Genomic DNA, 71,916 nt, shown 5'->3' on the forward strand with positions numbered 1-71,916 from the left:
ACGGGCCAATCACAGTCTGAGCTGACGGGCCAATCACAGCCAGTGGTTTCCATGACGCTAGTACTTGTTAATATTGTTATAATCTACACTAGGATCTATGACTACGCTGCTGCAGGTGGGAGGAGCCACGGGAGGAGAGGAGGTCACGTGACCAGACAGGTGGGAGGAGCCACGGGAGGAGAGGAGGTCACGTGACCAGACAGGTGGGAGGAGCCACGGGAGGAGAGGAGGTCACGTGACCAGACAGGTGGGAGGAGCCAGGGGAGGAGAGGAGGTCATGAACACATCACGGACTCTGAGCGGAATAGAACGAATCTCCTTGTTGTTTACAACTACTTCCTGGTAGAAAACCAGCATGAGAACAATAGTGACGGACGAGAGTTTCTCTATATTTATCTACTTTTTCATGTCACTATATCACCGTTTAGACTAATCTGATGTTTGTAAAGTTTATAAAACCAATGATTGGACAAACATTACTATTTATGTGTGCACATTTTTGTAATTAATCATGGTTATCATAGATTAGCCGGGCTAACGGTTAGCTACCTGTTTAACTTTAATAACTCAGTGACTCAATAAACGCTCCATGAACAAATATTTTCTCCAGCGGATATCTGAGTTCCAACATGACTGAGCTAACTGGAGTAGTTTCATGTGGTGTCCCACAACGGGAGGGTTTTAACAGCTGACGTCCTGGTGTTAGCTTAGCTGCCGTTAGCTGTCCCTGTCAGCTGAGCCACTGATGCTTTCTAGACACTGTGATTCCCCCAAACTGAATAAATACAACACATAGCAACACAAAACACACACACAGAAATAGTAATGTTTCTATAATCATTTCAGATTTGTCTAAACGGTGATAGGACGTGAAAAATATGATATATAGCTAAACTCTTGTTCGTTACTATTGATCTCATTCACATTACAGCTGGTTTTCTACCAGGAAGTAGAATGTAAACAACAAGGAGATTCGGTCTATAGGGGGCGTGGCTCTTAGGGGGCGTGGCTCTGAGGGTTATGGGACGTGGCTGTGAGCGGATTAGGGGGTGTGGCTCTTAGGGGGCGTGGCTCTTAGGGGGCGTGGCTCTGAGGGGATTAGGGGGTGTGGCTCTTAGGGGGCGTGGCTCTTAGGGGGCGTGGCTCTTAGGGGGCGTGGCTCTTAGGGGGCGTGGCTCTGAGGGATATAAGGGCGGGGCTTCTCAGGGGGCGTGGCTCTGAGCTGGGTTAGGGGGTGTGGCTCTTTAGGGGTTTAGGGGGTGTGGCTCTGAGTGGGTTAGGGGGCGTGGCTCTTAGGGGGCGTGGCTCTGAGGGGATTAGGGGGTGTGACTCTTAGGGGGCGTGGCTCTTAGGGGGCGTGGCTCTGAGGGGATTAGGGGGTGTGGCTCTTAGGGGGCGTGGCTCTGAGGGGATTAGGGGGCGTGACTCTTAGGGGGCGTGGCTCTTAGGGGGCGTGGCTTTGAGGGGATTAGGGGGCGTGGCTCTAAGGGGGCGTGGCTCTGAGTGGATTAGGGGGCGTGGCTCTTAGGGGGCGTGGCTCTGAGTGGATTAGGGGGTGTGGCTCTTAGGGGGCGTGGCTCTGAGCTGGGTTAGGGGGTGTGGCTCTTAGGGGGCGTGGCTCTGAGGGGATTAGGGGGCGTGGCTCTTAGGGGGCGTGGCTTTTAGGGGATTGGGGGCGTGGCTCTTAGGGGGCGTGGCCCCGAGCCGGTCTGGACTGCGGCGGTCAGGAGCAGAAGGTGGACTGCAGCTGCTTGAACGCCGCTTGTCTCTGCTTCTTCTCCACTTCCTGCCTCTTCTTCTCCTCCTTCTCCTCTCGGATCTCGGCCTCGAACTTGCTGCCGACGGACAGAGCCTGGACCTGGGGGCGGGACAACGTGTTAGTCTGGGGACACGCTCAAAGGTCTTTGTCCTAATAATCATTCATTCATAATTAGCTAAATCATTTAACTAATTACCAGGCAGCACTTTACTAAAACGTGTAAATTGTTCGTTTATAAAAGAAATTGCGTGCGAGCCGCGTCCCTCCAGTTACAGCGCTTCAGCTGTGAATGTGTGTATGCGTGTAGGTGTGTGTGTGTGTTCCTCTCTCGCGCTCTGTTTAGATCAATTAACATAAACGTACACACTTTGGACTCTGGTATTTGTCAATCTCGGTATTTAATTTTGAAAATAGGTTTTATTTTGAAAATTGACCGGATTGTCTCGTGTTTCTTTGTACCCGCAGGTTTTTAAAGGTTTACCGCCGGGTAGTTACATTCTTTTTAGGAGATAATAGAGCTCTGTAAAAGAGAGTAACGATATGCATTGGTCCAATGGCAGCGCCTCCTGGTGGAGGAATTTGGGAATTGCAAAAGATCTCTGCATTGTTGGTGAACCCACGTTAAGAGCATCATTGAGGATCCTTTACAGATAAACATTAACACATAGGAGAGTAAAAAAAACAAAAGTTTTCTATGACTCAATCTACATTTTGTAATAAACAAATTCTAAGTATAATCTGATATGACCAAGACACCTAAAAACAAAAACACGGCCGTTTTCATCAATTTACAAGCCAGTGGGCAACACACATACATTGGAGTGAATGAGTTTTCTGGGATCTTTTGCAACACCCATATCCTGCCACTAGGGGCGTAAAACCCTTAAACCCTTAAACCCTTAAACCTTTAAACCCTTAAACCCTTACCACGGGAGTCAATGGAAGTATCGTTACTCTCTTACTCCAGTGCTCTAGGAGATAAATGTTGGTCTCAGTGATGAAATCTAACAGCTGTATCAGTAGCATTAGTTAGTGTGAATGTAAAGTGAAGCTTCCTGTGTGTATTGGACAGAAGAGCAGCGCTGCCTCGGGGCTCTGGAGCCTACGGACACAAACCACCACATTTACATCAACAAATACATGTTTTACTATCAACACATCAGTCTGCAGTAAGTCTGTTTAGGATTAGGATTTGTGGCAAAAGCTTGTCACGTCTGCTAATGTGAAAGCTGAAGGGGTGTCCCAATTCGTAGGGGTAGCTCCGTTTCAAGGGGCAAGGGTTAAAGGGATAGTTCAACATCAGGTTCGTTACCTTTAATTGTCGGTGCAAGCTATTCTTAGAACGGCGGAGCAGAGCCGTGAGCTGCTCAGAGCTACGCTACGGAGGCTCATTATGGGATTTCTTGGTTTCCCTCATCAAACTCATCAAATACACAATCCAACAACTCCACAACGCTCTGGTGGACAAGTTGTGAGCTGCACATTCACCACGCTATGAGATAACAACACAACGTTACCACACAGAGTTGTTTTAGAGGGAAATTCATGTAAAACCACTGATGCACGTTGCCTTCAGGGACAGTTTTTCATCATCAGTCTCTGTATTTCCCTCTACAACAACTCTGTGTGGTAACGTTGTGTTATTATCTCATAGCGTGGTGAATGTGCAGCTCACAACTTGTCCACCAGAGCGTTGTGGAGTTGTTGGATTGTGTATTTGATGAGTTCTAAAAACAGCTTGCACCGACAATTAAAGGTAACGAACCTACTGCTATGACTATAGGGATTATGGTGATGGGCCAATTTGACTAAATGTTGAACTATCCCTTTAAGGGATAGGGATGAAAATAAGAATTGGAATTCACCCCAAGTCTTTTCTAAATCGACTGAATACCGTGTCGTGTGTTCCCCCCCCAGAGACAAGGTCGTGTTTCTGTGTCTCTGCGAACGATGTGGTGAACAAGTGAACATGACACACACACACACACACACACACACACAGACACACACACACACACACACACACACACACACACACACACACACACTCTGCTCTACCTTGGCTTCAAAGAAGTCCTTGGCGCCCATGACGCCCTCGGTGGAGACGTTGATCTCTGAGAGCCGAGCCAGAGCCATGAGGCCGCTCTCCTCCTGCAGCTCTCCGGCCGCCGCGCGGTGGAAGATCAGCAGGAACTGGGGGGGGGGGAGAGGCACACGTCAGGGGGAGGGGGGGGGGCAGTCAGAGATGTGAAGGGGGCATCATGAACACATCAAGCTCCAGCACTTCTTTTCTCTGTGCTGATAGTAACTTCATTGAATTGGGTTGTTGGCCATGTCCAACCCCAACCTGTCAGGCCTCTAGGGGCCGGGGGGCGGGGTGGGGGGGGGGCCAGGGTCTTAGAGCCCAAATTTGTCACTGTCGTAATGCAAAGAGCGGGGTATATGCATTGCAAACCCAGAGGGGGTGAAAAAGGTGAGTAGCTAAACCCCTGTAGGGGGGTCTGGGGGCATCCCCCCCCCCAGAAAGTCTTTGTGATTTTAAAATGTGAGTGAAGCATTCTAGTGTACTCTGAGAAGAGGAGGGGGGGGGGGTCTACTACGGTCAAGATTTACAAAAATTTAGATTTAGTCTTATGAATACTAAAAAAGAGAAAAAGAGCAGAACATTTTAGAAAAGAACAGTGTCTCTTTTGCTGCAGAGCATTTAGTCAACTTGTAATATTCACATTTTTGAGTATATTAAAATGTGCTTTCTCAACTTCTAAAATTTGAATTTGAGGGGGCAGGACATTTATTTGCCCCTGCGTAGAGCCGGCCCTGGCACACGTTCATGTCACACACACGTTCAGAGGTTCATATGTCGTTCGTTAATCTCACTTAGAGTTTGTATCTTACACACTCGTTCACAGGACACCTTAGTTTTACAAAGTCCCGGTATCGGGACAGAATTGGGGAAGAAGACTGCCTTTCAGTTCTATGCCCCCCAAAAAGTGGAATAATCTACAAAACTGTCTGAAACTGGATCATCTTATTTCCTTAGATAGTTTTAAAAACATATTATCAAATGTTCTACAACCTGTATGTAATTGTGAATCATGACCTTGTTTATTGTATAATTGTGTTTTTGTAATCAGGGCGTCATTGAAAAAGGGAGTTCGCTCTCAATCGACCTTCCCTGAATAAATAAAGGAGAAATGAAAAAAAATGAAAATGAAAAAGCTCTTGTTCCTTGGAAACCTCTCTTAAATGATAATGAATCTTTGACATCTCAGCCTGATTGTGACGACTGAGCCCCCCCTATTTATTTATTTTAATTTCATTTATTTTATTATTGTTGGGGTTTTTGTTTTGTTTTGTTTTTTTCTTCTTTGCTCGTCTACTTTGTCATTCCCCTTATTCATGTATTTGTTGTATGTATCCTGTACTGTTTACATGTTATTGGATTCATAGAACTGTTCACCTTGAGTGGGTGGGGATTGTTGTATTGTGGGAGGGGTAACAAATGAATGGAACTAGTCTTCTCTGTCACGTTGTGCTGATATGTTGCTACTGTGGAATTGCTTCCAATAAAGAAAGTCATTAAAGAGGAAACTGGAAAAGCTCTGACCTCCCTGAAGCTGAGTTTTCCGTCGAAGTCCTCGTCCACCTCCTTGATCATGTTCTTGAGGCCCAGGTGGGTCTGAGGAGCGCCCAGCTTCTCCATCATCAGCTTCAGCTCCATCAGGTCGATGAACCCGTCTCTGCCGGTGTCGTAGCTGCCAACCAGAGGACCAGAACCAGGGTTAGCATCATTTCTCTACACCTTTAAAGCAGAACCAGGGCCGTTGCTATGAATTCTGGGCCCCCTTAAAGAATACTAAAGTGGGCCCCTCCCCCTAACTTTTCCTTTTTTTTTCTTAGACTACGTATGTATTATCGTTTTTTATTTAGCCTTCTTTGTTTTGATGCTAATGCAGCATTACACTGCAAAAACTCAAGTATCTTAGCAAGAATATTTGTCTTATTTCTAGTCAAAATGTCATTTCTAGTCAAAACAAATCTCATTCTACTTAAAATAAGACTCATCATATTAAAAGCAGCTTGTTTTTAGACACTTTTTACTTCTTGGGCCCATAAAAAACCCCAGTAGTCTAATCTTTGTATGACTGATTTATTCTGCGTAAGACCCTGACTAATAAATTAAATTAATAAAATTTCTTGTCCAAATGTCTCATTTCTAGTCAAAACTAATCTCTTTCCACTTAAAATAAGACTCATCACCTAAAAATTAACTTGTTTTTAGATCATTTTCACTTAAATTCACAATAAATAGAAAAATCTGCCAGTGAAAGCAAGTTTTTTGTGCTTGTAATAAGAAAAACTTGCTCCACTATCAGATTTTTTCGACTTATTCCAAGTGAAAATCTGCTTGAAAGAAGTAAAAAGTGTCTAAAAACAAGCTGCTTTTAATATGATGAGTCTTATTTTAAGTAGAATGAGATTTGTTTTGACTAGAAATAAGACAAATATTCTTGCTAAGATACTTGAGTTTTTGCAGTGTAATGCTGCATTAGCATCAAAACAAAGAAGGCTAAATAAAAAACGATAATACATACGCAGTCTAAGAAAAAACAAGGAAAAGTTAGGGGGAGGGGCCCACTTTAGTATTCTTTAAGGGGGCCCAGAATTCATAGCAACGGCCCTGTGTGTTATAATTAGTGTGTTATGATTAGGTAGCTATAGCCTACTAGGTCTGGTCTAAAAATACACAACAAAGACAGAGATAGATAGAAGTACAAAATGGGAAAATACAGTGCAACAGAGACAAATCCATGTTGCACAATGTGTAACCGGGACATAAAACACTTTAAAACTCGTCATGTTCCCTTTAATCCTGAGACTGCAATGACCTCTCTGCTGTTGTTTTATCATGTTTAATGTTTAGACTTTATTCTTCTCATTTTGCCTTTTGTACGGTGAACTACGGTGTCCTGAATAATAACCCTTTAGTTTTATTACTTGGAAAACTACCAGAAAACATCCAGAAGAATGATATATATATTTACTTTAAATAATAAGAGTAGCACTAATTAAACAAATTACAAGAAACTGGTTAAAAGATGATAATTTAAACAATTCTAAATGGAAGATATACAGTATGTAATGGAGAAAATAATTGAGAATTAGACATCAAGTTTGTGTTTTTGAAAAAAGATGAGAGGAGAAATGGGTGAGATATATAACAAAGGATGTGTAAAGTATCTTCAATTCTAAGTGATGTATTTTCTGTCGTACCTAGTACATATACTTTATGAAAATGTATCTATATTATTATTATTATTAAACTGATCTGGGTGCAGTGTCGCAGCAGCAGCTGAAGGGGGCGGAGTCAGTCCCGTCCCGTCCAATCAGGAGCATCCAGCTGCAGACAGCTGTCATCGCCAGCGGCAACGCCACGGCCAGATAGCAGCAGTATTTATAGAAGCTTTCAGCTCGCTTCAGAGTGTGTGTGTGTGTGTGTGTGTGTGTGTGTGTGTGTGTGTGTGTGTGTGTGTGTGTGTGGTGTGTGTGTGTGAGTGTGTGTGTGTGTGTGTGTATAATACATAGTGGAGTATCAGGCTGCTAACCCCACACAGACACTAATCTGTCCAGACCACAGGAACTAAAATCTGTCTTGTGTTATAACAGTAGAAAAAAAGAAATAGAATTAAGCAATATCACCCTCGAGGGTGCTTTAACGTCATCTGAGCACGACGCACACCCTCGAGGGGAATATTGCGATTATACAACAATTACCAACAAAATAAAGCGTATAATTAAATAAATATTCATGTTGATGGACGTTTTAATCTCAAAATTTAAAGTTTTTTGCGAGTGTGCTTCCCGTTTCCATGGAAACAAATGGGGTCTGACTAATAACTGAAACACAATCAGTCACGTCAGTAGACTCCTATGTGTAATGGAACCTAGTTCACCTCTACAGCAAATAGTCCGTACCTTAGTAACGACCTAGCAACAGAAATGATTTTCTAGTCCCAGTTGAGTGAACTCTGAGCTGACGTTCATGTTTTAACGCGGTCTCGGACTTTCCTGAACTAAATCAACACTGCACAAACTCGCCCAAGTTATGACAAAGATGCCGTTTTTTTCCTTTCACAGATGTAGCTTCTACAACCGCAAACTCTGCATGTAAATGAAGTTATAGCGCCGTGTCGCCGACACAGCTGATAGAGAAAGCCAAACGATTACTCCAGATTATTTAAAAGCCCAAAAGGTGCCAGCGAGAGAGAGAGAGAGAGAGAAACATACAGGTAATCACCTCCGTTTTATCCAATGAAATATTCAGCTCCAGGCCATATTTTAAAAAACATATTCACCACGATCACAACTCGTGTCTCCGACTTTGTAACGTTACTCACATGGGGACAATCCTCTCGAGTCGGCTGTAACGGGGAAGTTTACAATATATTAACAAAATATAAAATAACATAATTGTTCTATAAATGTGACTTTGGCAGCTGTCAGGAACAACCTACAGGAGGTCAATGTAGTTTGTGATTTATTTTCACGAGTAATAAATTACGTTTTTCAAAATAAAAGGGGGAAACACTGTAATTGTAACTGCTGCTAAACACCCTACGGAGGTTATTGTCTATCGTCTTAAATGTTTATCGTTTTTAAATGTCTGATTGTAAATTTATTTAATTATGTGTCATGGGACTACGGATGGAAATTAGCTCCCAGCTAAATCCGACATATTTACTGCAATTAAATGTTGTGTTTTCTTGTATGTTCATGAATATGTGAGGTCCCATTTCAAATAAACCTTTAAATAAAATAAAATAAAATAAAAATCCATGTTGCCATGGAGATGTGTAAACAACATGACATGGCGGAGTAATATTTTCAGTGATGAGTCAGCCGTGCTGTAATGCTGATTTGAGCACGTTCTAAATGTCTTATTGACCAATCAGATTGCTTGGTCGGAACTACTTGTTGTATAATATAAAATAAAACCAGTGCATTAGAGAGTTACAACACCATCCATTCATTCTAGAGGAAAACAAACTTGTACTTGACTGGCAACTATTATAAAAAACAAACAAACAGAGAAACTAACATCAATGTTGGTGTCGTAGGGGTGGGAGAAACAATCCATTCACATTAATATCGCAATATCTTTTTGGACGATTTTTAAATCGATTTCTTTTTCAAAAATGGATTTTTTTTTTCAAATTTCTTTTTTATTTAAAAAAAAATATTTGTGAACATCTTTCTTTCTACCCCCTTTCTCTGTCTTTTTACTCCCTTCTTTCTTTCTTTCCCTCTCTGTCACGGTGCTACGTCCATTCTCTTTACAGTCTATGGTGAGAACCAGTCTACAACTACAAAAACAACATTCTACCTCTTTCTATCTATCCCCTCTTTCTTTCTTTCTTTCTTACTGTCTTCTACCCCCTTTCTGTCTTTTTACTCCTTTCTGTCTTTTTACTCCTTTCTTTCTTTCTGTCTTTCTACACGCTTTCTCTGTCTTTTTACTCCTTTCTTTCTTTCGACCCCTCTCTATCTCCATCTATCTACCTCTTTCTATCTACCCCCCTTCTTTCTTACTTTCTTTCTTTCTTTCTGTCTTTCTACCCCCTTTCTCTGTCTTTTTACTCCCTTCTTTCTTTCTTTCTACCCCCTTTCTCTGTCTTTTTACTCCCTTCTTTCTTTCTTTCTTTCTTTCTTTCTACCCCCTTTCTCTGTCTTTTTACTCCTTTCTTTCTTTCTTTCTTTCTTTCTTTCTACCCCCTTTCTCTGTCTTTTTACTCCCTTCTTTCTTTCTTTCTTTCCTTCTTTCTTTCTACCCCCTTTCTCTGTCTTTTTACTCCCTTCTTTCTGTCTTTCTTTCTTTCTGTCTTTCTACCCCCTTTCTCTGTCTTTTTACTCCCTTCTTTCTTTCTTCCTTCCTTTCTCCCCCTCTCTCTCTGTCACGGTGCTACGTCCATCATCTTTACAGTGTATGGTCATAGAGTCGTAGTGTTTGATGTGAAGCCACGGTGACAGGTGAAGCAGCTCTCCTCCTCTACCTTCTCTCATCACTCCTCCTCTTCCTCTGTTATGGCGGCTGCAGCAGCTTCGAGGCTCGGTAGCGCCCCCTATAGGTTGGACTGAGGACTGGACCTTTTTATTTTTTTTTATATTCACTCAGACGTGTTCGTGGTGTGACTGTGTGCAACGAACCGTGACGGCACGGGAGCTCATCAACCTCGGATCTTTGAAAAGTCGTGTGACAGAAACTGGAGCAGCTTCACGCCACCGCACTTGTTCTTGTTTTAAAGGGATAGTTCACCCAAAATTGAAATTTCAAAACTCATCATCTCCTCCCCCTCATGTGGACTAAGCTTCATACCACCTGATCTTGTTTTAAAGGGATAGTTCGCAGCCTCAGTCCTGCTGGTTCCATCTTGTAATGTGTTTTATCTGTGTTGTAGTTGTTGCAACGTTCCCATGCTGCTGTCCTGGCCAGACTTCCCTTGGAAAAGAGGTCGTTGTGTCTCAACGGGACCGAACCGACCTGGTTAAATAATAGGGCTGGGACGATACGCTTTTCTCCCGATTCGATTCTTCTACGATTTTTTTGGATGGTGATTCGATTTAAATTGTGATTCTACGATATTGCTGATTCTCTCTATGATTTTTAGTCTTTAGCATTTTTAACATTTATCTGCACACAAACACTGTAGGAGGCTATACATGAACATACTCCATTATAAAGTGAACTTAAACCCTTTTCACAACCTGGACTCTCTGGATGTAAAAAAGGCGAACAAATGCACACTGCACAATATTTTAAAAAATCCCCCCTCCCCCAAAATAAAATGTCCAAAAAAATAAAGAATTTTTTTTTTAAAAAAGATAAAAAAATTTCAAAAAATAAAAAATCGATTTAAAAATCGTCAAAAAAGATATCGCAATATTTATGTGAATTGATTTTTTCTACTTTGTTGTAATGTAAACAAATGCACTTGGCCCGGAGGAGGAGGGGAAGCAACTAAAGGGCACTTCCCACTGGCTGGATGACAATGAAACACTACAGTCTCACTCAGTGTGGCAGTGGATGGTGTTTCCATGACAACACAGATTTGGTGTTTCCATGACGCCACAGATTCGGTGTTTCCATGACAACACAGATTCAGTGTTTCCATGGCAACACAGATTCGGTGTTTCCATGGCGTCCAGTAAATAAATCCCCACTACACCGCTGGTCTCAGATGAAACCAACTCATCACATGTCGTCATTCATCTGCATCCAGTCTGGTGGGGTGGGGTATTTGGGGGTATTAGGCGGGGGGGGGGGGGGCAGCATTCCAGCATTCCAGCAGCATTCCAGCAGCATTCCAGTCCCGGCAAAACAAAGGCTCTGTGGTCCGGCTCTTTGTGGGAGAAGAAGAATGTAGCAGCAGCTGATGCATCAGACCACTGACAGGACCAGGACCACTACAGTCCACTACAGTCCACTACAGTCCACTACAGTCCACTACGGTCCACTACAGTCCACTACAGTCCACTACGGTCCACTACGGTCCACTACGGTCCACTACAGTCCACTACAGTCCACTACGGTCCACTACGGTCCACTACAGTCCACTACAGTCCACTACGGTCCACTACAGTCCACTACAGTCCACTACGGTCCACTGCAGTCCACTACGGTCCACTACGGTCCACTACAGTCCTCTACAGTCCACTACGGTCCACTGCAGTCCACTACAGTCCACTACAGTCTACTACAGTCCACTACAGTCCACTACAGTCCACTACGGTCCTCTACGGTCCACTACGGTCCACTGCAGTCCACTACAGTCCACTACAGTCCACTACGGTCCACTACGGTCCACTACAGTCCACTACAGTCCACTACGGTCCACTACAGTCCACTACAGTCCACTACAGTCCACTACAGTCCACTACAGTCCTCTACGGTCCACTACGGTCCACTGCAGTCCACTACAGTCCACTACAGTCCACTACAGTCCACTACAGTCCACTACGGTCCACTACGGTCCACTACAGTCCACTACAGTCCACTACGGTCCACTACAGTCCACTACAGTCCACTACAGTCCACTACAGTCCACTACAGTCTACTACAGTCCACTACAGTCCACTACAGTCCACCACAGTCCACTACGGTCTACTACAGTCCACTACAGTCCACTACAGTCTACTACAGTCCACTACAGTCCACTACAGTCCACCACAATCAATCAATTTAATCAATCAATTTATTATTTAAAGTGCAAAATCACCATGGTACATGGTCTCAATACACTTCCCAGTAAAAACAACACCACAGTCCACTACGGTCTACTACAGTCCACTACAGTCCACTACAGTCCACTACAGTCCACCACAGTCCACTACAGTCCACTACAGTCCACTACAGTCCACTACAGTCCACTACAGTCCACCACAGTCCACTACAGTCCACCACAGTCCACTACGGTCCACTACAGTCCACTACGGTCCACTACGGTCTACTACAGTCCACTACGGTCTACTACAGTCCACCACAGTCCACTACGGTCTACTACAGTCCACTACAGTCCACTACAGTCCACTACAGTCCACTACAGTCCACCACAGTCCACTACAGTCCACTACAGTCCACTACGGTCCACTACGGTCTACTAGAGTCCACTACAGTCCACTACAGTCCACTACAGTCCACTACAGTCCACTACAGTCCACTACAGTCCACTACAGTCCACTACAGTCCACTACAGTCCACCACAGTCCACTACGGTCTACTACAGTCCACTACAGTCCACTACAGTCTACTACAGTCCACTACAGTCCACTACAGTCCACCACAGTCCACTACAGTCCACTACAGTCCACTACAGTCCACTACAGTCCACTACAGTCCACTACAGTCCACTACAGTCCACTACAGTCCACTACAGTCCACCACAGTCCACTACGGTCTACTACAGTCCACTACGGTCCACTACAGTCCACTACGGTCTACTACAGTCCACTACAGTCCACTACAGTCCACTACAGTCCACTACAGTCTACTACAGTCCACCAGAGTCCACTACAGTCCACTACAGTCCACTACAGTCCACTACAGTCCACTACGGTCTACTACAGTCCACTACAGTCCACTACAGTCCACTACAGTCCACTACAGTCCACTACAGTCCACTACAGTCCACTACAGTCCACTACGGTCCACTACAGTCCACTACAGTCCACTACAGTCCACTACAGTCTACTACAGTCCACTACAGTCCACTACAGTCCACTACAATCCACTACAGTCTACTACAGTCCACCAGAGTCCACTACAGTCCACTACAATCCACTACAGTCCACTACGGTCCACTACGGTCCACTACGGTCCACTACGGTCTACTACAGTCTACTACAGTCCACTACGGTCCACTACAGTCTACTACAGTCTACTACAGTCCACTACAGTCCACTACAGTCCACTACAGTCTACTACAGTCCACTACGGTCCACTACAGTCCACTACAGTCTACTACAGTCCACCAGAGTCCACTACAGTCCACTACAGTCCACCAGAGTCCACTACAGTCCACTGCATTCATCTACAGTCCACTAGAGTCCACTAGAGGACTCCAGTCCACCAGAGTCCACTAGAGGACTCCAGTCCACTACAGTCCACTACAGTCCACTACAGTCCACTACAGTCCACTAGGCAAGGCAAGGCAAGGCAATTTTATTTGTATAGCCCGTTTTTACAAACAGTTTGTCTCAAAGGGCTTTACATGGCATCACAACAACATCCTCTGTCCTTAGACCAGGGGTCTCAAACTCCCGGCCCGGGGGCCACATCCGGCCCGCGGCCCCCCCACATCTGGCCCGCGTCTTGACGTGAAAAGTAGGAAAGGCTCAAAGTTAATGCCTTAATGCAAAATGCTTTTAACGGCCCTATTTTTTTTATGCGCAATTAATGCGCTAACCTCGGGCCTCCGTAGTTTGGGGAAACAGAGAAGCTGCTTCTCCAGACGTGATCACAGGTAGGCTGTGTGTGTGTCTGTGTGTGTGAGTTACTACGGTTACCGCGACGCTCCCGTCCCCCGGATATTTCTGCAGCTGGATTCACATGATCCGGTCTGAGACATGAAACTCATGGACTGAGGAGTCGTCCTGCCTCTGCACGTCACACCGACGGTCGTACATTTACTGTGAGGACTCGCTCTGCTCCGTGGTCCCGGTGTCTCAACGTTACACAAACACTGATAATCCACTGCAACATGTTGCTGTTGCTGTTGTTGTTGTGGTTGTGCGCGACGTAGCGCTGCCGCTTCGACTAGCGAGTTTTTTTTTTTCCCCCAATCTCCCGTTCATTCAGCTGGTGAGGGAGGGAGGGAGGGAGGGAGGGAGGGGGGTGGTGTGTGTGTGCGTGTGGGAGTGGAGGGGGGGGTGCTTATGATGCAGAAAACCTGCATATGTTTTTTCTCCTCATGTTCCTACACTAGAGAACTTGTTCTTCTTGTCACCAAACGAGGCTGCTCTCTCTCTCTGACAGCTGATAATACCAAATACCATGAAAATGGTATTTGGAAGCATGGAAAGCATAAGAAACATCCAGATCTGGATGTTTCTTTTGCTTTCCATTCATCTTGCTGGTATTTCAAGCAAAAAAGAAAAATACTATGTGATTAACTCAGGAAATTAAAGGATTACAAATTTTAATCGTTTGACAGCCCTAATTATCTTACAATATTTGAAAATAAACCCCGTTTTCAGAAATAAAAAAAAAAAAAAAAAAAAAAATTATATTCGTCTTGAAAACTTTAGTGGCCCTCCACTGAGATGACAGTGCCAGCAGTGGCCCCCAGCTCATTTGAGTTTGAGACCCCTGCCTTAGACCCTCACATCCACTGAGGAAAAACTCCATGGAAAACCCTTTTAACAGGGAAAACCAGGAGAAAGCTCAGGGTGAGCAACAGAGGAGGGATCATCACCCAGGACAGAGATGTTGTTACAGACAAGAAAACAGTTTATGACACAGAATGTGTGAAATAGTACACACTACAGTCCACCAGAGTCCACTACAGTCCACTACAGTCCACTACAGTCCACCAGAGTCCACTAGAGTCCACTACAGTCCACTACAGTCCACTAGAGTCCACTACAGTCCACTACAGTCTACTAGAATCCACTACAGGACTCCAGTCCTACAGGTGTGAACAGCTCCTGGATTAAAGAAACGCTGACACCAGCTTGACAGGGAAGAGAGCGTGTGATCCACCTGGGCCTCGTCCTAATCCACTAAAACTAATCAGTCTGGACCACGTCACCGCTGAGTCAGCAGCTTTAGGGACCGAGGTGGAGACAAGACATGACACCCAGCTGCTAGTCAGGGTGGCTGCACCCGACCGCTAGTCAGGGTGGCTGCACCCAGCCGCTAGTCAGGGTGGCTGCTAGCGGCTGCACCCGACCGCTAGTCAGGGTGGCTGCACCCGACCGCTAGTCAGGGTGGCTGCACCCGACCGCTAGTCAGGGTGGCTGCTAGCGGCTGCACCCGACCGCTAGTCAGGGTGGCTGCACCCAGCTGCTAGTCAGGGTGGCTGCACCCAGCCGCTAGTCAGGGTGGCTGCACCCGACCGTTAGTCAGGGTGGCTGCTAGCGGCTGCAGGCTGCTGCATAAAGACACGTCGAATAGTCAACAAAAATCTCTCCTTTCTGCAATAAGACTTTTGTTATCAGGATGTTTTGCAGCCAAATGAAAGCTGCTCCACATCAGCAGCTGCACCGGCCCCCTGAGAGAGGGAGGGGTATGATGAGACGGTGATGTACTGGGATCACAGTCTGCAGCCGTATCAGTCATTAGACAGCCAGCTCACAGCTCAGCTCGCTGCCTCAACGCTACGTCGCCCACTCAGAGAAATACCCCCAGTTCCAATCAGCCCCCTGAAGACTCCTTAAAGCCCTGACCCCTCACTGACTGACCTGAGATCAGCTCTAAGTGACAGAGTGTGAGAGTGTGTGAGGGTCCAGATGCTGTAAACATGAATGGAACAGCACTTACACACTCTCACCACACGTTACCTTGACAACAACATGTTGTTGACTCCGGTCTTGGGCCGATAATTTACCGTACTTTCAACACGCACAAGGTGTGTGAGGGGGACGGACTCAAAACTAAATGTTCCTGGATCAGATCTGATCAAATCATCATCAATAATCACAAACTGCACGTTAATACTGACAGGAAACTGCTTCTTTTCTTTTTATTTCTTTCTTTCTTTTTTTTGGTTGTTGCTCCTGTCCATTAACAATAAAGAGACTGGCGGAGCTCTCTCTGACTACGTGTGGTAATTTACTTTTTTTTTTTTTTTTACACTTGCGTTCCGACGGCACAACGCTATGAACTGTGGGTAATTCCCCTACCCAAAGTCAGCATCGGTGCTGACTTACGGTGAGTTGGTTAGGTCCAAATAAAAACTGTGTTTTTCCTGGAAAAAATTATACTATAGCAAACAATGGAACTGTGTATTTATTTTTTCAGGTAAAACTTCTTTTAGGCCGTGAAAATAGGCAGTTTCTTTGGGTCTGTTCACAACACTGTATGTTGTAAATCTCTGGGCAGGGCTATTATGGGCTGGCGTTGCTAACGGGAGGAGTGCAGAGAGTCTTCTACTGCAATTAAAGTACTTAGGGGCTATTTGGAGATCATACAACCACACTTTAAAAAAATGATACTATCCCTTTAATGACGCGACTAGCACTAGTATATTTCTATGCACCTACAACAACATGGACGTATGGACAACGTAACATTTACATCTTTGATACGTCAGTGACCCAGATCTTTTACACCCGATTCCCATCCGTTGGAAATGACATGATAGACTATCCTAGTTATAGAGGTTATAGTACGGGTTGGTTATAACCCTAACCCTATCATTTCACTGCAATGATCTTGTGTTGTTGTATGTGACGAATAAATCATCTATCTATCTATCTATCTATCTGTCTGTCCAGGGTTTCCCGCAGCTCTTTCCTGTTAAGGCGGCCGCCTTAACAACAAAGAGCTGCCGCCTAAACTAATGTCTTAAAAAAAAAAAAATGTAGCGATATTCGCCGCCGCCGCCGCCCCCCCCGTCGGACGATGGCCGCATCCTCTCACACCAGTGTTGGGCAGTAGCGACGTTACTACAAGTAGCGGCGTTAGTAACTTAACTACATTTCTCAGTAGCGTGGTCGTAGCGTCGCTGTTTTCTACATCAAATAGCTTTTCAGTAGTTAAGCTATTTAATTGATCAGTAGCGCGGTAGCGTCCACAGAAGCTACATTTCCCCAGGCATTTCTAGACCTTAAACGCACCGCTTCCATGTGACGTCATGTACGTATCTGCTGATGCCCATCTGCTGCAGCGGAGCGCAGCACACAGCAGGTGACAGAGGAGGAGGGATAGTTAAGTTCGTGAATTAGGGTGACCAGGTGTCCGGCTTTAGGCCGGACAGTCCGGATTTTCAATGCCTTGTCCGGCGTCCGGCGCAGCCTCAAGCCGGACGCTTATTTGTCCTCCTTTTTGGAGTTGCACCTGAACGCAACGCTGCATATGGTCCAATGGTGTAAGACTTTCGGTTAAAAAAAAAAAGCTTGGTTAAAAATGATTGGCTAAAAGCGGTGTCACTCGATTTCTCATTGGTTGAAAATGTAAACAAGCCGCCCCCTGTTTCCGTGTGCTAGCTGTGTCGCTCATCTCATTAACTGAATGTTAACAAGCCGATAAAACGGACCTCATTCAATGCCGAATGGTCAAAAGAGCGCACGCTTGTGAGCAAAAGTAGCAAAGACGATTTGCATGCGTATTGCACACTTTGTTGTGTTAGCACACAATGAAAAGCGGCCATTCGAAGGCATCACGCCGGTGCTTTTTCCCCCTTTTTTTCCCCCCTGAGCTGCTGCAGCAGGTGAAGGTGGATTTTGCTGAGGGCTGAGGCCGTATTGAAGAACAGGATACTGAGGACAGGGACTTACATCAGTTAAAATACAGGTGGACTGCAGCTGCACACACACACATACATAAACACAAATACACTGCAGACATGTCCCCAAAGGACTGAATCACTGTGGAATACACTGTGGACTTTTCAGTTCAATATTCACCCGTTTATGGTGGTTTTTTTTCTTACTGTCTTTTGTTGTTTACATAAAAAAAGTTCTATATGCTTATTAATATTAAGTGGAATGTGTATTTGTGGCCTGAATTTTTTTCCGGCACATGTACCACATTGGACAAAAGTGTCTGTGTCAGACATAAAGGTTAAGGCCATAAATGTTCTGCTTTGTGGCGCTGCACTTTTCAAGACAGCTGTAGGCTATTGAATAGAAATACTGTGAACAAATACTTTTCGCCTTCTCAGGAATATTTTTTCCTCTTCTGTTACACATACATGATATCATAGATACATTGTCTTGTGTTGAACAGAGTATCTCAGAATCATTGTATCATGATACCATCGTTATCATGTACTAGGCCTGGGACGATAATAAATTTTGCTGGACGATATATTGTCCCACAAATTATTGACAATAAACGATATTATTGACACATTTTTTTGAGAACAAATTAACCACTAATATAATAATAATATTTCATAATAATGCAAGTAGACCCTTTTAAATGCGATAAACTTTTATTTCTCATGAGTATTTTTTATTTAACCATTGTAATTGGAATGACAAGAACTTATAGCTACTATCCTAAATAAATAAAATAAACAAAAAATAATAAACAGTGCAGTGCAGCTCTTTTGTTAAGTTACACACCTGAAGCTCCACTTTTCATTCAAACAAACTGACTTCCACAGATGTAAGATTTCATCAATGAGACTAGCATTTATCTCCTAAAAACTATTAAACCAGCCGGCGGTAAACCTCTAAAAACCTGCTGATAAGTTTTCTTAGTCGTTTTCTCCCCCAATGACGGAGGTTGACCGGCCAGTGAGCTGCTGCTGCCTGTGGGAAGCCCGGGAAGCCCCGCTCCTCCTGCTCGCTGCTACCACATTAGCTCCAAAAACGTGGGAGGAAATCTCCCAACAGTCGATATGTGGATAAACTGACCACAGACTGGGGGTCTAAACTGTGACTTTCTGGCATGAAAAAATATTAAAACTTTAAAAGGTGACGTGTTAACAGCGCGGCAGCGAGAATTACGGTAAAATAGCTTTTAGCTGCTTAGCTTTACAGCTAGCGCTGCCAAATGCATTCTGGGAAACAAAGATCCTGGATGACTGAAAAGAGGGTTCACTCCTTTCATTCTTCAAAACAAACGGCCCAGCTGCTGAGACCGATGCACAGAGTGAAGCCTCTTGTCATCCAGCCTGGTTGGAGGCCAGAGACCAGGAAAACAAATACGTGCGCATGCACATGGCGATTTATCGAGGCCGGAAAAACTATCGAGTTCATTTTCATTTATCGTGCGATTAATTGATTTATTGATTATCGTCCCAGGCCTATCATGTACACAATTGTATTGTTGTGGGGAGTACACTAGAGTTGTATGTTGCAATTTTTATTTCCTCACTAAATGCTGCAAAGTGTCCTCCTTTTTGGTGTTGTGGAAATGGCCACCCTATCGTGAATCAGAGCCGTAGCTGGACTATGAGCTGGACAACTTTATCGCTGCACAGCGACCGCGCGCACCGTTGCACGTCGCTCCAAGAGCCCGGTGCGTCCGGTCTGCAGCGGAGACACGGCCACTGAGAGGCTGAGTGAGGGGACCGTTACCGTAGGAACGCACCTTTTAATGAATCAAACCAAACACCCTGAACAGCATGCTGAGTACGAGAGGGAGAGACGGCTGCAGCAGTTAAAACGAAAGCTCCTCGTCCCAGCATGTCGCCCACTCCGTCCGTGGCCGACGTCTTTTAAAACAGTGTTTCCCAACCTTGGGGTCGGGACCCCACGTGGGGTCGCCTGAGATTCAAATGAGGTCGCCTGTAATGTCTAGTAGCCTAATTGATGAATTTAAAAAAAATCTGACCAAGAAAGGTTAGGAACCACTGTTTGAAAAGACACTGGGTTTTTTTGGAATGTACTTGCATAGATCTTTCAGCACTCACAATGGGCCGATATAAATGAAAAACTTTATTTAACTTCTAAAAAAAATAGCTTTGATGTAGCTAAGCTACTTTTGTCATTTTATTGTAGCGTAGCTTGCTACATTTCTCTGGTGGGTAGCTTCAGTGTAGTGAAGCTTCATTTCATGTAGAGTAACTTGTAGCTTAGCTCACTACATTTTCCAAGTAGCTTGCCCAACACTGTCTCACACACATACACACCACAGAGAAGCGTGCATGCATAACAGCAGCGCGTGTTGAAAGCGAAACTTAATACGGCGCGGCGCGGTGCGCCCCCCCGACAATCGGTCCGCTCCCCCCCCCCCCGTCGACAGGTCAGACACCACCTTAACTAACAAATTTTCTGGGGGAAACACTGCTGTCTGTCTGTCTGTCTGTCCGTCCGTCCGTCCGTCCGTCCGTCCATCTATCTATCTATCTATCTATCTATCTATCTATCTATCTATCTATCTATCTATCTATCTATCTATCTATCTATCTATCTATCTATCTATCTATCTACCTATCTATCTATCTATCTATCTATCTATCTACCTATCTATCTATCTATCTATCTATCTATCTATCTATCTATCTATCTATCTATCTACCTATCTATCTATCTATCTATCTATCTATCTATCTATCTATCTATCTACCTATCTATCTATCTATCTATCTATCTATCTATCTATCCATCTATCTATCTATAGAGGTTGATACATGTTCAGTCGTTCTATTCTTCAGCGATGACTCGGGGCTCTCACAGACAGACAAAGGGAGCTGGTTAAATCCAGCACAGAGCTGAAAACGTGAACTGCTCCTTTAAGCGGAGGAGGAAAGTGGGTCAGCGGGCGGCGGTCGCCGTGGGAACGTGGACCGTGTGAATGGGATCAGTGCAGCAGAAGAAGAACAAGAAGAAGCGCCACCAAAGAGATGGGAGGAGACTCAATCTGGTCCACGAGGCGTAACCGGGGGCAACGGAGGACCAGGAGGAGGCGTAACCCGGGGCAACGGAGGGCCGGGAGGAGGCGTAACCCGGGGCAACGGTCGACAGCGTGAGGATCCACCGGCGAAACAACCACTCACTACAGACGGTGATAAACTCCGTCAGAGCAGCTCGGCCAATCAGATGATGACCTCACTCTGTCTCCATGATGACCTCATCATCCCCTCCCTCCCCCTCCACTACATCCCATAGACCAGGGATCCTCACTGTTTTTTTCACAAGAGCCTCACTGCAAAAACTCTAAATCTTTCCAAGAATATTTGTCTTATTTCTGGTCAAAACTAATCTCTTTCCACTTAAAATAAGACTCATTACCTAGAAATTAACTTGTTTTTAGATCATTTTCACTTGTTTCAAACAAATTTTCACTTGAAATAAGTAGAAAAATCTGCCAGTGAAAGGAAGTTTTTTTGTGTTTATAATAAGAAAGAAAAACTTGCTCCACTATCAGATTTTTCTACTTATTTCAAGTGAAAATCTGCTTGAAAGAAGTAAAAAGTGTCTAAAAACAAGCTGCTTTTTATGTGATGAGTCTTATTTTAAGTAGAATGAGATTAGTTTGACTAGAAATGACATTTTTGACTGGAACTAGGACAAATATTCTTGGTAAGATTTTGAGTTTTTGCAGTGTGCAAAGTCAAGGGGAGAGCCATTTTTGCGACAACATACTAAGTCACCTTTGCAAATGTGCATTTCTACATATAAATTGGACATCCCACAAAAAAAGAAACAACACAGCCAATACATTTTCATTTAAATTATAAGACCATGTTTACCTTAATAGTCTACTTGCCAACAATGAGTACCCGGAAATGTTGAGTACCCCAAAGTTTTATGTTAGAAATAGATAGTATGGGTCCCCAGTATTCAGAAACTGCCGGATGCTAACTTATATATATTGGGCAATTAGCATAACAGACACAATTAGCATAAATTAGCATAATTGCCTATATGGGCAATATTTCAACAAAATTGACTTGGCTGATCTGGGCAATATATAATATAATATATAATATATAATTCAAAATTCAAAATGGCTGTCTAAACCGGAAGTGACCAGATTTTAACCGCCAGTGGGACGATTTTGATGGATTTCAAAATCTGGTCATCGGTTTAGACAGCCATTTTGAATTTTGAAAATGTCAGAAATGGATTCAGCATCATCAATAACCCCTAAAACCACTCCAATATTGCCCAGATCAGACAAGCAGTTGTTGAAATATTGCCCATATAGACAATTATGCTAATTTACATACTATATATTTCTAACATAAAACTTTGGGGTACTCAACATTTCCGGGTACTCATTGTTGGCAAGTAGACTATAATACTGGGATGAGCGGCAGCTGGGCATGCATGTCCTTGACTTTCTTTATGTTGTATTTGTAGTTTGTTGTTGCAATCACAGTGAGGGTTTGTTAGGGTTCATGCCACACAGAACAAATAAAAGTCTTGTCTTGTCCACTTGTCTTGAAATGTTCTGTGCTCATCTTGTATGCTACACCTGCTGTTTGCCTTCATCCCCTCTCTGGTGTCTTCCTGCTGGTTTTTGTTTGCTGCTTCCTCAGACTTATTTTCCTCACCCACTCCACTATTCGTTACAACACCGTGTGTTTGTCCGTCTGGTTTCTGAGCTGGTTTCTGTCCTTTTTCTTGTTAAAAACGGCCCATCACGCTGGCTAGTGGAGCTATCGTAGCCTAGCTGCCTGCAAACGTGCGCTGCCACATGGCCTGCCGGCTGCGTTGCCAGGTTTGACAATGCCCCCTTTAGGGATCATCAAAAATACTTCCTTTCACCTTCATTATTTGGGTGAAGGGAGAAGTAGATTCGGATGTTTGTGTTTTTGTAGTGCAGTGTTGTATGTTTATTGTTTATGTGGCACATTTGAAAAAATGTATTGGCTGTGTTACCACATAGGAAGCTACCACGGAGCCACCAGTTATAGCTTGACGAGCCGCATGTGGCTCGCCAGCCGCGCAATGAGTAACACTGATAGACGATGTAGGGAACAACGGGAACGACGGGAGGAGAATTCAGACGCGCCCAGAATCATGTAAACAAACCATGGATGTATGAAACAAACCAGACACATAAAATAAAATAATAAAAACCGACACTTGCAGGAACATTTGAGGATGTGATTCTGTGTGGTTGTGTTTCTCTACAATAAACTGTTGAAATATCTGAAGTTTGGTTTGGTCGACTGCTGTTGTGTGTCCGTTAACGGCTCTGTGGCTATTAGCTTAGCTCGTTAGCTGGTATTTCCTCCATATTCTACTACAGTTTCTTTAGCTATTAGCTTAGCTGGTTAGCTGTGGCTATTAGCTTAGCTCGTTAGCTAGTATTTACTCCATATTATAGTTTCTTTATCAGATTGATTTAACGCTGCCTGTTGTTGTTGGGATGCTGCTGCCCAACTCCTGCTGCTCAGGCAAACGGAGCCAAGAGTTTACTGCTAAATAACCTAAAGAAATCCTAGCTAACATGCTAATTAGCTTGCTGCTCGTCTTCTCTGGCAAAACACGGCTGCATTGCATTGTGGGATACATACGGGGGTAGAAAGTAGTGTACATCGCTTGTTCACTCAGTTTTGTTGTCAGTTTTGTACTTGAAAGAGTAAAATTTGAAACTGAAATTTCAAGTTTTGATCTTGAATTTTGAAAATACATCGACATATTTAAAATAAAAATAAATGTAGCTACAAAACGTTTTTTCAGGTTAAATATAATTATGATCAGCTCTGGTAATTCTGTTGAATAAATCGTTCATTTTCATATTTCACTTTCGTCCTGTTTCTTTCAGTTGCATGTTTTATCTTTTCAGATTCAGATCTTAGTTTTTTACAGTTTCAGATCTTTCTTGTGTTTTCTCCTCCTCTTCCTGCTTCTCTCCTGGACTCTGAAGCCTCCGACACAAAACACATTTCACTGGCTAGATCACGGTCAAAAGGCTGAAACTGTAAAAGAAAAAGAAAAAAAAACTAAGATCTGAAACTGTAAAAAAAAAAAAAAACTAAGATCTGAAAATGTAAAAAATAAAAATAAAAACTAAGATCTGAAACTGAAAAGATAAAACATGCAACTGAAAGAAACAGGATGAAAGTGAAATATGAAAATGAACGATTTATTCAACAGAATTACCAGAGTTGATCATATTTATATTTTACCTGAAAAAACGTTTTGTACATTTATTTTTATTTAAAATATGTCGATGTATTCAAGATCAAAACTTGAAATTTCAGTTTCAAATTTTACTTTTTCAAGTATAAAACATTTGACTCTAATTTAGCTCCATACAATGGGGTTCCAATGGAGACCGTTTCCTCTGTTTGACTCTTTCATTCAAACATTTACAGGTAAAGAAACGTCTCTACGTTTAGAACCAGAACTACACAACATTCAGTTTCAGTAAATATTTGATTAGTAGTAAACCCAGCTCCAGATACAAGAAATCACAGTTAAAGGGATAGTTCACCCAACATTCAAATTTCAAGAAAACAAACAACACCACTCGTCTGTCTATCTTTTTCTCTTTCTCCTTCTTCTTTGCTTATCTTTTCTTTTTTAAACATTTTCTTAAACTGAGACATACTTGTACAATTTTTAAATTCCTTGCTTTGTGAATGCCGTAGTTTTACACCTGCAACAGAAATACACATTTGTTTTAAGCTTAACCTTGCAAATGTATGTTTGAAATCAAGCTTCAGTCTGTTTTATCCTCTTCCGCTACAAACAAGCTTAAAATATAGACTTATTTCAGTTTTTTCAGCATGGAGGTATTGGGATGTTTTTTGGTGCGTCTTTTTGGACAGAAACCCAAACAGCTCATTACCAGAAGAACATTTACAAAACTTGTTCAAACTGGAGGAAGAGGATAAAACAGACTGAAGCTTGATTTCAAACATACATTTGCAAGGTTAAGCTTAAAACAAATGTGTATTTCTGTTGCAGGTGTAAAACTACGGCATTCACAAAGCAAGGAATTGAAAAATTGTACAAGTATGTCTCAGTTTAAGAAAATGTTTAAAAAAGAAAAGATAAGCGTCTACAAAAAAGAAGAAGGAGAAAGAGAAAAAGATAGATAGACGAGTGGTGTTCTGTTTGTTTTCTTGTCACAACTATGTTTCATCATCTTTAACATTTTGAAATAGGATATAATATTGGTGTTGAAGTAAGCCAATGTAATTATAACAACAGAGAGGGGCAGGTACTATAAGTTTTCTTCATCCTGCTCCTCTTCATTCATGGTGACAATGTGCAGCTACATTATGTCATTTTGTGCAACCTTGTGAAGAATGTACACCATGAATAAATAGAGGAATAAACCAAAATGAAATGAAATAATGAGTGAAATTTGAATATTTTGGGTGAACTATCCTTTTAATCATGATTCAGAGGAACTAGGTCTGGACCCTGGACCCTACTGTGTGTGTGTGTGTGTGTGTGTGTGTGTGTCAGGGGATGAGTGAATCATGGTGTTTGACCTTCAGTCAGCTGATCTCAGGTCAGATACAGACGACAAACATCAGAGGAAACAGAGGAATCTAATTATGAGTTAGAAGTTTTGACTCTTTCATTCAAACATCTACAAGTAAAGAAACGTCTCGACCCGTTCATCCATTCATCCATTCATCCATTCATCCATTCATCCATTCATGTCGACACGGAGCACAAAGACCAGAACCAGTTCTTTCAGTTGAAGTAAAGGGTCATTCCACCTCTCTGAAACCAAACCACATTTACATTTCATTCGGTTTGGGCCATTTCTGTTTATTCTGACTGAGCCGTTTAAATACGGAGCATCTTCATCTGGGGGGGGGGGTCAGTGATGGTCTGCTGAGTGAGTGAATCATGGTGCTTGACCTTCAGTCAGCTGATCTCAGGTCAGATACAGATGATGACAAACATCAGAGGAACAGAGGAATCTATTACAGACCAGCTGCTTCTGGAGGAAAACACCTGAGTGTTCATGTGTTCATGTGTTCATGTGCATTTCTCCTGGTTTTCCCTGTTAAAGGGTTTTCCATGGAGAAAGACCCTCACATCCACTGATGTGGACAGAGGACAGAGGATGTTGTTATTATGGGATGTAAAGCCCTTTGAGACAAACTGGTGGTAGAAACGGGCTATACTAATAAAATTACAGTTTTTCTTTTAACTCTGTTGATTAGTGGTGCACTGTCCCTATGAAATAAACTGATACATGAAATGAAATGAAATAACCTCTCTGGGTCTGGTCTGTATCTGGGTCTAGGTCTAGGACCAGGTCTGGTTCTGGGTCTGGTTCTGGGTCTAGGACCAGGTCTGGTTCTGGGTCTGGTTCTGGGTCTAGGACCAGGTCTGGTTCTGGGTCTGGTTCTGGGTCTAGGACCAGGTGTAGGTCTAGGTCAGGTATCTGGGTCTAGGTCTGTATCTGGGTCTAGGACCAGGTGTAGGTCCAGGTCTGTATCTGGGTCTAGGACCAGGTCTGTATCTAGGTCTGGGTCTAGGACCAGGTCTGGGTCTAGGGTCTGGTTCTGGGTCTAGGACCAGGTCTGGTTCTGGGTCTGGTTCTGGGTCTAGGTCTGTATCTGGGTCTAGGTCTGTATCTGGGTCTAGGACCAGGTCTAGGTCTGTATCTGGGTCTAGGTCTGTATCTGGGTCTAGGTCTTGGACCAGGTCTAGGTCTGGGTCTGGGTCTTACCGTCGGAACATCGCCTCCATGTCCTTGATCTGGCGGCGGGAGAACTCCTTGAACTCGGTGTAGGGGTTGAAGACGCGGTTGGGCCGCGGGTTGGCGGCGCCCTGCTGCAGGTCCAGGCGGCGGCTCAGCGCGGCCCCCAGCTCGGACTGGGAGGACTGGGAGGACCGGTCCCCCTGCTGGGATGGAGAGGAGGGAGAGGAGGATGGAGGGTCTGGAGAGGAGGAAGCTGCAGCCTCCACGGCCTCCCGGGCTCTGGGCTCCGCTCTGGGCTCTGGACCGGGATTCGGACCGGGACCCGGTGTGGACTCTGGTCTGGACTCGGCCTCCTGCGTAGCGGCGAGCCGCGACTGCAGCTTCCTCGCCAGCTCGTCTGATGCCGCCATGAGGAGAGGCTACTGCTGCTGCTGCTGCTGCTGCTGCTGCGGGGAACTGGAGCAGCTAGAGGATTAACCAGGACCTGGGTCAAGCTGCTGCTGCAGGGATAAACCACTTCCGGCCCCGGCCTTTCACAATAAGAGGCTGAGAGGAGGAGGACTAGAGCACTGCTGTAAAAGAGAGTAAGGACAGCACTGGTCCAATGGAAGCGCCTCCTGGTGGAGGAATATGGGTATTACATTAAGTCGGTGCATATTCTCATTAGTCCAGGTCATAGTGTTTCAAAGGAGGTTAAATCAAAGTAACTGGACTTAGTTATTAGTCTAGAAGACGTTTCACCTTCATCCAACAGGCTTCATCGCTCCTCTTCTTGGTTGAAGGTGAAACGTCTTCTAGACAAATAACTAAGTCCAGTTACTTTGATTTAACCTCCTTTGAAAAAAAAAATCTCTGCATTGTTGGTGAATGAACAAGTGCTGTGTTTTCAATAATTTAAGGACATTTATAGATCCTTAAATATAGAGGAGAGGAGAGGAGGGGAGAGGAGAGGAGGAAAGGAAAGGAGAGGAGAGGAGAGGAGGAAAGGAAAGGAAAGGAGAGGAGAGGAGAGGAGGAAAGGAAAGGAGAGGAGAGGAGAGGAGGAAAGGAAAGGAGAGGAAAGGAGAGGAGAGGAGAGGAGGAAAGGAAAGGAGAGGAGAGGAGAGGAGGAAAGGAAAGGAGAGGAAAGGAGAGGAGAGGAGAGGAGGAAAGGAAAGGAGAGGAGGGGAGAGGAGAGGAGAGGAGGAAAGGAAAGGAGAGGAGAGGAGAGGAGGAAATGAAAGGAGAGGAAAGGAGAGGAGAGGAGGGGAGAGGAGAGGAGGAAAGGAGAGGAGGGGAGAGGAGAGGAGGAAAGGAAAGGAGAGGAGAGGAGAGGAGGAAAGGAAAGGAGAGGAAAGGAGAGGAGAGGAGGGGAGAGGAGAGGAGGAAAGGAAAGGAGAGGAGGGGAGAGGAGAGGAGAGGAGAGGAGAGGAGAGGAGGGGAGAGGAGGAAAGGAGAGGAGAGGAGAGGAGGAAAGGAAAGGAAAGGAGGGGAGGGGAGAGGAGAGGAGAGGAGAGGAGAGGAGAGGAGAGGAGAGGAGAGGAGAGGAGAGGAGAGGAGAGGAGAGGAGGGGAGGGGAGAGGAGTAAAGGAAAGGAGAGGAGGAAAGGAAAGGAGAGGAGAGGAGGGGAGAGGAGAGAGGAGGAAAGGAAAGGAGAGGAGAGGAGGAAAGGAGAGGAGGGGAGGGGAGAGGAGGAAAGGAAAGGAGAGGAGGAAAGGAAAGGAAAGGAGAGGAGGGGAGGGGAGAGGAGAGGAGAGGAGAGGAGAGGAGAGGAGAGGAGAGGAGAGGAGAGGAGATGAGGGGAGAGGAGAGGAGGAAAGGAGAGGAGAGGAGAGGAGGAAAGGAGAGGAGAGGAGGGGAGAGGAGAGGAGAAGAGAGGAGAGGAGAGGAGGGGAGAGGAGGAAAGGAGAGGAGAGGAGAGGAGAGGAGTGGAGAGGAGGGGAGAGGAGGAAAGGAAAGGAAAGGAGAGGAGAGGAGGGGAGAGGAGAGGAGGAAAGGAGAGGAGAGGAGGAAAGGAGAGGAGAGGAGAGGAGAGGAGAGGAGAGGAGGAGGAGGAGGAGATGAGAGAATAGGAGAGGAGGAAGGGGGAGAGAAGAGGAGGAGGAGAGGAGAGGAGGAAAGGAAAGGAAAGGAGAGGAGAGGAGAGGAGGAAAGGAAAGGAGAGGAGGGGAGAGGAGAGGAGGAAAGGAAAGGAGAGGAGAGGAGGAAAGGAGAGGAGAGGAGGAAAGGAGAGGAGGAAAGGAAAGGAGAGGAGAGGAGAGGAGGAAAGGAAAGGAGAGGAGGGGAGAGGAGAGGAGGAAAGGAGAGGAGAGGAGGAAAGGAAAGGAGAGGAGAGGAGAGGAGAGGAGAGGAGGAAAGGAAAGGAAAGGAGAGGAGAGGAGGAAAGGAAGGAGAGGAGGAAGAGAGAAGGAGGAGGAGAGGAGAGGAGAGGAGAGGAGAGGAGAGGAGAGGAGGAAAGGAGAGGAGAGGAGAGGAGAGGAGGGGAGAGGAGTAAAGGAAAGGAAAGGAGAGGAGAGGAGGAAGGAGAGGAGAGGAGAGGAGGAAGGAGAGGAGGAAGGAGAGGAGAGGAGAGGAGAGGAGAGGAGGAAGGAAAGGAGGAGAGGAGAGGAGGAAGGAGAGGAGAGGAGGAAGGAGAGGAGGAGAGGAGAGGAGGAGGGAGGAGAGAGGAGAGGGAGAGGGAAGAGAGGTAGAAGAGAGGAGAAGAAGGTGAAAGGAAGAGGAAAGGAGAAGAGGAAGGAGAGGAGGAGAGGAAAGGGGGAGAGGAGAGGAGAGGAGGGGAGGAAAGGAGAAGGGAGAGGAGGAGAGGAGAGGAGAGGAGAGGAGAAAGGAAAAAAGGGAGAAGGGGAGAGAGAGGAGGAAAGGAGGGAGAGGAGGAGAGGAGAGGAGGAAAGGAGAGGGAAGAGGAGAGGAGGGGAGAGAAGGAGAAAGAAAGAGGAGTAAAGATAAAGGAGGAAAGGGAGGGAGTAAAAGGAAAGGTGAGGAAGGATGGAGGAGAGGAGGAAAGGGAAAAGGAGAGAGGAGAGGAGAGGAGGGGAGAGGAGAAAGAGAGAGGAGAATAGAAAGGAGAGGACGAGGAGAGGAGAGGGAGGGAGGAGGTGTGTAGAGGAGAGGAGAGGAGCAGGAGAGGAGAGGAGAGGAGGAAAAGGAGAGGAGAAAGAAGAGGAAAGGAAAGAGGAGGAGAGGAGAGGGAGAGGAGAGGAGAGGAGGAAAGGGAAAGGATTGAAGAGAGGATGGAATGAGGAAGAGGAGGAAAGGAGAGGAGAGGATGAGTAAAGGATGAGGAGAGGAGAGGAGAGTGAGGGGAGGGGAAAGGAGAGGAAGGAGAAGGAAGAGGGAGAGGGAGAGTGAGAGAAAGAGAGGAAGAAAGGAGGAGAGGAAGAGGAGGGGAGGGGAGAGGAAGAGGAGAGGCTGAGGAGAGGGATGAAGAGAAGGGAGGAGAGAAGGAGAAGGAGAGGAGAGGAGAGGGAGTACAGAAAAGGAAAGGAGAGGAGAAGGAGGAGGAGGAGAAGGACAGGAAGAAGGAAGAGGAGGGCGGGGAAAGGAGAGGAGAGGAGAGTGAAGAGGAGAGGATAGGAGAGGAGAGGATGTTTGAGGGAGTGTTTGGAGAGGAGAGAAGTAAAGGAAAGGAGTGAAGGATGGATGGTGAGAGGGAGGAAAGGAAAGGAGAGGATGAGGAGAGGAGGGAGAAAAGAGAAAAAAGGTAGGAGAAAGGAGGAAGTAGGATGTTGTGTGGTTTGGTGTATGGTTTGAGGAAAGGATAGGATGAGATGTTAGGTGGAAAGGAGAGTGGATGAAAGGATATTAGGTGAGGAGAGGGATAAGGGGAGAGGAGAGGAGGAGGAGAGAGGAGGAGGGAGTGAGGAGTGAGAGGAGATGGAAAAGGAGGGAAAGGAGGAAAGAGGAGATGGAGGTGAAAGAGAGAGAATGGTTAGGAAGAGAGGAGAGGAGAGGAGGAAAGGAGAGGAGGGAGAGGGAGAGGGAGAGGATGAGAAAGGAGGAGAGGAGAGTAAGGAAGGAGAGGAGAAGGAGAGGAGTAAAGGATAAGGAAAGGAAAGGAGGGGAGGGGATGAGGGAGTAAGAGGAGAAGGAGAGGAGAGGAGAGAGGGAGAAAGAGAGGAGGAAAGGATGGAGAGAGAGAGAGTTTTAGGAAGGAAAGGTAACGGAGAGGAGAGGGAGATGAGGAGTGAGAGAGAGGAAGGAGTGAAAGAAAGGGAGAGGAGGGGAGGAGAGGAGGGAGGATAAGGAAAGGAGAGGAGGAAAGGAAAGAGAAAGGAGGGAGGGGAGGGGAGAGGAGGGAGGAGAGGGAGGAGAGAGGAGAGGAGAGGAGAAGAGAGGAGAGGATGAGGAATGAGGAAAAGGAGAGGAGAGGAGAGGAGGAATGGAGAAAGAAAGGAAAGGGGAGAGGAAGAGGAGAGGAGAGGAGAGGAGGAGAGATATGAGGAGAGGAGAGGGGAAGAAAGGAGAGGAGAGGAGAGGAGAGGAGGGGGAGAGGAGGGGAGGAAAGGATGAGGAGAGGAGAGGGGAGGAGAAGGAGAGGTGAGGAGAGAGAGAGAGGAGGAGGAGAAGGAGAGGAGAGGAGGAGGGAGGGGAGAGAATGAGGAGAGGAGAGGATGCGGGAGGAGAGAAGGAGAAGAGCGGGAAAAGGAATAGGAGAGGAGGAAGGAGGAGAGGAAGAGGAGAGGAGAGGAAGAGGAGAAGAGAGGAGGAAAGGAGAGGAGAGGAGAGGAGGAAAGGAGAGGAGAGGAGGGGAGAGGAGATGGAGAGGTAAGAGGAGAGGACGAGAGAGGAGGAAGAGGGACGAGGAGAGGAGAGGAGAGGAGAGGAAGGAAAAGGAGAGGAGGGAGGTGAGGGGAGAGAAAGAAGCGAGAAAAGGAGGGAGGAGAGGAAGAGAGAGGAAAGGAAAGAGAGGAGAGGGAGAGGAGGAAAGGAAAGGAGAGGAGAGGGGAGAGGAGAGGAGGAGAGGAAAAGAGAGGGAGGAGGAAAGGAGATGGAGAGGAGGAAAAGGAGAGGAGGAAAAGGAAAGGAGAGGATGAGGAGCGGAGGAGGAAAGAAAGGAAGGAGGGAGAGGAGAGGAGAGGAGAGGAGGAAAGGAAAGGAGAGGAGAGGAGAGGAGAGGAGAGGAGGAAAGGAAAGGAGAGGAGAGGAGGAAGGAAAGGAGAGGAGAGGAGAGGAGAGGAGAGGAGAGGAGAGGAGAGGAGAGGAGAGGAGAGGAGGAAAGGAGAGGAGAGGAGAGGAGAGGAGAGGAGGAAAGGAAAGGAAAGGAGAGGAGAGGAGAGGAGAGGAGAGGAGAGGAGAGGAGAGGAGAGGAGGAAAGGAGAGGAGAGGAGAGGAGGGGAGAGGAGGGGAGGAAAGGAGGAGAGGAGAGGAGGAGAGAGGAGAGGAGAGGAGGAAAGGAGGAGAGGAGAGGAGGAGGAGGAGAGAGGAGAGGAGAGGAGAAGAGAGGAGAAGAGAGGAGAGGAGGAAAGGAGAGGAGAGGAGAGGAGAGGAGAGGAGGAAAGGAAAGGAGAGGAGAGGAGGAAAGGAGAGGAGAGGAGGAGAGGAGAGGAGAGGAGAGGAGGAAAGGAAAGGAAAGGAGAGGAGAGGAGGAAAGGAGGGGAGAGGATGAGAGGAGAGGAGGAAAGGAGAGGAGAGGAGAGGAGGGGAGAGGAGAGGAGAGGAGAGGAGGAAAGGAGAGGAGTAAAGGAAAGGAAAGGAGAGGAGAGGAGGAAAGGAAAGGAGAGGAGAGGAGAGGAGGGGAGAGGAGAGGAGAGGAGGAAGGAGAGGAGAGGAGAGGAGAGGAGAGGAGAGGAGAGGAGAGGAGAGGAGAGGAGAGGAGAGGAGAGGAGGAAAGGAGAGGAGAGGAGAGGAGGGGGGAGGAGGAGAGGAGAGGAGAGGAGAGGAGAGGAGGAAAGGAAAGGAGAGGAGAGGAGAGGAGAGGAGGAAAGGAGAGAGGAGGAGAGGAGAGGAGAGGAGAGGAGAGGAGAGGAGGGGAGGGGAAAGGAGAGGAGAGGAGAGGTGAGAGGAGAGGAGAGGAGAGGAGAGGAGAGGAGAGGAGAGGAGAGGAGGAGGGGAAGGGAGAGACTGAGGAGAGGAGAGGAGAGAGGAGAGGAGAGGAGAGGAGAGGAGAGGGAGAGGAGAGGGAGAGGAGGGGAAGTTAGGTAAAGGAAAGGAAAGGAGAGGTAGAAGGTAGAGGAGGAAAGGAAAGGAAAGGAGAGGAGGGGAGGGGAAAGGAGAGGAGAGGAGAGGAGAGAGGAGAGGAGAGGAGAGGAGAGGAGAGGAGAGGAGGAGAGGAGAGAAGTAAAGGAAAGGAAAGGAGAGGAGAGGAGGAAAGGAAAGGAGAGGAGAGGAGAGGAGGGGAGAGGAGAGGAGGAAAGGAGAGGAGGGGAGGGGAAAGGAGTAAAGGAAAGGAGAGGATGAAAGGAAAGGAAAGGAGAGGAGAGGAGGGGAGAGGAGAGAGGAGGAGAGAGGAGGAGGAGAGAGGAGGAGAGAGGAGAGGAAAGGAGGAAAGGAGGAAAGGAGGAGAAGAGAGGAGAAGAAGGAAAGGAAGGAGGAAAGGAGAGGAGAGGAGAGGAGGAGGAGAGAGGAGAAGAAAGGAGGAGAGGAGAGGAGGAGAGAGGAGAGGAGAGGAGTAAAGGAAAGGAAAGGAAAGGAGGGGAGGGGAGAGGAGAGGAGGAAAGGAAAGGAGAGGAGAGGAGAGGAGAGGAGGAAAGGAGAGGAGAGGAGAGGAGTAAAGGAAAGGAAAGGAAAGGAGGGGAGGGGAAAGGAGAGGAGAGGAGAGGAGAGGAGAGGAGAGGAGAGGAGAGGAGAGGAGAGGAGGAGAGGAGGAGAGAAGGAGAGGAGAGGAGGAAAGGAAAGGAGAGGAGAGGAGAGGAGGGGAGAGGAGAGGAGAGGAGAGGAGGGGAGAGGAGAGGAGGGGAGAGGAGAGGAGGAAAGGAGAGGAGGGGAGGGGAAAGGAGTAAAGGAAAGGAGAGGATGAAAGGAAAGGAAAGGAGAGGAGGGGAGAGGAGAGAGGAGGAGAGAGGAGGAGGAGAGAGGAGGAGAGAGGAGAGGAAAGGAGGAAAGGAGGAGAAGAGAGGAGAAGAAAGGAGGAGAGAGGAGAGGAGAGGAGGAAAGGAGAGGAGAGGAGAGGAGGAGGAGAGAGGAGAAGAAAGGAGGAGAGGAGAGGAGGAGAGAGGAGAGGAGAGGAGAAGAGAGGAGGAGAGAGGAGGAGAGAGGAGAAGAAAGGAGGAGAGAGGAGAGGAGAGGAGGAGAGAGGAGGAGAGAGGAGAAGAAAGGAGGAGAGGAGAGGAGGAGAGAGGAGAGGAGAGGAGGAGAGAGGAGGAGAAGAGAGGAGGAGCAGCTCTGTCCATTAAAGTGACATAATAATTATAATCTTTATCATAACTATGATGTAATTTAATGACACAGCTGTAACCATGGAGATGACACGGAGCTGCACAACGAGAGGAATCGAACCTGTGAACCAGTCATTCAGCGGGGAATGCTTTTATTCTGAAAATACTCATATCATTTCCGGTTTTGGCGAGCCTCCTTCAAAATAAGAGTCCCGGATGTAACGTTCATCACACTGCGGTTATTTACATACTGATGATCAAAACAAAAACCACACGTCATCAACACGTTCATGTGACGTCACTCCCTGTGGTAAACCTCGGTGCTTTTTTTTTTTCAATGAACTTTATTGAAAAGGGTTTGTACACAGAACAGCAGACAGGTGCTCCAACATATATAATCAGAAATAAATAATTCAATAATTAATAAATGACAGTGAATGAAGGTTATTATTAGTAGCCAATAACAAAGTAGGGAGGGAAATAAATACATTCATAAATAAATAAAATGACGAGGAATGAAGGGGAAGAAAGAACAAACAAAACACAAGGAAGTAGAATGTAAAGCAGCAGGTGTTTCTTTCTTTTTTTCTTCAATAAATCTGTATTTATTACAGAAATATATTCAATACAAAGGCAGTTATTATTAATGTACCTTCAAACAAACAGTTGAACAACAGCCAGGGGGGGGGGGGCGGCTATTAAATAAATACACAGAATAAAGAGCACAAATCTTTTTCTTTTTTTTTCAATGTGCTTTATTGAAAACGTTGTACATACAAACGGATGTACAGAGAACAAGGTCGTAGCTACAATCAGACATGAAACATCAGACAGGTGCTCCAATATGTATCTATAAACATAGATAATAAATAAATAAATCAAAATAAAATCAGGTTGTTTTAAGCAATGTTAGAAAACATAACATCATGGAAAAGAGAGAATAAATAAATTAACATATAATATGACAGAAGGAAAAAAAAGGGAAATATAATGTGTAAAAGCTTCATTCTACTTCATAAATATCTCTGGATGTGATGCTTTGTTGAGGGATTTCATGAACTCTCTGAACTCAGTAAGAAACTTGTGAAGTTGTGTGAGCTTTCAGACTGGTTACATTCATGTATGTGTTTTTTTCTCTTTATTGAAGTGTTCAAAGTCTACAAAAAGTGTCAAACACTGACACACAACACAACACAACACAACACGACACAACACCAGAGCTGTTTCACATTCAGAAAGACAATGAATAAAATAAATAAATAAATACAGCAGGATCTCATTCAAACAAGTAGAAAATGAAGGAAATTAAACAAACAAAAATAAATACTAAATATTGTCATGTCAATACACAGGTGTTTAGGTAATAATCACTGTTTACATAAACTCCATTAAATGTCAGGAAGTAGCTACAATAAATATCTTTTCATAGTTTTCTAAAAAAGTTGTGTTGTTTTTATTTTTAACTAAGGCTATAGGGGTTTATAGAGAGAATTTAATTCAATTGAAAAATGAGAAAAGGAAAAGGATTGGTTTGTGGTTTAAAAAAAAAAAACTTTATTTAAAAGTTCCAATCACAGTCAGAACATTGACCGTGGACAATACAAACAGTCAGGCATCAAGGAAGTAAATAAACAACACATACAGTATGAGATATAAAGTGGATGAAGTGCATAAGTCATTACATAGGTAACATAAATATAATAATAAAATAAATTAAATGAAATAAAAAGAAGAAAGAAAAGGGCAGGACATATTACATTTCTCCAAATATTTCTTCAATTATGTTAACAGTGTGTAGGCTATAGTTTTATTATCAATTATTTTAATACATTCAAGGTAGTTCTTGAAATCAATTTCAAGAACAGGAAAGAAAGGTCGACCTTTGGAAAATGTGGTTTTATGTAATGTGGAATTTTGCAATTAGGATAATCAGATGAATTAAGTGTGATTGGTTTGTTTCCTGTTCTGTCACGACCTCTGACGTCACAGAGACCAGCCGCTCGCTTTTATTTTGAAGGAGCGGGTCTGTTTCCGGCGGCGGCTGCAGAAGCGGAACAGTTAGAGAGACAGGAGGAGACCTGGAGGAGACCCGGTAGGCTTACAGAGACCAGGACCAGGACCAGGACCAGGACCAGGACCAGGACCAGGACCAGGACTAGACCCCCTCAGACCCCGGTAAGACTCTCCTCTCCTCGGTACCGGACTCGAACCCGGTCCAGACCGCGTCAGAGCCGCGTGACCTTCTCCCTGGTCCCGGTCCAGACCCTCCGCGTCCTCCCGGTCCCGGTGTGGACCTGTCTGCAGGGGGTCCAGACCCGGTCCAGACCCGGTCCAGGTCCAGACCCGGTCCAGTGCGTGTGAGGGAGAGAAGATTAAAGGTTAAAAGACCAGAGCAAATATGCACAACTAAACTATAACTAGCCTATGTATATATATATATATATATATATATATATATATATATATATACACAACTATACCAACATTCAGCAGAAACAAGACATATAGTTCATAACAGGATTTTCAGCATCAAAGACCAGATTTTTACATCATGAAAGGTTTTTCCAGACCTGACAGGATTCTGTAGAGCCTAGAAGCTGAGAGGAGGAACAGGGTTATCAGATTATTATTATTATTATTATTATTATTATATTATTATTATTATTATTATTATTATTATTATTATTATTATTATTATTATTATTATTATTATTATTATATTATTATTATTATTATTATATTATTATTATTATTATTATTATATTATTATTATTATTTACAACGTAGAAACACTAAAAGACAGAGTTAGTTTCAGTCATTAGTACCAACAGTCTGTCACAGGCCGACGGCCGCAGGTCTGGGCCTGCAACCAGCACAACACTGAGGAAAAGGTTAGATAGATAGATAGATAGATAGATAGATAGATAGATAGATAGATAGATAGATAGATAGATAGATAGATAGATAGATAGATAGATAGATAGATAGATAGATAGATAGATAGATAGTTCAATAGTTAGATAGTAGGAAGCAGCTGCAAGAATCTGTCAAAAGGTGTGAGATGGCGTCTTTGAAGGATGGAGATGAAGTTAACCAGGTGAAGGTGTTGTTGTCAGACAGCAGCTGACTGTGAAGGTGCTCAAGGCCGGATGGAGATCTGGTTTCTTTAGTTCTGGTCCTGAGTCTCAGTCCACAGGCTTTTATTTTTATTTAGTATTTCTTCTATTCTCAACGCGCTACACTGATCTTTACTATCTGATGTCTTATTGCTGTTGAATGATGTTGTTTGTTGTGCAGCTGAGAAACTGAATTTCCTTTAAAGTATCTATCTACCTATCTATCTTCTATATATTGTTATTATTATTAGTAGTAGTAGTAGTATTACTGTGTGTATTGATGTGTTGCTGTCTGTGTCCGTGGTGCGTTCAGGTTCCTCCTGGACCAGATGTGAGACTGACGCAGCAGGAAGATGAGTTCACCACACAGGTGAGTGGTCGCCAGCTGCTGGTGGTGTTGTCGAGGAAGCACTTTGTCTAGTACCTCTGTTGTGTAAGTGTTGTCCAGTGTGTAACTGTGTCAGTTGATGCCTCGTCTTGGTGTAACAGCTGTATTCTGTGTGTTAGGGTCAGTTACCTGTAGGGACGACAGATGGAGCTACGTCTGCTGCAACCACCTTTACACTTTCTCCTTTAAATGACTCATGTACCTGCACATTGTCCCTTATTAAACTAATAAACTCAACTCAACTCAACTCAACTCAACTCAACTCAACTCAACTCAACTCAACTCAACTCAACTAAACTAAACTAAACTAAACTAAACTAAACTAAACATGATGCTCAGTGACACATGTTCAGGGAGGAGGAGGAGGACGGGAGCTGGGGTAGATAGATAGATAGAGAGATAGAGAGATAGATAGAGAGATAGAGAGATAGATAGATAGATAGATAGATAGAGAGATAGATAGATAGATAGATAGATAGATAGATAGATAGATAGATAGATAGATAGATAGATAGATAGAGAGATAGATAGATAGAGAGATAGATAGATAGATAGATAGATAGATAGATAGATAGATAGATAGATAGATAGATAGATAGATAGATAGATAGATAGATAGATAGATAGATAGAGAGGTAGAGGTAAATGTCAGCCTGTTCCCAGTGAGTTTCTCTGATCTGCAGCAACAAGTTTCTACAGGTCAGAGAGTCACAGCAGCTGGAGGCTAAACCCCATAATACTATATATAATACTCTGTCACACCTCATAATACTATATATAATACTGTGCTGCTAGTACAGTGCCTGGACCAGGATGTAGTAGTCTGTGTAGTATTCAGTACTAGTGACTGAACTGAATCAGCAGAATCAGATCATTAATGATTAATGATCCTTCAGCTCTGAAGGTTAAGATCAGATCAACTTTACTATACTAATAAAGTTGATCTGATCTTAAAGGAGCCCTGACTGCAGAGTTCACTTCACTTCACTTCAATAAAACTTTATTGCCAGTCACACAGTGTAAGTGACAGTTACACAGTTACACAGGGGATGTAACTGACATAGTTCTCCAACTGAGTAACAGCTTCCTCAGCAGCAGCAGTTCATTGGAAGTCTAGAGTCTATGGCCGTGCACCACTACCCCCCCCCCCCCACATGAACCACTCCCCTAACCCTCCCTGACCCCCCCCCCCCACACACACACACACACGCCCTCACGCTGGTTGGCTGGAGCTTCAGCAGTGAGTCAGTGAGTGACAGCAGCAGTTCCCCTCCCGGCAGCACAGGAACAAGTACTTTGGCCGCGTTCAGACTGCCAGCCAAAATCCGATTTTTAGCCCATCCAGATTGGAACTGGATGGCTCTTTTTAAGTCTGAACAGTCCCAAATCACATGAAATCCGATTTTTGCAAAACGGATCGAAACCACCTCCAGGAGGTAGTTTCAGATCGCATTTGGACAGATGCGTCTCAGTCTGAACAGCTCCAAACACTCAGATCGGTTCTGACTGTCCGTGACGTCACTCTCCGCGGTGCTGTCACTGTGTTACAGGTCCCGTACGGTCCCGTGAGCTCCAGTTAAATATCAATTTCCTTCTTGTTACTTTTCTTTTATGCAAACTACCGTGTTGTCGGCGACAGGAGTGACGGCGACGTCACGCTCCCAGCTCTGGGGTGCTGGAGTTTCCCGTCTCTGTGGCTGCACACACACAGTCTCCGGTACACGTACACGTACACACAGACACACCAGGCGGGCTGAGGTTGAAACTAGCGGGGCAGTGCGGCTGCAGCACCGGGCAGATCACTGTGCTGCAGCTGATCTGCCCGGTGCTGCAGCCGCCGCGTCCGCGAGGCATCGCCTGTCACATACGGCGGAGCCTCCGCTCCGACGTCGTTGCTACAGCAACCTGTCAGATGGGTCAATAATGTGGCCTAGTCTGAACAGAGCCAAATGCGATTTGGACACTTGCTAAAAACAGTGTGGACAGTCAGCCCTAAAAATCGGATATGAGAAGGAATCAGATTTGAATCAGATATGCCTGCAGTCTGAACGCGGCCTTTATCTAAGTTCCTCGTTGCCCTGCCGAGGTGTTTTATTTGTTTCTGGTTGTGTGGTGCATACACACACTTCACTCATGACTTGTATCTACTAAAACTCTTCCTGTTGACTCTATACAGGCCACAAACACCAAACACCACCATTTCATCTCCAGTAGGCCTAACCAGTCATATATTTAAACAATAGAATTTTCCCTCTGTTTTGGTACATTATAAAGATGTTTACAGTTAATGAACATGAATGAATGAATCTTTTTACAAAACATATCATGAACCACCTGAAATTTCTTGATAAAAATATGTGCAATTAAAAATTTTCACACTAGGCAAATTCATGCTGAGGGCCGGATTGGACCCACTGCCGGGCCGGTTCTGGCCCACGGGCCGCATGTTTGACTGACTGCTATTCACTATGTAGTATACAGTATGTAGTATGCAGTATGTAGTATGCAGTATTAAGATTAAGATTAAGATATACTTTATTAGTCCTTGACAGGAAACTTGTCTTGGGCACAAGTGCTGACACAGCTGCATCTAAAACCACACATGCATAGCGAGCATAAGAATGAGAATATTTGTCTTATTTCTTGTCAAAATGTCTCATTTCTAGTCAAAACTAATCTCTTTCCACTTAAAATAAGACTCATCACCTAAAAATTAACTTGTTTTTAGATCATTTTCACTTGTTTCAAACTAATTTTCACTTGAAATAAGTAGAAAAATCTGCCAGTGAAAGCAAGTTTTCTGTGTTTGTAATAAGAAAGAAAAACTTGCTCCACTATCAGATTTTTCTACTTATTTCAAGTGAAAATCTGCTTGAAAGAAGTAAAAAGTGTCTAAAAACAAGCTGCTTTTAATGTGATGAGTCTGATTTTAAGTAGAATGAGATTAGTTTTGACTAGAAATAAGACAAATATTCTTGCTAAGATACTTGAGTTTTTGCAGTGTAATGCTGCATTAGCATCAAAACAAAGAAGGCTAAATAAAAAACGATAATACATACGTAGTCTAAGAAAAAAAAAGGAAAAGTTAGGGGGAGGGGCCCACTTTAGTATTCTTTAAGGGGGCCCAGAACTCCTAGCAACGGCCCTGTCTTCATCGTTGTAACCTTGGCTCTCAGCTGGGCAGTGGCAGTGCCAAACCAAGCAGATTACAGTTTTTCTCGATTCCCACAGACAGTGAATGCATCCTGTAGCACTAAGGTTGTTTTTACAGTTTTTCTCGATTGCTAAGACACGTTTCTGTAAAGCTTCTCTCCTTTTCTCTAAACTGTGAACACAAACCCAGTTTTCAAGCTACATTCACAAAACCTCAGACTCTTCTTGCAAAACCAAACTTTCACCTCAAAACAGTTCAATCTGTTCTCAAAACTGAACTTTGTTGTCAAATCAAAATTAAAAACACTACTGAGCAGCCACTAAACACTACATAGACAAATAGAAAACACAACGCTCAGCACATGAAGCTGTAGAAATAAATGTTTATCGTTCACTGTAGCTAAATGCATGTTGCAAAACAAAACACCTGTAGCACTTCTCTCCTTCCCTTTCTTTCACCCTCCTCCTTCCCTCTCCACATCCATTTCATCCCCTTTTCCTTCCTTCTTTTTTCTTCCCAGTTCATCCCTCCCTCCCTCCCTCCCTCCCTCATCCTTTCTTTCTTCACCCTGTCACCTCTCATCTTCTCCTCTTGCAAAACAAAAAACCTGTGCATTTAGCACTTGTACATAGTAAAAAAAAAAAAGTACAAAAACCAGAAATCTTGTGCATTTACACGTAGTACTTGTACAGTACAAAGACAAACAGAAATCTTGTGCATTTAGCACTTGTATGCAGTAAGCCTACGTAAAAATAAAGTACAAAAGTATAGAAATGAGAAGTGCACAACTCAGCCACAGCATCATTTCTCTGTACTGGATCAGGCCACAGGACTTCATCCTGAACCAGCTACAGTAGATGTGCCCTCACATCATTGGACACAAGTGTGATCAGATTGAGTTGTTGTGTTCAACCGGTGAAACTTGTGCTTCACTTGTGTTTGACTTTTGCCACCTGTGCTCAGCTTTATGCAACACAGGTGCATCACAGTGAAAATGTGTTGGTGAGTTGTTAAAGTCTAAACAGGTGAAAAGTGCTGATGGTTTTGCCAAAAGAGACTGATTCAATCAGTGGGTTCAGACAACTGAGAATTTGGTTCAGACAACAGGGTTTAGTGTTTTAGCAATTGAGAAAAACTGTAATACTGTCAAGCACTGTGTTGTAAAATATAAGCATAGTATTAGGGTGTACTCCATAAAGCCTAAGTTTACGGAGGAAGTGTAATCTTTGAGCCAGCTTGGAACATAAGGCTTCAACATGTTCACTCCATCTTAGTTTACCGTCTATCATGACGCCCAAGTATCTGTATGAATCCACCTGTTGTATTTCACAGTCTCCCATGGTAACAGGGTCAATTGGGTCAAAGATGATTTCTTTTGTTTTAGCCGTGTTAAAGCAGAAGTAAGTGGTCCGGTGGTTTTGGCTAATGCTGCGTTCCAGGCAGGCTTTTGAAACCGTAAATTACAGCTTCAAGTCACAACTTACGACTTTGTAGCGTTCCAGGCAACCCACTCGTGTTTCTCCGACCTGTTTTACCTGTGAAAGTCACTATAACGGCCACTCGTAACTTCTGACCCGTGAACTCGTACCAGATCGAACTGGTACCACTTCACAGGTCGGAAAAACACCAGTTACGAGTTGCCTTGAACGCACCATAACGTCTTGTCAGCAGATGGAGTTAGCAGCCCCCGCCCTCGTCATGGATCTATTGGTCCTCGTCCCTACGTCACCACATTCAGGCGCATCCCTTGGCTGCACACACAGAGAGGACTGCCCCTTTATGCCGTTCTCTCTCCTCATTGGATAAAGGTTGTAGGATACCAGGAAAGTTTTCTCCTGGGCTCAGAGCAGAGCAGAGTGACTGACAGACCCGTGTTTCAGACCAAACACTCTATAGAAGTGATTGCTGTCGGAAGATACAACTATTTAACACTTATATTACAGTTTTTCTCAGTGGCTTTGGTGCTGTTCTCAGATCAGAATGAAAGTTCTCATAACTATTAGTTCATGTCGTCATCTGTCCACATCATAGCAGCAGTTTCTCCTTCCTCTGAACAAAGTGCAAATGCTTTTGGACATGTATCAGCTGCTCTCATACAATTCTCTGCTGTTTTACAACATTATCATTTGTTTATGTCATGTCAGTCAAAATGAACTATACTTCTGAACGCTGAATAGTCTTTCCCTATAAAACTAATAGTCCTCATTTCATTGCTTGAGTCATTACATACAAAATTGTTGAACTAGTTTTCAAAATCTGTCAAACTAGTTTTAAATGTTGGGAGAAGCTGTGAATTCAATGATTCAAACATTTACAGTAAGCAGGGTATCCGCGGGGTCTTAAAAAGTCTAAAAAAGTCTAAAATTTGAAAATCTAAATTTTAGGCCTTAAAATGTCTTAAATTTGTTGAATTAGTGTGTTCAAGTCTTAAATAATTTTAGACAGGTCTTAAATTTTCTTATGCCCAGCATGGGCGAGCATTTTTAAATAAAAAGATGTACCGTATTTTCCGGACTATAAGTTGCGGTTTTTTTCTAGTTTGGCTGGCCATGCGACCTATATTCAGAAGCGACTTATATATTTTTAAAAAAAAACCCTACGCTATGACCACAAGAGGGAAGCACGGCTTTTATTTCTAAATCCCTCCTCATTCAGTGGCTCATCTTCATCTTCCTCATGTGCTGTTCTCCTCGCTGCGCTGTCTGACCTGTCTCCGTTGCGCCGTAGCGCTTCACTCCGTCAATTCAGAGTATTTTCACAGCGTGTTCTGCGGTCAGTCTTCGGTCTCTGCTCCGGTCCCGACTGGGCTCCGGACACGGAGCAGAGAGCCAGGTCCGACTGTGCCAGGCTATCCCTCTCTGAAGCAGAGGAGAGGTCGGCTTCACTCCCGTCCGTCTTCACAGACAGTCCATAAAGAGTTTCTGATCACAGGGGTTCCAGCGCTGCCGCCTAAACTAACGTGTTAAAAAAAAAAAAAGTAGCGATATTCACCACCGCCGCCCCCCCCCCCCCTCCTCCCCCTTGGGACGATCGCCTTCATTCATCTCCGCATCCTCACACACACATAGGCTACACACCACAGAGAAACGCGCATGCATAACAGCAGCGCGCTATAGACCCTTTCAGAGAGTATAAACAAAGACAGGTGTTACCAAGAATACTAATTAAGGCTCCATTCCATTTAGTGTACCAGAGCGTTTTCTAATGAGCCACACCTGTCTTTGTTTATACTCTCTGAAAGGGTCTATAGGTGCCGGCCTTTAAACAAAGCCTGGTCATTATATGACACCCGGCTATTAATTAAATGTTTGAAAAATAAATGTGACTAATACTCAGGTGCGACATATAGTCCGGAAAATACGGTAGTACACATTTATTCAAGCATTATTTAATACCATAATATATAGGGGTGACCAAAAGCCAATTTATTTACGTCAAATATTGTGCTGGTCATAATACAGAACAGGTTGTGGCTCGTGTCTGTTGATCAAAGAAGTTGAAATATTTCCATGTTTGTCTATTCTGGGTCACATTTAGAAGTCATCACATTTCAGGCCAAAGGGGAAGTGTTGGTGTTTTTACTGTTCTCCAATGTAAAAATGGCTCACGTGTGACCCTTAACATTATTCAAGGTTTAAAGTCATCTGCCTGCTGGTTGCCAGTGAATTAAATAAATAATGTGTTACATAAACATTTTTAATTTCACTCCCCAATTTCTTTTTGTGCCCCCAAATAGTTTACTTTAGATGCTCCTGCGACACTTCATTGTGCTTTATTGAATGTATTTTCAACTACAAACAAGCCTAACACGCAACTTATATATTGCAATCAATTTCTAGTTTTGTGACTCCGCATTTCTTTTGTACGTTTTTTATTTGTCATGATAGGTCTTAAATTTCATCCATAATGGTCTTAAAAAGGTCTTAAAAAGTCTTAAATTTGAGCTGGTGAAACCTGCAGAGACCCTGGTAAGGAACAACAGGTATGTGGTATTGGACAGTAACTGCTGTCATTGTGTCAGGTGTTACTGTCAGATACAGTGGGACATTTACATTTAGACTCACAGCTTCACTAGAGAACAGATTTACTGTGTTGTAATGTATTACAGCAACCACATCTTTACTGTACGGTGCTGTACTACAGCATTTTACAAGTAGGAAGCACTTTTACAGTATTGTACACTACAGTAATAATTTTTTATTTTATTTTAATGTTTATTTTGCAGGGACGATACATACAACATTGCCACAAAGAATGAAAAATGCGATGCATACAAGACGTCTAGCTTCAGCTAATGGTCAGTCTTTGTCCCTGGTCAGGCTAAAGAAGGATAAAAGATACTGAATACCGTTACAATAAGTGCAATAATACAAATACAGTGAATAATACAGTGAATAGTTATCATGAATAAATAAACACAGCTACAAAATTTACATTAAGAAATTGCACAAATTAAATACATTAAACATTAGTAGAATGCTGTATTGACAGTGACTTGAGAGAAGTTAATGTTCACATTTCTGCTGCTGCTTAAGCCAATGGTTGATGCAGTACATGTACTGTACATTACTGTAATTTTACTCTGCATCACATAGGATTACAAGACAAGCTCACAGAGCTGGAAGAGACTGAGCCCATTACAAACAATGGCATCAGGTTGAAAGAGATACAATGTAAGGATGACATTACTGTATCTTTGGGAATATTGAATCTGTTTCAGAGTGATGTAGATGAAGATGTGACTGGAACGTCTGGATGTGCAGGAATGATTTACAGTACTCTATAGGTTCACTTACTATATGTACTGCAACATAGTTTACTTACAGTAAAGTTGTACCCAAAGAGTGTTTCTTATGTTTGTTGTAGATGACTGTAGTGTATTTTTCCTGCACAACGCTGTGAACAAATCAGAATTGCAAAGAGCATATGCAGTAGAAATGTGAAACATACATATTCAGTATCTCCACTAAATACAGTAATGTGTAACTTTACTGTAGTTTTCACATGGCTGTACTAGTAGTGTATAGTGCTGTCTGGAGCATTTTCAGGTATCATGACTTTGTGCATTGGAAAACACTTAGAGAATAAAGTGTTATAATGAAAACACCTAGAGAATAAAGTGTTATAATGAAAACACCTAGAGAATAAAGTGTTATAATGAAAACACTTAGAGAATAAAGTGTTATAATGAAAACACTTAGAGAATAAAGTGTTATAATGAAAACACCTAGAGAATAAAGTGTTATAATGAAAACACTTAGAGAATAAAGTGTTATAATGAAAACACCTAGAGAATAAAGTGTCCTAATGAAAACACCTAGAGAATAAAGTGTCCTAATGAAAACACCTAGAGAATAAAGTGTCCTAATGAAAACACCTAGAGAATAAAGTGTCCTAATGAAAACACCTAGAGAATAAAGTGTCCTAATGAAAACATGACAAAGCCATGTGACTGTCTTGTTCATAAACGATGGAGTCAGGACTTCTGACAGTTTCATTGACATGAGTACTTTAGTTGCTTTTGAGGGATGGACGATCCATTTAGAGCAAGTGAGGCGCTGTTGCAGGTCATCCACTAGGTTTTACAGTTTGTGATAATTGTTCTGAGAAATGCACTAACTGTTGTGCAAATGTTAAGAGTGATGTGAGAAAAGCACCAAAGCGACTGAGAAAAACTGTAACACAAAAATATGGCTTACTTCTGCTTTAAGAATGAGGTGGTTACTGTCACACCAGGTTTTAAAATGTGTAACCTCACTGTGATACAATGAGGGACAGTCGTACTTAAAATAATGGTGTCATCGGAGAATGTAACTATATGTGTGTTTTGCTGTGTGCTGCTGTGAACAGGGTGAACTCACACAGCCTGGGGGGACTCCACTGCTGCAGTATTTAATCTCTGAGAGGGGCCGGGCCGTTGACCTTTGACCTGCTGGGCTGTTTGTTAAAAAGGAATGAAACCATCTGATTAAAGAGGGTTCACATGCATTCCAATCAAACTGTATTTGTCTAGCTACAACAGCCAGACGGGACCAAAGAGCTTCACATCAAAGCAATGAAACATGAAAACACAAGTTAGAGCTACAGCGCTGCAGGGGTTAAAGGCTCTAAAGGTGCATTCAGTCAAATAAAAACTGGCACAATAAGTAGCTACACCTCAGAGCAGGACTTCCCCAGTCAGAGTTAAATCTAATCTAAAAAAGTGTGTCAGGACTAGGGCTGCAAAGGGGGTGGAACATTTCCAGTAAATTTCCGGAAAATTTCCAGAAACTTTCGATGGGAAGTTAAGCTGGGGAATTTTGGAAAATATTCCAATTTGGAAACTTTCCATGGTAATTATGGGAATTATTGGGAATTTATGGGAATTAACTGGAAATTGGGGGAAATTAATTTAATCCAAACATAAATGTAAATATTTAGTTGTGTCATAAGCAGACATTCGTGCTAAATAATACAATTAAAAAACATTTCAACAGAACTTTATCAAGTTTTAATTCTTCTTTAATCAATTATTTTACTGAACCACAAAAACATGAATGTTGAGTTAGTAAAATATTACTCACCCTCACCAATCAATTTAGTAAATTTCGGATTTTTACCCATATATTCCCATATATTCCCGTTAATTCCCATGGAAAGTTTCCAACTTTGAAAATTCCCGGAATTTTGCAACCCTAGTCAGGACCAGAACCAGATCAGTGTAAAGCTGTGAAGCTGCAGAGTGTCCCGGGGGTGTGGTTGTCAGGGTAACGTGAGACGGTTGTGCTGGTCGTGTGGCTGCATGTTTAAATGTCAGACATGTCAGTGAACATGTCTCCAGCTGCTGCACGATGCCTTCACTGCCCGTGGGAATCAGCAGCTTCCTGGTGTGTTCACTGCCCGTGGGAATCAGCAGCTTCCTGGTGTGGACGTCCATAGGCAGCTGATGTAAGAACACAGAGCGTGTTATCAACAGTAGGAGATAAAACAAAGTTAATGATCACAGCAGTAACAAGGAGGAAGTCTGTATTTCTACATGTGAGCCTTGTTGTTTCGCTCTTAGGCCCAGTCCCATTTTTTACCCCTCCCCCTTCCCCTACCCCTTGCCCTACCCCTTCCCCTTGCCCCTCGCCCCTTGAAACGGAGCTACAAGGGGTAGGGGTAGAAGGTCAACCCCTACGAATTGGGACACCCCTTCAACAGTCACATACGTCATCACGTAGTCTCACTGGCTTTTTTACGTAAGCTGATGCGGCGAGCTTTTGCCAGAAATCAAATAGCCGTGTTCCATATAACTTAATAAAATAAGATAAAACTTAATGCAGACTGATCGGTTCATTGTAAAACATTTATTTACTGATGTAAATGTGGTGATTTCTGTACACAGAGCCCAGAGGCAGCTGCCTGCTCCTCTGTCTGATACATGAAGCTTCACTTTTCATTCAAATAAACTAATGCTACTGATACAGCTGTTAGATTTCATCAATGAGATCAACATTTAAATGCTAAAAAGAATTTAACATGCCGGTGGTAAACCTCTAAAAACCCGCGGATAAGTTAATTAACGACCGCCTTCTCTCCCGGTGGGACCGGGACGATGACGTAGTTTAGCCGGTGGAGCAGCTCTGCAGACCGGCTGCTGCCTCTGTGAGGAGCCGCTCCTCCTGGAGCTTCACTTCTCTGAAAAACATCAGAGCAAACTTCTAACCAGCCGTCATTTGGATAAACTAACTGCACATTTGGGACCTAAACAGTTACTTTCTCGCAAGAAAAAATATTAAAACTTAATAAAGTGACGTAATAACAGCGCTACAGTGAGAAATAAAACAGCTTTTCGTTTTACAGCCACCGCTGCCGGCTGCCGCAAGATGCATTATGGGAAACTTTTCATACCCCTCCGTTTGGAGTGTGCCTCTGAAAAGTCTCCGTTTGGAGGGGTATGTAGCCCTACCACTTCCCCCCCTGTCCTAACGGGGACTGGGACACCCCTACCCCGACACGTGAACGCACCTAACGGAGGGGTAGGGGGAAGTGGTAGGGCCAAGGGGGGAAATGGGACTGGGCCTTAGTCCTCTGTTCTCTTCTCAACTCATTTCATTTTTTCATTTCATGTCTTTATTTATTGAATTGGGACAGTGAACATTCATCAACACTGACGCATTAAGTATCAGTGTCAATGTTCCGGACTGAGCACCACTGCTACACTTCAGCCGCACTCAACATGTATTTATGTAGCACATTTAAAAACAACCTCAGTGCTGCACGATGCCTTCACTGACTGTGGGAATAAGCAGCTTTCTCCTGGTGTGTTCACTGCCTGTGGGAATGAGCAGCTTTCTCCCGGTGTGTTCACTGACTGTGGGAATCAGCAGCTTCCTCCCGGTGTGTTCACTGCCTGTGGGAATCAGCAGCTTCCTCCTGGTGTGTTCACTGCCCGTGGGAATCAGCAGCTTTCTCCTGGTGTGTTCACTGTCTGTGGGAATGAGCAGCTTCGTGGTGTGTTCACTGTCTGTGGGAATGAGCAGCTTTCTCCCGGTGTGTTCACTGCCTGTGGGAATGAGCAGCTTTCTCCCGGTGTGTTCACTGCCCGTCGGAATGAGCAGCTTCCTCCCGGTGTGTTCACTGCCTGTGGGAATGAGCAGCTTTCTCCCGGTGTGTTCACTGACTGTGGGAATAAGCAGCTTTGTGGTGTGTTCACTGACTGTGGGAATGAGCAGCTTCCTCCCGGTGTGTTCACTGTCTGTGGGAATAAGCAGCTTTGTGGTGTGTTCACTGACTGTGGGAATGAGCAGCTTCCTCCCGGTGTGTTCACTGTCTGTGGGAATAAGCAGCTTTGTGGTGTGTTCACTGACTGTGGGAATGAGCAGCTTCCTCCCGGTGTGTTCACTGACTGTGGGAATAAGCAGCTTTGTGGTGTGTTCACTGACTGTGGGAATGAGCAGCTTCCTCCCGGTGTGTTCACTGTCTGTGGGAATAAGCAGCTTTGTGGTGTGTTCACTGACTGTGGGAATGAGCAGCTTCCTCCCGGTGTGTTCACTGTCTGTGGGAATAAGCAGCTTTGTGGTGTGTTCACTGCCTGTGGGAATAAGCAGCTTTCTCCCGGTGTGTTCACAGGCAGCTGGGTCAGCTGGTGTCAGCGTGGAGGAGGAGGAGGAGGAGGGTGGACGTGTCCTTCCTCTCTGCCCCCCCCGGCCTGCAGCTCCGGACCTACTGCTGCCCCCCCCCACCCCCACCCCAGGACTCAGGTAACTGCCCCCCCCTGCTGATGGGTACAGGTGATGTATGGACATTAAAGCAGAAGTCAGGTGAATGTTTGTGTTAGTCTAAGTCTTAAATAGTTGTATCTTCACTTCTATAGAGTGTTTGGTCTGAAACACGGGTCTGTCAGTCACTCTGCTCTGCTCTGAGCCCAGGAGAAAACTTTCCTTGTATCCTACAACCTTTATCCAATGAGGAGAGAGAACGGCATAAAGGGGCAGTCCTCTCTGTGTGTGAATGTGGTGACGTAGGGACGAGGACCAATAGATCCATGACGAGGGCGGGGGCTGCTAACTCCATCTGCTGACAGGAAGTTAGACAAAACCACCGGATCGCTGACTGATAGCTTTAAGTGAATGAAGCCGAGATACTTTTAAAGGGATAGTTCAACATTTTGCCAAACTGGCCCATCACCATAATCCCTATAGTTTTAGCAGTAGGTTCGTTACCTTTAATTGTCGGTGCAAGCTGTTTTTAGAACGGAGTTGTTTTAGAGGGAAATTAATGCAAAACCACTGATGCACGTTGCCTTCAGGGACAGTTTTTCATCATCAGTCTCTGTATTTCCCTCTACAACAACTCTGTGTGGTAACGTTGTGTTATTATCTCATAGCGTGGTGAATGTGCAGCTCACAACTTGTCCACCAGAGCGTTGTGGAGTTGTTGGATTGTGTATTTGATGAGTTCTACAAACAGTTTGCACCGACAATTAAAGGTAACGAACCTACTGCTATGACTATAGGGGTTATGGCAATGGGCCAGTTTGACTAAATGTTGAACTATCCCTTTAATGCTTTGTGCTTAAATTAAACAGAAATAAAATGATAGGCTGTGTGTGTGGGCCAACGTGTTCATAAAATATGAAATGTCACGTTGGCCCACACTGTCAGATACATTTAGACAAAAACTTTAATGACATTAAACCAACAATGTGATTCACGTTCGATCCTCACGTTCCTACTTCCATCCATGTTGTCCAGATTCATATCTGTCATATCTGTAACCATTAGCAACAAAACCAATAGTAACCCCAAGCAACAGAACATTTAAAAGCATTTTATTTCATTATAGGCTATTTAAAAAAAGTTTAAAAGTGTTCCAAGCTTCACAAACAATTAGATCGTGGTGTTTTATTTGGATTTTGCCGTGTCAGAAAACCATAGTGCTGGTCCAGACTGAGCAGTTGCAGTTTTATAACCAACCACTAGGTGGCGTTATGGGTGTATTATATTATAGATCAATGGTCTGACTGTGCAGGTCTCCAGTCTGCAGCTATATACATACTATTGGCATGAGCAGCTGTTCTTAAAGGGACAGTCCAGCTCATTTCCCATGATGCACCTTGGCCCTACCACTACCATGTGTAAAGCTTTATAGTTGTTTCTCTGTGTGAGCCAGTGAATCCAGCGTCAAGTTTGATAAAGTTGTTGTCTGACAGAGTTTGGCTCCTATGGAAGCGTTTTGCAATCACTTGGAGGAAAAAAACTCTCTTTCCAGAGTTCTTTTCCCCTTGTTTTTCAGAGTTATATTTTTTCAAGACGTAACGAGATTTCAAAATCCCGCGAGAAGCTTCGACCTTCAAGTAACATGAGCCTCCACTTCATCATGTGTAAATGCTCCACTTTGAAATATAGCTGAGCCCCCCCGGCCTTGTTTTGTGCTACATGTTTATACAACAGTAAGAGTGTGTAAGGAGTCGGACTGATTTCAAAATAAAGGTTGACCTCCCAAAACAGATTCAGTTGCACAGTTTGCAAGGTGATGTAGATTTTCAAAGTAAAAGCCCAACTACACTATTGTTCCCTGTAAATTCAGGTTGATGTTGAGAGGAGACGACCTGTTGTTACTGAACTCCGTCACTCAGGAAGTATCACAGCAGTCTGATGGAGCGCCTTTATTTTGAAATCCGTCCTCACGTTACTGACTGGACACAGGAAGTCAGAAAAAACATTACTCAGAAAAACAGAAAAATAAATTCTGAAAGAGCTTTTTTTTTTCAAGTGAATGCAATACACTTCTGTAGTCTCCAGTTCTTAAAGGGATACGCCAACATTTTTTTTCGTGTCTTGCCTCACTCCTGAGTCCATGACCAGCAGATAGACACCATCCTTTCCACTGTGCGTGCAGTAACCATGGAGATAGAGCCGTATCGCCGTAATTAGCTTAGCTCAAACACTGGAAGTGTATAGGTAGTGTTAGCCTGCCTCCACCTAAAGTCGCTAATTAGCTTAGCTCAAACGCTGGAAGTGTATAGGTAGTGTTAGCCTGCCGCCACCTAAAGTCGCTAATTAGCTTAGCTCAAGCGCTGGAAGTGTATAGGTAGCGTTAGCCTGCCGCCACCTAAAGTCGCTAATTAGCTTAGCTCAAGCGCTGGAAGTGTATAGATAGCGTTAGCCTGCCGCCACCTAAAGTCGCTAATTAGCTTAGCTCAAGCGCTGGAAGTGTATAGATAGCGTTAGCCTGCCGCCACCTAAAGTCGCTAATTAGCTTAGCTCAAGCGCTGGAAGTGTATAGGTAGTGTTAGCCTGCCTCCACCTAAAGTAGCTAATTAGCTTAGCTCAAGTGCTGGAAGTGCATGGGTAGTGTTAGCCTGCCGCCACCTAAAGTCGCTAATTAGCTTAGCTCAAGCGCTGGAAGTGTATAGGTAGTGTTAGCCTGCCGCCACCTAAAGTCGCTAATTAGCTTAGCTCAAGCGCTGGAAGTGTATAGGTAGTGTTAGCCTGCCTCCCCCTAAAGTCGCTAATTAGCTTAGCTCAAACACTGGAAGTGTATAGGTAGTGTTAGCCTGCCGCCACCTAAAGTCGCTAATTAGCTTAGCTCAAGCGCTGGAAGTGTATAGGTAGTGTTAGCCTGCCAGCTATGGGAGTGGATGTAAGTTCTGCTGTTTAGGCTGTTTCCATCCCTCAAAGCCACAGACAGCGTCAGATGGAGACTCAAACATGCAGCCAGAAGTTTATTTATTTCAACAAGCCGACATGTTTGTAAAACTAAAAAAATCTAATTCAAAGTCTCCCGGAGTCTCGCGCGAGCCCAAAGTTGCAGTGCGCGGTGTGTTCAGGTGCAGTTGGAAAGCTCCCGTTTGTGTCATAACCACAGGAATAATATCAACTCTTGACAACTCTTGACACAACTACCGGAAAACAGGAGCAATTAAACTGAAAACCTTCAGATTCCTTCTTTTAGACCTAAAATGTTAGGAACATACAGCCCCCAGTTGAATTTGCCCGGAATTGTCCTTTAACTTGCAGTAATGGTGTTTCTTGTAGGGGTGGGAGAAAAAATCGATTCACATAAATTTCGCGATATCTTTTCTGACGATTTTTTTTTTAAGTATATATTTTTTTGGCTTTTCTTGCCTTTATTCGATAGGACAGTTGAGAGTGTGACAGGAAATGGGAGGCAGAGATGGGGGGAATGACATGCAGGATAGGGCCGTCCGACGCGGGACTCGAACCGGGGCCGCCTGCAGCGAGGACTATAGCCTCAACACATGAGGCGGGTGCTCTACCAACTGAGCTAAACACCGCCCCTCTGACGATTTTTAAATCAAATTTTCTTTTCAAATTTTTTTTTTTTGAATTTTTTTAAATATTGTGCAATGTGCATTAGTTCGCCTTTTTTACATCCAGAGAGTCCAGGTTGTGAAAAGGGTTTAAGTCACTTTATAATGGAGTATGTTAATTTCTAGGCTCCTACAGTATTTGTGTGCAGATAAATGTTAAAAATGCCATCCAAAACATCGTAGAAGAATCGAATCGGGAGAAAAGCGAATCGTCCCAGTCCTAGTTTCTTGTCGAAGCGTGTTTATGGGATGTTTCCTGTGCTCAGACCCGCTGCAGGTGTGTTTATGGGATGTTTCCTGTGCTCAGACCCGCTGCAGGTGTGTTTATGGGATGTTTCCTGTGCTCAGACCCGCTGCAGGTGTGTTTATGGGATGTTTCCTGTGCTCAGACCCGCTGCAGGTGTGATTATGGGATGTTGCCTGTCCCCAGACCCGCTGCAGGTGTGATTATGGGATGTTGCCTGTGCTCAGACCCGCTGCAGGTGTGTTTATGGGATGTTGCCTGTGCTCAGACCCGCTGCAGGTGTGTTTATGGGATGTTTCCTGTGCTCAGACCCGCTGCAGGTGTGATTATGGGATGTTTCCTGTGCTCAGACCCGCTGCAGGTGCACCGCAGGAAGCTGCAGCTGTGGTTCAGCCACCTGCCCCAGGAGGAGAAGCAGTTCGGCGGCTCCTTCAGCCCTGAGACGATGCACGTGGACCCTCTGGTGGTGCAGCGGACGGCCCGGGACCGGGTGGACCGGGGGGGCGGGGGGGGCCAGCCGAGCCCCTCCCCCCTCCCCCTGCAGAGCCGCTCCGTGTCCGTGGAGCAGCTGTTCCAGCCGCCCCACGGTTCCCACGGTGACGGGGGCCCGGGGGGGCGGGGCCTCAACGTGCTGCTGTACGGCGCCGTGGGAACCGGGAAGAGCACCGTGGTCAGGAAGCTGGTGCTGGACTGGTGCAGCGGGACCGGACTGAACCGGTTCAAGCTGCTGCTGCCCTTCTCCTGTGAGGACCTCAGTCACCTGGACAGGTGAGAGCCAATCACAGCTCAGAGCCAATCAGAGCTCAGAGCCAATCAGAGCTCAGAGCTCAGAGCCAATCACAGCTCAGAGCTCAGAGCCAATCACAGCTCAGAGCTCAGAGCCAATCAGAGCTCAGAGCTCAGAGCCAATCAGAGCTCAGAGCTCAGTCACCTGGACAGGTGAGAGCCAATCAGAGCTCAGAGCCAATCACAGCTCAGAGCTCAGAGCCAATCAGAGCTCAGAGCTCAGTCACCTGGCCAGGTGAGAGCCAATCAGAGCTCAGAGCCAGTCAGAGCTCAGAGCCAATCAGAGCTCAGCGGGGCGCCTCAGAGTCATTCTAGTTGACTGAGACCAACGAGCAGTGAAGAAATGAAGGTTACAGAATATTAAAATAGGAACGAGGGTTTTTAATGAAACCTGTTTGTTTCTTCTGATTTAACTGATGGTAGAATATAATTCTCTACATGAGTACGTTTCAATGCTCCTCTGTCATAGTGATAAAACTGAACTAAACACTGTGACGTGCAGTGCTCACACAATGCATTCTGGGTAAACTGACTATTTATTTATATGAGAAGGAAATTTAGTTTTGACTCATGAGTGAAGTGTTTTGAGAGAGAGAGAGCTGCTCTTTTACCAGTGATCTGTGGTGTCAGACTGTTTTACCAAATGATCTGAGAGTTTAGAGAAACGAGCCAAACCAACTGAGTGACAGTAACCATGGTAACCTCCTTCATTAAGATCCATTTCTTCTTATTCACTTTTTAAAAAGCAGTTAAAAATACATCTCAACTTCTCTTGAATTTCCCGCTCTTTCCTCTCTCTCTCTTTCGCTCTCTCCACATCCCACATCTTTACTTTGTCTCTTTACGAGTTTAATTAATTTTATTTTTTTTGTACCTTATCTCTTTTGTCTCTATTTCTTACCGAATCACTTTGCACTTTATCTCTTTATTTTTCTCATTTCATTTTGCTCATATAACATTGATTATTTTTAGATTGTGTTTTTCGGACTTTTGTATTACAGCACTTTTTAAATGAATGTTGCACTGCATTGCAGGATATATTTTATCATATATTTTCCTCTTTGTATCCTATTTATTTTCTTTAACTAAGTTATTTTCGTTTAATAAAGTACTATCTATCTATCTATCTATCTATCTATCTATCTATCTATCTATCTATCTATCTATCTATCTATCTATCTATCTATCTATCTATCTATCTATCTATCATCTATCTATTTCACATTTCTGTTCATTTTGCTCATATAACATTGATTATGTATGCACTTTATCTCTTTTTTTTCTATGTTTATTTGTTAGCCATTGAAATTTGTCTTGTTGTAATTTGTTATAGGGGTGGAACTTATGTAATTTGTTATAGGGGTGGAACTTATGTAATTTGTTATAGAGGTGGAACTTATGTAATTTGTTATAGGGGTGGAACTTATGTAATTTGTTATAGGGGTGGAACTTATGTAATTTGTTATAGGGGTGGAACTTATGTAATTTGTTATAGGGGTGGAACTTATGTAATTTGTTATAGGGGTGGAACTTATGTAATTTGTTATAGAGGTGGAACTTATGTAATTTGTTATAGAGGTGGAACTTATGTAATTTGTTATAGGGGTGGAACTTATGTAATTTGTTATAGAGGTGGAACTTATGTAATTTGTTATAGGGGTGGAACTTATGTAATTTGTTATAGGGGTGGAACTTGTGTACGAGCCAACCGGCTTCGTTCCCTCCTTGCACCATTGACATTTGTGTTGCTAAATAGATAAATAAACTCTAAACTCTAAACTCTAACCCCCCCCCCCACAGAGCAGCGTCCCTGAGGGAGCTGGTGAGCAGGAAGTACGTCCACCTGAGGAGACACCCCCTGCTGAGCGGCGAGGACGAGGCGGGGGCTCGGGACGTGCTCTTCCTCTTCAACGGGATGGAGAAGATGAAGCTGGACTTCCGCGTGGGATCCACGGAGCTCTGCAGCGACCCCGACGAGCCGCTGCCGCCGGCCGTGCTGCTGGTCAACCTGCTGAGGAAGTACCTGCTGCCTGAGGTGAAGAGACTGAGCTCCTCCTATCACAGTCGTAGTGTTCTAACCCAGCTTCTCAAAGTGGGAGCCGCGGCACCCTGGGGTGCCATCTGACTGTGTCAGGGGTGCCGTGAAAAAAAATACCTCTTCTGACATTTCATAGAATACTTTCTCTTTACATATATGAGAGGGGCCGTGTCCACCGGACGCCTTTAGCGCTCTGAGCGTCTACTTTACATTCAGATCCTATGGAGCTCGGAAAAAAGCTCTCAGCGCTTCCTTTTTTTGTCGCGGCGCTCAGAGTTTAAATATGTTCAACTTTTGGAACAGCGCCGCACTTATCAAGCAGCTCGGACGTGAGACGGCTCGTTTCGGCAGCGTTCTCTCCAGTGGACCTGTGTCCGCTCTGTTCCCTCTCCGGTGCGTTTGATGTATAAAAACACTCTGCAGTGACACGGTGGAAACTCTCTGATCGTTCACAACGAGTCAGAACGGAGCGGAGACTCCCGTGGATATCGCGCATGTAGACCTTCTCTCTTCCTCTCACTTTGCGGATTATTGTGTGCGTGTGTGTGTGCATATGTAGGCTACAGTAGCACCTGTGCACCCTGCATTTACAGTTTGTATTATGCTCTGTTAGTAATACTGTCCCATCTAAATAAACAGGACATTTACATTTAGGCTATGCAGTGTTATTTTGAATTATATTTTACACAGGGGTGCCGTGAGATTTTATGCACTTTTGAAAGGTGCCCTGACTGAAAAAAGTTTGAGAAACGCTGGTCTAACTATATAGTGTTCATCAACCTGCCAGTGGGACTGGGGATAGAAATTAGCCACTTGGCTACAATCCCACGTATTTACATGTCAATGTCCATCAATATGTACTGTTCCCATTTAAAATAAATACATCTGAATCTGAATCTGACTCCCCGTGTCTCTAGGCCTGCATCCTGGTCACCACCAGACTCTCGGCCGTGGACCGCATCCCTCAGAAGTACGTCAGCCGCTACGCTCAGATCTGCGGCTTCAGCGACCCGGAGCGCCAGCGGTTGTACTTCACCAGCCGGCTGCTGCAGCAGAGCGGGGGGGCCGGGGGGGTCGGGGGGCCCGGGGGGGGGGGCAGCAGAGGCTCTGGTGGAGCTGCTGTACCTCAACCTGCAGAGGCAGAGCCAGCTGGCGGCCGCCTGCTTCCTGCCGTCCTACTGCTGGCTCACCTGCGCCACCCTGCACTTCCTGCACTTCACCGACGGCAACGCTCCCATCCGCACGCTCACCGGCATCTACACCAGCTTCCTGCGCCTCAACTTCGGCGGCGAGGTGAACTTGAACTTGATTTATTTAAACCCAGGGCCGTTGCTATGAATTCTGGGCCCCCTTAAAGAATACTAAAGTGGGCCCCTCCCCCTAACTTTTCCTTTTTTTTTCTTAGACTACGTATGTATTATCGTTTTTTATTTAGCCTTCTTTGTTTTGATGCTAATGCAGCATTACACTGCAAAAACTCAAGTATCTTAGCAAGAATATTTGTCTTATTTCTAGTCAAAATGTCATTTCTAGTCAAAACAAATCTCATTCTACTTAAAATAAGACTCATCATATTAAAAGTAGCTTGTTTTTAGACACTTTTTACTTCTTTCAAGCAGATTTTCACTTGAAATAAGTCGAAAAATCTGATAGTGAAGCAAGTTTTTCTTATTACAAGCACAAAAAACTTACTTTCACTGGCAGATTTTTCTATTTATTGTGAATTTAAGTGAAAATGATCTAAAAACAAGTTAATTTTTAAGGTAATGAGTCTTATTTTAAGTGGAAAAGAGATTAGTTTTTACTAGAAATGAGACATTTGGACAAGAAATAAGACAAATATTCTTGGAAAGATGTAGAGTTTTTACAGTGTACTATGAGTATTAGTCAGGGTCTAAGCAGAATAATTCAGTCATACAAAGATTAGACTACTGGGGTTTTTTATGGGCCCCACTGGGCGCTGGGCCCCTAGAGTTATCATCACCTTTCTCCCCTAGACAACGGCCCTGTTCACACATACACACAGACACATACAACACATATTTTGTGTGAATCAGGTCTCCCATTGAAGCTACCAAAAGCTTATTGCGGGAGCCTGGATACATATAACACAAAACAATACAGCATATACAAGACTACAATAAGAAAAATTATAGAAAAAGTGGTTAAACTTCCCAAAAAAATAAATTAAAAAAAGTGGTTAAAAAAAATTCTCAACAAAGTGGTCAAATTTCTCATAAAAAGTGGTCAAATTTCTCAGAAGTTTTAAAAAAAATTCTAGAAGAAATTGGTAAAATTTTCACCAAAAAAAAGTTTAAGAAAAATCTAGAAAAAGTGGTTAAACTTCTCAAAAAATTAAAAAAGTGGTAAAAAAAAAAATTTCTCAAAAAAAGTGGTCAAGATCAGAGCCTCCGACAAATATTTAAATTATTATGAATTATTTGAATTATTTGAAGAAATTTACTGTTTTAGTCAATGTATATGTTCAAATTAGGGCCAATGGCGTGAGTTTGTGGAAATATTGTAGAGAAAATTCTGGAAAAAAGTTTTCAAAAAGATTCTAGAAAAAAGTGGTAAAAAATTTACCCCAAAAAATGGTCAAATTTATCAAAAAAGTGGTCAACTTCATCAAAAGTTTTTTTTTTTTAATTCTAGAAAAAATTGGTAAAATTTCTTAAAAAAAAAAAAAAAGTTTAAAGAAAAATCTACAAAAAGTGGTTAAACTTCTCATGAAACATTACAGGGTTCTTACGGATCCTTCAAAAGTCTTAAAAGGCATTGAATTCATTAATCTAAAAACAAGGCCTTAAGTGGCATTAAAATGTCTTAAATCAATTTTTCAAAAGTCTTAGAAATGTTAACACATGGTGAGTGGTATTTTATGGTTGTAATTAGTCTCAAATCTCTAAATAATTGGTAACAATCCGACATAGAGAAGTTTTAGTGGCGCCCGCCTCCAGCTCCCGAGTCGGTGTTTGTTTTTTTTTCAGACTTTTTATGCATTTATTTGAAAGGACAGCTGGAAAGAGACATTTATTTTGAAAGGACAGCTGGAAAGAGACATTTATTTTGAAAGGACAGCTGGAAAGAGACACAATCCAATGTTCATGTAGCAGTCACTTTACCTTGGACCACAGAGGAAAGTGGGTTAAATTGTCCCTATAACCCTATGATGTAATAGATGTGGTGTTTTTTTTTTTCTTTTTTCTGCATTTGTGTTTATTATGAAGTCGGTCTTAAATTTCATTTCAAGTGGCTTTAAAAAAGTCTTAAAAAGTCTTAGATGTAACTTGGCTTAAGCTGTAGGAACCCTGCATTAACAGTATGAACACACACACACAGGTGCTGAGCGCCGCCGCGCGGGCCAGGGCAGCGGGCAGCGGCGGCGACGGCAACAACAACTCCCTGATGCTGTACGTCGTCCGCACCCTGGGCAAGATGGCGTTCGAGGGCGTGAGCCAGAAGCGCACGTCGTTCTCCGGGACGGACCTGGAGCAGTGGATCGGAGGAGAGACGAAGACGGACGAGGAGCTGCGGCAGCTCGCCGTGTTCCGCACCGACGTGCTCGACTTCTTCCTGGCGCCCTGCGTGGACGGTAGGTTCAGTTTAGTTTATTAGTTTAATAAGGGACAATGTGCACATAAATTAAATAATTAATTAACTTGAATCATTTAAAGGAAAAAATGAAAAGATGGTTGCACCAGATTTAGCTCCCAGCTGATTTCCATCTGTCGTCCCTACAGGAAGGTGCTGGGACCATAATACGCTTTTCTCCCGATTCGATTCTCTCGATTTTTAAAATGTATCTGCACACAAATACTGTAGGAGCCTATCCACCTTTTCCGAACATCTAAAACGTAGCCTGTTTTGCCGGTTTTGCTCTTCCGGTGGAATTTTATGTTTACGTTTCCATGGTTTCGGTAGTCGCGGTAAATGCATGGATTTCTTTCTTTTTTTTTTTCAATGAGAATCTGTAAAACGCATGGATCATCACAGCAGCTTTTAACAGTGGATATCACACAGACTGACATCCGTGATAAAAGCCAGCGTTAATAGATCCATGCGTTTACCGCAACTATGACAACGACTGAAAACCATGGAAACATAAATGTACAATTCCACCAAACCAGCAAAACCGGTTTCTGGTTTTGACCATAGATGACGTTCGGAAACTTGTGGATAAATGAACATACTCCATTATAAAACCCTTTTCAAAACCTGGACTCTCTGTATGTAAAAAAAGGCGAACAAATGCACATTGCACAATATTTTAAAAAAAGTTTTTTTTTTAAAAGTATTATTTTTTTAACAAAAAAAAATAGATTTAAAAATCGTCAAAAAAGATATTGCGATATTTATGTGAATCGATTTTTTCTCCCACCCCTAAGTAGGAGGTAGAAAATACACTACACAATTTGATTTAAATTGCGATTCTACGATATTGCCGATTCTCTCAATTTTTAGTCTGCATTTTAACATTTATCTGCACACAAATACTGTAGAAGCCTATAATAAATTAATATACTCCATTATAAAGTGAACTTCAACCCTTTTCAAAACCTGTAGCTACACTCTGTATGTAAAAAAGGCGAACAAATGCACAAAATCGTCAAAAAAGATGGCGATATTTATGAGTATCGATGTTTTCTCCCACCCCTAATATTTATGAGTATCGATGTTTCCTCCCGCCCCTAATATTTATGGGTATCGATGTTTTCTCCCGCCCCTAATATTTATGAGTATCGATGTTTCCTCCCGCCCCTAATATTTATGATTATCGATGTTTTCTCCCGCCCCTAATATTTATGAGTATCGATGTTTTCTCCCGCCCTTAATATTTATGAGTATCGATGTTTCCTCCCGCCCCTAATATTTATGAGTATCGATGTTTTCTCCCGCCCCTAATATTTATGAGTATCAATGTTTTCTCCCGGCCCTAATATTTATGAGTGTCGATGTTTTCTCCCACCCTTAATATTTATGAGTGTCGATGTTTTCTCCCACCCTTAATATTTATGAGTATCGATGTTTCCTCCCGGCCCTAATATTTATGAGTGTCGATGTTTCCTCCCACCCTTAATATTTATGAGTGTCGATGTTTCCTCCCACCCTTAATATTTATGAGTATCGATGTTTCCTCCCACCCTTAATATTTATGAGTATCGATGTTTCCTCCCGGCCCTAATATTTATGAGTGTCGATGTTTCCTCCCACCCTTAATATTTATGAGTGTCGATGTTTCCTCCCACCCTTAATATTTATGAGTATCGATGTTTCCTCCCACCCTTAATATTTATGAGTATCGATGTTTTCTCCCACCCTTAATATTTATGAGTGTCGATGTTTTCTCCCACCCTAAATATTTATGAGTATCGATGTTTCCTCCCGGCCCTAATATTTATGAGTGTCGATGTTTCCTCCCACCCCTAATATTTATGAGTGTCGATGTTTCCTCCCACCCTTAATATTTATGAGTATCGATGTTTCCTCCCACCCTTAATATTTATGAGTATCGATGTTTTCTCCCGCCCCTAATATTTATGAGTATCGATGTTTTCTCCCACCCTTAATATTTATGAGTGTCGATGTTTTCTCCCACCCTAAATATTTATGAGTATCGATGTTTCCTCCCGGCCCTAATATTTATGAGTGTCGATGTTTCCTCCCACCCCTAATATTTATGAGTGTCGATGTTTCCTCCCACCCCTAATATTTATGAGTGTCGATGTTTCCTCCCACCCTTAATATTTATGAGTGTCGATGTTTCCTCCCACCCCTAATATTTATGAGTATCGATGTTTTCTCCCACCCCTAATATTTATGAGTATCGATGTTTCCTCCCACCCCTAATATTTATGAGTGTCGATGTTTCCTCCCACCCCTAATATTTATGAGTATCGATGTTTTCTCCCGCCCCTAGCGGACGGGGGCAGACGCTTCCCGGAGGCGCTGGGCGAGAGCGAGGAGCAGCGCTACGTGTTCGCGGCGCCCGCCATGCAGGAGTACCTCGCCGCGCTCTACGTGGTCCTGGGCGAGAACAAGTCGGCTCTGGAGAAGCTGAGCCGCCGCGTCTCCGTGGCGATCGGCCAGGCCGGCGACGACGTCAGCGCCCTCATCGCCGTCTTCTCCAAGTTCATCCCGCTGCGCATCTTCGCCTTCGTCTTCAACCTGCTCAAGCTGTTCCCGCGCCTCTACGAGAAGATGATCGACGGCCGTAACCGCGGCGCCATCGCCCGGACGATGGCGGCGGAGATGTTCCGCAGCGAGGACAGCTACAACGAGGACGTGCTGGACCAGGTGGAGCAAAGCCTGCTGGGAGTGCACGGGCCACGGTTTACTAGAGCAGTGGTTCTCAACGTGGGGTCCGGGGACCCCCAGGGGTCCTTGAGAGGGTTGAAGAGGGTCCCCAACTTTTTCTTGAAATTTTACCAATTTTTCTAGAATTGTTAAACTTTTTTTTCTTTGAGAATATATATATATTAGATTTCTTTAAACTTTTTTTTTTAGAAATTTTACCACTCTTTTCTAGAAAATTTTTAACTTTTTTTGTTGACATGCTGTGTCTTCTCTAATAGACTCAGGGAGTCAGTGTCAAAGCCAGTCAGCTGTTGTCAAGGACGATTTAAAAAGTTGTCAAAATGTCACAAATTCTAATATCTAAACCAGTGGTTCTCAACGTGGGGTCCAGGGACCCCTAGGGGTCCTTGAGAGATTTGAAGGGGGTCCCCGATTTTTATTTTTTATTTAACCACTTTTTCTAGATTTTTTTTTGAGAAATTTTACCACTTTTTTCTATAAGATTTTTATTTTATTTTGAACATTTTTTTACGAGAAATTTCACCACTTTTTTTGGGGAGAACATTTTTACTTTCTTTTTCATTTTTACTTTTTTTTTGAGAATTTTTACCACTTCTTCCTAGAAATGTTTAAATGATTTTGGAGAAATTGGACCACTAAATTTGGTCCAATGGGGGTCCGTGGTCTAATTTGTGTCAATTTAGGGGTCCTTGGCGTACAAAAGGTTGAGAACCACTGATCTAAACAGAAATCTGGTAAAACATAAATTACATCTTGACAGCATGGAAATGTTGGTGATTTGTTTTTAACGATAAGTGTTTTTGCTTCACGTGCTGGACCAGGTGGAGCAAAGCCTGCTGGGAGTGCACGGGCCGCCGCCGCAGCAGCGCGGCGAGGCCCCGCCCTTCGAGCTCTACCCCATCTTCATGGGCGGACTGTTGCATTATGGGAACCGGGCGCTGCTGCAGCAGCTGGGCTGCAGCATCCAGAGCAGCACCGTGGTCCAGATCACACGGGCGCTCCGCAAGCACCTGGTCCGAGGTAACACACCGCTCAACACACACACACACACAGCTGCAGGGTTAAAGGGATAGTTCAACATTTAGTCAAATTGGCCCATTGCCATAGTCCCTATAGACCGAATCTCCTTGTTGTTTACAACTACTTCCTGGTAGAAAACCAGCTGTAATGTGAATGAGATCAATAGTAATGAACGAGAGTTTAGCTATATATCATATTTTTCACGCCCTATCACCGTTTAGACAAATCTGAAATGATTGAAGAAACATTACTATTTCTGTGTGTGTGTTTTGTGTTGCTATGTGTTGTATTTATTCAGTTTGGGGGAATCACAGTGTCTAGAAAGCATCAGTGGCTCAGCTGACAGGGACAGCTAACAGTAGCTAAGCTAACAGTAGCTAAGCTAACGGTAGCTAAGCTAACGGTAGCTAAGCTAACAGCGGTAGCTAAGCTAACAGCAGGACGTCAGCTGTTAAAACCCTCCCGTTGTGGGACACCACATGAAACTACTCCAGTTAGCTCAGTCATGTTGGAACTCAGATATCCGCTGGAGAAAATATTTTTTCATGGAGCGTTTATTGAGTCACTGAGTTATTAAAGTTAAACAGGTAGCTAACCGTTAGCCCGGCTAATCTATGATAACCATGACTAATTACAAAAATGTGCACACGTAAATAGTAATGTTTGTCCAGTCATTGGTTTTATAAACTTTACAAACATCAGATTAGTCTAAACGGTGATATAGTGACATGAAAAATTAGATAAATATAGTGAAACTCTCGTCCGTCACTATTGTTCTCATGCTGGTTTTCTACCTGGAAGTAGTTGTAAACAACAAGGAGATTCGTCCTATAGTCATAGCAGTAGGTTCGTTGTTTTAGAGGGAAATACAGAGTCTGCTTGATGAAAAACTGTCCCTGAAGGCAACGTGCATCAGTGGTTTTGCATGTATGTATTTCCCTCTAAAACAACTCTGTGTGGTAACGTTGTGTTATTATCTCATAGCGTGGTGAATGTGCAGCTCACTACTTAAGTACATATCCAGAGGATTTGTACTTTTCTTGAGTATTAGATTTCTTTGGTACTTATTACTCTTACTTGAATACATTTCCAAGACATAAACTGTGTCTCTGTCTGTCTCAGAGCTCAGTCAGTCTCTTGTCTCTGTCTCTGTCCCTGTCTCAGAGCTCAGTCAGCCTCTTGTCTCAGTAACGTGTCTGTCTCTGTCTCAGAGCTCAGTAAGCCTCAGCCTCCAGAGGAGATGATGGACCTGCTGGTTCTGCTCTACGAGTTCCAGAACCCCAGACTGACGGCCGAGGTCTTGTCCTCCATGAGGACCATCCGCCTGTCCAACGTCCGCATGACGTCCCTCAAGTGCTTCGTCCTGAGCTCCGTGCTGTCCTGCTGTCCGGCCAGGTGACGTCCCTTACTCTACACCCTTCATCTTCATCTTCATCTTCATCATCTTCAGAAGCACTTGGTCTAGTTCACTAGAGAGATACCGATGATGAAGAACCACCAGCTGAGCTCTGACTCTAGACCAGGGTTACTATAGTTCACTAAGACTAAGACTAGGGTTGTGTCCTAAACCCCTCCCTCCTCCCTCCTCCCTCCTCCCTACCCACTATGTAGTGAATTCAATATAGTGACTCACTGGTCAGATAAAAAAACATTTTCGGACACTACTCCGCCGCACAGTTAATGACGCATTATGTTGCGTAATTAAAACGTTCCGACTGCGATCGTAACGGCCGGTGAAGGTACCATGGATACCATGGTAACGGCCGGTGTAGAGGAGTAAAGCAATATATTAAGCGGTAATATATATATATTTAAGCATCAAAGATGTTCAATCAAACCCACATAGTTTGAAACAACATTCAAAACACACACAGCCAGTGTCACAACTAAGCATAAAGTCCGCTAGCTTAATGCTAACGTTAATGTAAAACACCATAGACGGGCTAACAGAAATTAGCATCGCTATCCAGAGTCTGTGGTCAGTTTATAACACTTGTTAGGAAATTTGCTCCGACGTTTGTTGTGGGAATCTGTGGAAGCTGCGACCGGACAACTCTGGCAGCTGGACACATTTATTGAGGCTGCTGCACTACTGCATTTATTTGGTAGCTACACCAGTCACTACTTCATTTATTTGGTAGCTACACCGGTCACTACTGCATTTATTTGGTAGCTACACCGGTCACTACTTCATTTATTTGGTAGCTACACCGGTCACTACTGCATTTATTTGGTAGCTATACCGGTCACTACTGCATTTATTTGGTAGCTACACCGGTCGCTACTGCATTTATTTGGTAGCTACACCGGTCACTACTGCATTTATTTAGTAGCTACACCGGTCACTACTGCATTTATTTGGTAGCTACACCGGTCACTACTTCATTTATTTGGTAGCTACACCGGTCACTATTGCATTTATTTGGTAGCTACACCGGTCACTACTGCATTTATTTGGTAGCTACACCGGTCGCTACTGCATTTATTTGGTAGCTACACCGGTCACTACTGCATTTATTTAGTAGCTACACCGGTCACTACTTCATTTATTTGGTAGCTACACCGGTCGCTCTGGGTCGCTGTGGTAACGGCGTCGATCCGTGACCGCAATGCATGATGGGATATCTTGCTCCGGTTAGTGACCATGGGATGTTCACTACATGTGGCGGTGAATTGTGGGATAGATTCAGTCACTAGATAGTGAACATTAATAATCACTGAACATTCAGACACCACTACAACATGGCGTGGTCACTATATAGTGAGTAGGGGGGGATTTCGGACACAGCCTAGAACTAGAACTAGAACTAGAACTAGTGAGATAAAAAAGAAAACTGAAAAACTCAATAATAATTCTAGCTGCTGTGCAGCGATGGGTCGGTCCGGGCTGTTTTTGGCAAATTCTGATCAACAAACAGGAGAATAGGAAGACAGGACAGTTGACCTTGTAATGTTCACTTTGCACCAGTTGAGGATTGAACCCACAACCTCGAGAACCAAAGACCGTTGTCTATCGCACTGAGCTAATTAGCAAGTGGCAATGCTACGGTGGCTTCACAAACTGAGTAAACCATTCACTGTCTGAAACCACTGTAAAAAGAGGTACAATTCTGACATGTATTTGTTAAACATCAACCGTGACTCTGAGATTTTGTACATTTGTTTCATAAAGACCATCTGGTATTTTAGTTAACGCCCTCCTTGGGTCTTGAATCCACATCCCCTGACACCAAGATCCAGCTGCTAACTCACTGAGCTAATTGTCTCCTAACTCACTGAGCTAATTGTCTCCTAACTCACTGAGCTAATTGTCTGGTAGTGAGACCTGCTGTGTGTCTTCTCTAATAGACTCAGGGAGTCACTGTCCGGACAGCTGCTGTCAAGGAAGATTTAAAAAGTTGTCAAAATGTCAGAAATTCTAATATCTAAACAGAAATGTGATAATACATAAATTGCATCTAGACAGCATGGAAATGTTGGTGATTAGTTTTTAATGATAAGTGTTTTGCTTCACAAGAGAAAATCTGATATTTAAAAATACTACTCTAACATTGACTGTAGTTGTTCCCATGAGAGCAGAAGTCAAAATGTTCTCAAAAATTCAGTTTTTTAGATAAAATTCTGATATTTGCCAAACGTCATCAACCATGAGTCCAAAATATTGTCTGCCCGGAGCCTAATAAAACTAACTAGAAAATTTGTGTGTGTGTGTGTGTGTGTTGGATGTGTGTGTCCATTTGTGTGTGTGACCGACAGACAGACAGAGAGAATGTGTGTGCGTTGCCATGGTGAGGTTACCATGGTGAGGTTGCCATGTTGAGGTTACCATGTAACTGTTGGCTGGTGGCTTTAAGGCATGGTGGCAGCTTTAACCATAGGCTTTAACTGCTCTGTGACACCCTCAAACAGATATAATCTACGACAAATCTGTACTTAGTACGAGCAAAAGGTATACATTTTCCGAACCATAAGACCTTGCTGAACGCGTCCATGTCACTTTGGTGTTTCTAGAGTAAAAATTGTTGATTGTGTCGCAGGTTGGAAACTTTGGGATGTTTAGAAAATCAGCGCCTACTTTTGAATGGGAGTCAATGAGAGGAAGAGAGGGAACTGGCCGCACTCAGAGGCTCCCAGTTTAAATTCTGTAAGTCTCTCTGATATTTTGAGCACATGATATGAGAGATAACAAGTGTGTCTACAAATTCTGAAAAAATCATGTGTGTAGAGTGTAAATTGTGGCCGGGCCGAGTGTGGAAAGAGAAAAAATCTGGAGTTTTTCTGGCCTCTCTCCCACTCTAACCGATGATGTCACGTGCTCTGGCACGAACATTCCGTGCAATACACACCCATTATAATCTCATAATTTCTCCAAAAATGATCATGGTCATTGAACAGGGATTGATCAAAAACTATATGACCTATCAAAACGTGGAGTAATACGACAATACACAAGACTTGTGTCTACTGTTTAAAGTTTAAATGGAGTCTCTAGGTGAAAGTATGCCTGAGCAGTAGACGTTTGTTAAACTCCAATGATTGGTCTTTTTCACTCTTTTTTTTCCGCCCGTCCCATTGACTTACATGCAAATTTTTGCGCAGTTAGCGGTTGAGAAAAGTAACAGCACACCGATCCTGATCGAACCGCACGTTTTGATAGATAACTTGTCCTGCAACTCAGGACTAGTAGCCAACCGAAATTTGTCCGGAATAAGAAGAAGAAAAAATCTTGTCCTCTGTCCCCTGTCCTCTGCAGCTACCAGCTGGAGGAACTGGACTTGTCCTCCTGTCTCCTGTCCCATGAGCTGCTGCAGATTCTGTCTCCGGCCTTCAGACACACGCGCAGCCTCAAGTGAGTGAGAACCGACAGGAAGTGTGTGCATGGAGCCTTGTTGTAACCATGACGATGTGTAACTGTGATGTGTTGTAAAAGAAAGTAAGGACACCACCATTGACTCCCGTGGTAAGGGTTTAAGGGTTTAAGGGTTTAAGGGTTTAAGGGTTTAAGGGTTTAAGGGTTTTGCGCCCCTAGTGGCAGGATATGGGTATTGCAAAAGCGCCCAGAAAACTCATTCACTCCAATGTATGTGTGTTGCCCACTTGCTGGTAAATTGATGAAAACGGCCGTGTTTTTGTTTTTAGGTGTCTTGGTCATATCAGATTATACTTAGAATGTGTTTATTACAAAATGTAGATTGAAACATTAATGTAGACAACTGTTTTGTTTTTTACTGGCCTATGTGTTAATGTTTATCTGTAAAGGATCCTCAATGATGCTATTAACGTGGGTGATCTATAAATGTCCTTAACTTATTGAATTTTTTTACTACTTTTTATGTCTTGCTGTTGAATGATGATGTTTATTGTGCAGCTGAGAAACTCAATTTCCTTTGGGATAAATAAAGTATCTATCTATCTATCTATCTATCTATCTATCTATCTATCTATCTATCTATCTATCTAAAACACCACACTTGCTCATTCACCAACAATGCAGAGATCTTTTTGCAATACCCACATTCCTCCACCAGGAGGCGCTGCCATTGGACCGATGCCGTCCTTACTCTCTTTTATTCCAACGCTCTAGTTGTAACCATGACGATGTGTAACTGCAGTGACTGACAGCATGTGGTTGATGCATGTTGTGTGTCTGTGTTGTGTTGTCATCAGTCTGCAGTTCAACAGTCTGGGTCCAGAGTCCTGCTCCCTGCTCCGAGACCTTCTGCTGCAGCCCAAGAGTCCAATCACATCGCTACAGTAAGGCCACGCCCCCTTCTTCTCAGTAAGGCCACGCCCCCTTCTTCTCAGAGTCCAATCACATCGCTACAGTAAGGCCACGCCCCCTTCTCAGAGTCCAATCACATCGCTACAGTAAGGCCACGCCCCCTTCCTGTCAGTAAGGCCACGCCCCCTTCCTGTCAGTGAGGCCACGCCCCCTTCTTCTCAGAGTCCAATCACATCGCTAGAGTAAGGCCACGCCCCCTTCTTCTCAAAGTCCAATCACATCGCTACAGTAAGGACATGCCACCTTCTCAGAGTCCAATCACATCGCTACAGTAAGGCCACGCCCCCTTCTTCTCAGAGTCCAATCACATCGCTACAGTAAGGACATGCCCCCTTCTTCTCAGAGTCCAATCACATCGCTACAGTAAGGACATGCCCCCTTCTTCTCAGAGTCCAATCACATCGCTACAGTAAGGCCACGCCCCCTTCTTCTCAGAGTCCAATCACATCGCTACAGTAAGGCCACGCCCCCTTCTTCTCAGAGTCCAATCACATCATTTACAGTAAGGCCACGCCCCCTTCTTCTCAGAGTCCAATCACATCGCTACAGTAAGGACACGCCCCCTTCTTCTCAGAGTCCAATCGCATCGCTACAGTAAGGCCACGCCCCCTTCTCAGAGTCCAATCACATCGCTACAGTAAGGACACGCCCCCTTCTTCTCAGAGTCCAATCGCATCGCTACAGTAAGGACACGCCCCCTTCTTCTCAGAGTCCAATCACATCACTACAGTAAGGCCACGCCCCCTTCTTCTCAGAGTCCAATCACATCGCTACAGTAAGGCCACGCCCCCTTCTTCTCAGAGTCCAATCACATCACTACAGTAAGGACACGCCCCCTTCTCAGAGTCCAATCACATCACTACAGTAAGGCCACGCCCCCTTCTTCTCAGAGTCCAATCACATCGCTACAGTAAGGCCACGCCCCCTTCTTCTCAGAGTCCAATCACATCACTACAGTAAGGACACGCCCCCTTCTCAGAGTCCAATCACATCGCTACAGTAAGGCCACGCCCCCTTCTTCTCAGAGTCCAATCACATCACTACAGTAAGGACACGCCCCCTTCTCAGAGTCCAATCACATCACTACAGTAAGGACACGCCCCCTTCTCAGAGTCCAATCAAGGACACGCCCCCTTCTCAGAGTCCAATCACATCGCTACAGTAAGGACACGCCCCCTTCTCAGAGTCCAATCACATCGCTACAGTAAGGCCCCCTTCCTGTCAGTAAGGCCACGCCCCCTTCCTGTCAGTGAGGCCACGCCCCCTTCTTCTCAGAGTCCAATCACATCGCTAGAGTAAGGCCACGCCCCCTTCCTGTCAGTGAGGCCACGCCCCCTTCTTCTCAAAGTCCAATCACATCGCTACAGTAAGGACATGCCACCTTCTCAGAGTCCAATCACATCGCTACAGTAAGGCCACGCCCCCTTCTTCTCAGAGTCCAATCACATCGCTACAGTAAGGACATGCCCCCTTCTTCTCAGAGTCCAATCACATCGCTACAGTAAGGACATGCCCCCTTCTTCTCAGAGTCCAATCACATCGCTACAGTAAGGCCACGCCCCCTTCTTCTCAGAGTCCAATCACATCGCTACAGTAAGGCCACGCCCCCTTCTTCTCAGAGTCCAATCACATCATTTACGGTAAGGCCACGCCCCCTTCTTCTCAGAGTCCAATCACATCGCTACAGTAAGGACACGCCCCCTTCTTCTCAGAGTCCAATCGCATCGCTACAGTAAGGCCACGCCCCCTTCTCAGAGTCCAATCACATCGCTACAGTAAGGACACGCCCCCTTCTTCTCAGAGTCCAATCGCATCGCTACAGTAAGGACACGCCCCCTTCTTCTCAGAGTCCAATCACATCGCTACAGTAAGGCCACGCCCCCTTCTTCTCAGAGTCCAATCACATCACTACAGTAAGGACACGCCCCCTTCTCAGAGTCCAATCACATCACTACAGTAAGGCCACGCCCCCTTCTTCTCAGAGTCCAATCACATCACTACAGTAAGGACACGCCCCCTTCTCAGAGTCCAATCACATCACTACAGTAAGGCCACGCCCCCTTCTTCTCAGAGTCCAATCACATCGCTACAGTAAGGCCACGCCCCCTTCTTCTCAGAGTCCAATCACATCACTACAGTAAGGACACGCCCCCTTCTCAGAGTCCAATCACATCGCTACAGTAAGGCCACGCCCCCTTCTTCTCAGAGTCCAATCACATCACTACAGTAAGGACACGCCCCCTTCTCAGAGTCCAATCACATCACTACAGTAAGGACACGCCCCCTTCTCAGAGTCCAATCAAGGACACGCCCCCTTCTCAGAGTCCAATCACATCGCTACAGTAAGGACACGCCCCCTTCTCAGAGTCCAATCACATCGCTACAGTAAGGCCACGCCCCCTTCTTCTCAGAGTCCAATCACATCGCTACAGTAAGGCCACGCCCCCTTCTTCTCAGAGTCCAATCACATCGCTACAG

At 44.3% G+C, this 71,916-nt stretch overlaps 2 protein-coding genes across 2 annotated transcripts in view; one reads left to right on the top strand and one right to left on the bottom strand.

Moving 5' to 3' along the window:
- Nucleotides 1–1,651: 1,651 nt before the first annotated feature.
- On the bottom strand, nt 1,652–26,911 carry efhd1 (EF-hand domain family, member D1). The gene is made up of 4 exons (XM_085796731.1): nt 26,529–26,911; nt 5,367–5,514; nt 3,818–3,952; nt 1,652–1,858 (listed from the first exon to the last, which is right to left on the bottom strand). The coding sequence occupies exons 1-4, from the start codon at nt 26,909–26,911 to the stop codon at nt 1,724–1,726; spliced, it is 801 nt and encodes a 266-aa protein (XP_085652857.1). The 3' UTR covers nt 1,652–1,723.
- An 8,909-nt stretch (nt 26,912–35,820) lies between these two features.
- nlrx1 (NLR family member X1) overlaps nt 35,821–71,916 on the top strand; it is a 130,846-nt gene continuing 94,750 nt past the window's right edge. The window contains 13 exon segments of the mRNA XM_085796606.1: nt 35,821–35,968; nt 37,223–37,279; nt 49,545–49,675; nt 53,845–54,262; nt 56,081–56,315; nt 57,236–57,406; nt 57,408–57,611; nt 59,661–59,913; nt 62,239–62,615; nt 63,458–63,656; nt 64,868–65,051; nt 68,410–68,505; nt 69,324–69,410. Coding sequence (XP_085652732.1) covers nt 37,263–37,279; nt 49,545–49,675; nt 53,845–54,262; nt 56,081–56,315; nt 57,236–57,406; nt 57,408–57,611; nt 59,661–59,913; nt 62,239–62,615; nt 63,458–63,656; nt 64,868–65,051; nt 68,410–68,505; nt 69,324–69,410 — 2,372 coding nt within the window. The 5' untranslated portion in view covers nt 35,821–35,968; nt 37,223–37,262.

The sequence above is a fragment of the Trachurus japonicus genome, chromosome 13 (genome assembly GCF_045865225.1).
Source record: "Trachurus japonicus isolate A0001 chromosome 13, Traja_1.0".
In the NCBI taxonomy this organism is placed as follows: domain Eukaryota; kingdom Metazoa; phylum Chordata; class Actinopteri; order Carangiformes; family Carangidae; genus Trachurus; species Trachurus japonicus.

Bases quoted from the DNA above. Each gene is read 5' to 3' on its own strand.
- efhd1 (XM_085796731.1), bottom strand. From the start codon at position 26,911: ATGGCGGCATCAGACGAGCTGGCGAGGAAGCTGCAGTCGCGGCTCGCC. The intron at 3,953-5,366 runs GTCAGAGCTTTT...CCCCCCCCCCAG, and splicing joins GAAAACTCAGCTTCAGGGAG to TTCCTGCTGATCTTCCACCG. The intron at 1,859-3,817 runs GTAGAGCAGAGT...TCCCGCCCCCAG, and splicing joins AGGACTTCTTTGAAGCCAAG to GTCCAGGCTCTGTCCGTCGG.